Source organism: Musa acuminata, chromosome BXJ2-9 (genome assembly GCF_036884655.1).
Source record: "Musa acuminata AAA Group cultivar baxijiao chromosome BXJ2-9, Cavendish_Baxijiao_AAA, whole genome shotgun sequence".
NCBI lineage: Eukaryota > Viridiplantae > Streptophyta > Magnoliopsida > Zingiberales > Musaceae > Musa > Musa acuminata.
In genome coordinates, this window is record NC_088346.1 from 48203922 (window position 1) to 48265738 (window position 61817).

General features: G+C 38.3%; 3 protein-coding genes and 1 pseudogene across 17 annotated transcripts; 1 reads left to right on the forward strand and 3 right to left on the reverse strand.

Annotated features, from left to right (window-relative positions):
- Positions 1-1191: 1191 nt before the first annotated feature.
- LOC103999265 (kinesin-like protein KIN-4C) lies at positions 1192-15041 on the reverse strand (annotated as a pseudogene). The gene is made up of 28 exons (XR_010491479.1): positions 14925-15041; positions 14680-14850; positions 14136-14282; positions 13892-14044; positions 13404-13642; positions 12156-12340; positions 11942-12066; positions 11291-11327; positions 11108-11199; positions 10906-11019; positions 10733-10846; positions 10352-10438; positions 10108-10270; positions 8738-8838; positions 8173-8271; positions 7993-8106; positions 7804-7920; positions 7643-7723; positions 6538-6609; positions 6362-6452; positions 6247-6278; positions 6003-6088; positions 4787-4858; positions 4472-4698; positions 4143-4284; positions 3640-3738; positions 2692-3315; positions 1192-1827 (listed from the first exon to the last, which is right to left on the reverse strand). The product of XR_010491479.1 is annotated as a kinesin-like protein KIN-4C (transcript).
- Positions 15042-18589: 3548 nt separating this feature from the next.
- Positions 18590-20851, forward strand: LOC135623764 (uncharacterized). The gene is made up of 2 exons (XM_065127075.1): positions 18590-19494; positions 20353-20851. Exons 1-2 carry the CDS (start codon positions 19035-19037, stop codon positions 20400-20402), a joined length of 510 nt encoding a protein of 169 aa, XP_064983147.1. The 5' UTR covers positions 18590-19034; the 3' UTR covers positions 20403-20851.
- Positions 20852-23560: 2709 nt separating this feature from the next.
- On the reverse strand, positions 23561-30054 carry LOC135580940 (RNA-binding motif protein 25-like). 11 transcript variants are annotated; one of them, XM_065127084.1, is made up of 10 exons: positions 29510-29649; positions 29017-29094; positions 28760-28804; positions 28554-28631; positions 28037-28293; positions 27747-27899; positions 25977-26379; positions 25180-25866; positions 24504-25099; positions 23561-24001 (listed from the first exon to the last, which is right to left on the reverse strand). In XM_065127084.1, the coding sequence occupies exons 5-10, from the start codon at positions 28289-28291 to the stop codon at positions 23750-23752; spliced, it is 2346 nt and encodes a 781-aa protein (XP_064983156.1). In that variant the 5' UTR covers positions 28292-28293; positions 28554-28631; positions 28760-28804; positions 29017-29094; positions 29510-29649; the 3' UTR covers positions 23561-23749. The 11 variants fall into 11 exon arrangements, with proteins under 11 accessions (XP_064983156.1, XP_064983152.1, XP_064983151.1 ...); XM_065127080.1 differs by having other exon boundaries at positions 28037-28631; XM_065127079.1 differs by having other exon boundaries at positions 28037-28631; positions 28760-28899.
- A 7035-nt stretch (positions 30055-37089) lies between these two features.
- LOC135623765 (diacylglycerol O-acyltransferase 1-like) lies at positions 37090-56525 on the reverse strand. 4 transcript variants are annotated; one of them, XM_065127087.1, is made up of 16 exons: positions 56200-56524; positions 55704-55784; positions 55495-55568; positions 55353-55428; positions 54768-54835; positions 50879-51002; positions 44292-44390; positions 42916-43017; positions 42699-42835; positions 42439-42520; positions 42284-42304; positions 39846-39908; positions 39249-39296; positions 38334-38396; positions 37362-37415; positions 37090-37249 (listed from the first exon to the last, which is right to left on the reverse strand). In XM_065127087.1, exons 1-16 carry the CDS (start codon positions 56431-56433, stop codon positions 37148-37150), a joined length of 1428 nt encoding a protein of 475 aa, XP_064983159.1. In that variant the 5' UTR covers positions 56434-56524; the 3' UTR covers positions 37090-37147. The 4 variants fall into 4 exon arrangements, with proteins under 4 accessions (XP_064983159.1, XP_064983160.1, XP_064983161.1 ...); XM_065127088.1 differs by lacking the exon at positions 42284-42304 and having other exon boundaries at positions 56200-56525; XM_065127089.1 differs by lacking the exon at positions 39846-39908 and having other exon boundaries at positions 56200-56525.
- Positions 56526-61817: the final 5292 nt, after the last annotated feature.

Consider the following 61817-nt stretch of genomic DNA (forward strand, 5'->3'; position numbering starts at 1 on the left):
AATTAATTATGGTATGATTTCTTAGAAGATAACTTTGATGGGAGAAACTCCCCTAATTATTTATCTTACGCCCTCTACTCTGGCCTATAAAAGATATGCATATATGTGGATATACAAATACGTAGATAAGATGATATAAGGATATGTAATATCGAGAGATTATATATCTTCTTTCATCTTCCTTTAGTCATGTGAATCAATTAATAAGATATTATATATGTTCTTTCATCTCCTTTTGTCCCTAATCCATATCTCATAGTGGTCTTATAATTTTCCTTATAGATCGACATCGTTATAATTTTTGGATTCGTGCACTCATAGATCAGAGCTTTTTGAATAACATCGAAAAGTATGTATCGTAAATTTAATATATTATTTTTTATTTCAAATTTTAGCATTAAAATTTTTTACATAACAAAAACATAGGAATGATTTTTATGCTGACAATGTCATGTGCTATTACTTTTTTTTTTTTTTTGTACATTACATATCTATTATATGTTATCAAGCATCCAGTTAGACTTCCCCTAACTCATCTTTCTCCTTACCACAGCCGACCTTTTTGTTTTCACCCTTTCTTCTCTTTGTTTTCTTTCTACCGAGGGTGAGCAAACAATCAAAGTGATCATTAAGAGCATTACAGTACACATGCACGATATGATCATTTGATAGTATTGGTATAAACTACAGATTAGCCAAGATCTAATTTATCCTTCATCGAAGAATCTATTAATGAGATTACCGAATCATAATCTTCTCATGCTTATCATAATGAGTTTTTGACTTGAAAATTAAATAAGATTCTAGCATGTCATAGAGTCAAATAAGAAAGATTGGATGATTTCACCACTAACCTCGCTCCAATGATAGCTTAAGAGGGAGATCATGGTGTCTTTATAGGACATGACCCTGATCTAATTAGGAGTCATAATCTAATTAATTTAACTTAATTTACACTCCTAATTCAATTAAGATTTTATTTAAATTTTTGCCTCCACTTTTAATCAAAATATATTCCGAACCTAATTAGAAGGGATATCATGTCTAAGTTGAATTACCAAAATGTTCACAATAAACTTTAACCTAGATTTAAATACAAAATTCTCAAATTCTAGCAATCAATTGCATTATGTAAGAGATCAATGTCAAAAAGATTTCCAGGTCAAATACATATGAAAATGATCCATACAGTTAACCAAAAGAATATTTGCATTTTTTTTACAAATTACATTTTGCAAGGATCAAACATCTTGGTCTTGCAATCAATGATATTTGGATTGGACAACCTATATAGATGGGGCATTATATAGATTGTGCTCGTCACGAATGTTTTGATTATTGAGAAGTTTGAATGCCACTGGGAACTAATTACAGGTTCCAAAACAATCATTACAATCCATTATATTTCTTGAACCATGAGATCCATGAAATTGGTAGTATTCGGATTTAATCAGTACAAGGTTTTGAAAGGACCGGAAGGAAGCACAGGAGAGCCAAGCCAGAAACTCACCAGCCTGATTATATCATATGGTTCTCCTTCTCTTTAGATGCTTTCTTACGCAACCCCTGGGAAATAAGACCTCTGATCTCCTTGTTGGTGCTCACAGATTCATCAGCTCTGATGGAATTCCTATCCACGAATGGAGGATTATTATCTAGGGCCATAGAATCCATTGCTCGAGGCAGTCTTAGGGGAACATCCTCCCTGATGGTTGTAGCTTCATTGTTTTGTAGCATCGAGGGCGGAGAAGGTCCAGTTGGAACAAGCTGAAATGTTGATTTACGCCATTTTCTCCTCCTGCCTGGTTTCATTGCATTTCGGTTCATCTGGTTGACAACGCTAAAATTAGTACTTCGGAGGCATTATGTATGATTGAAACATGAAAGATAGCACTCGAGAGAATGCATGAACTTGCACACTTGTTTGCAGATTTCACACCTGGAGTTAACTACCAAATAATCTTTAGGAAGCCTAGTAGCAGTAACTCACGATAAAACATAAAATGATACCTGATATTCTTTTATTGTCTGTTGAAATGATAAAAATACAAGTACAAAAGAATGACAGCTCTTGTCCTTCTACTTGATAAACAATAGTCTTTGATAGGAATCCAAAGAATCTGAGTAGATAACATGTGCATAAAATGAGATTTTCTTATAGAAGATAAACTCATCATCGTTAATATTTCATACATTAATATCCATGTTTCTAGACACACTACAGATAAACCAAAATATTTAATAGGATTCATATCTCGTACATTAATACCCATGTTTTCAGACACCACAGACAACCAAAATATTTAATAGGTTTCTGATGGAGAATATTAAAGACAGAAGAAATCAAAGAAAGCCTTCTTACAGTCGAAGTGCCTAATACTGTCTAAGAAGAAAAGTAAAGAAAATAGAGACAGATAAGCAATAATTTGGACAGAAGAATAAGTTCACAAATAAGTATGATTTTGTAAATATAATAAATCTGGATAAGTGAATTGTGTTTACTGCCATTATTTTAAGAAAATTAAGTTCATTAGATAAAAAAGTGTCAAGCTTATTGTTTCAAACAAGCAGAAATATTATATTGGGTCGAGACAAAATGGAAAATAACGTTAGTTATTACTCGAGTGCAAACACAAGGATTAGTTATGGGCCATCCTAACCAAAGAAAGAAATTTGAAGAAACATACATACCGCAGTATTCCCAATATTAGATAAGGGCTTTCTTGGTTGTACATCATTCTCTACAGTTTTCTTGCTCAGTGCACTCTGCAGAAGCATTGTGCCCTCAGATACCAATTTTCTATTCACATCATCCGCATGATCTAACGAAGAATGACTTCCACCACTTCCTGCTGCTTCTGAGTTGGTTATTTCATCCATATCAGTATTAATCAATCCACCTTTTCTGTTAGTACATTTTGAAGGAATACATCCACAATTAGTGCTGCAACCACTGCCAAGAGCTAGGCACTCACATCTCATGGTCTTACAAGATGATCCCTTTGAACAAGAGCAGCAATGATCAAGCCCATCCTTTTCAACCTTGATCCTTCCCTTTTCATTTGGTACCTCCGACAATAAGTTCTCCACAGTATGACTTTCTTCTGTTGTAGACTTTCCATTTTGATGGTTTCTAAATCGCTTCTTTATGTTCTTTTTTCCAGATTGTACCCAGTCTTCATCATTCAAATCAGAATGAGACTCCTCTGATGCCTCATCATCTGACTTGAACACATCTGACATGTCAGATTCTGATGTATCCATATCATCTAGATTATCAACACCTTGACTGGAACACTGGGTTTCTCTTGGATCCTTTGCCAAATAAGACATTTTTTCAGACAAGAAAAATTATGTAAAAGGACAGCTTATTAGATTAAAGAAAAGTGCATCAATACTAATAGCCATAACATGTTAGAATAAGATTACAAAATCTGCTAGGCAAATGCAGGGTGCCATATAATTTCAATATAACTTTGACAATAGAAAAAGGAGTAAATGACAATGTCAACCATGTTAATTTAAACTTTCTCAACAATTACTAATAGGAGACAAGCATCATAAATGAAAAACCACTGGAAAATACCATAACACCGCAAAACAAGTGACAGATGAGAGCTGTTCAGTAGAAGCAAGCACCTTATGCATAGCATTGGAAGGTCCATCTTCCTCATAAACACAGATATCAGTTCCAGAACTTCCAGCAGGATCCTCATTACGTCTCTTGGCAGTTAACCTCTATTTACATCATAAAAATGAAAATGTCATCAAACATGGAAACAATCTATGAAGGACTTGAAGTCGTGAATCAGAAAGCCTAAACATCAACAATAAACAAAAATATATTAACAAAAAGCCAGTCCAATCTATAAAGTGAACAAAAGTTCACCTTAAGAGATTCGGGAACTATACAATATTAAATGTACAAGCGAAATTTCTGATTGTCTGGTGTGGGGAAAAGCTTACTCTAAAAACTTAGCCATGCCAAAGGTTTATATAAATCAGCATAAGCTAACTTCTTCCATGTAATGCTTGTCATCCAAGCATTCCTAAGTTGCACAAAAAAAACTTACACCAACTAGAAAAAAATGTTATATAAACAAAGTGCATTGTTCACCAATAAAAAGAAATAACTTATTAACCTGCAAATTCTGGTTACGTGCTTCCATCAATTGTTCTTCCAATTGTCTCTTTGAGATATTGAGTGCCACCAACTTGTTCTTGAGTTCAGTTATCTCAGAATCCTGTTCTCTGCATTTCACTTCTTTATCATGCAAGTGGCACCTACAGAAGAGCCGATACATTTGGTAAGCAAAGGTGGTTTATGTCTTTGAATAGCTTGCATAGTAAACAACACCTGACTGGATCTAACTAACATATGACACATGCATTAGCATTCAGTTTTCCTCTTACAAAGATTTTGCATCGAATTCATATTATGTTAATCAGTGTACTACAGACACTTGAGTACCTTGATGATGATGCCAAATTAAACAAATAGTTCATTAAATTTTTTGCTTCGCAAGTGATCTGACTTGATTCCATCGTCCTCTGCCACTAAAAACTCGTTCACGCTCCTCAGCTTCTGACAATTGTGAAGCCATGGAAACCAAGGCACCAGATGAAGTTTTCAACATAGTTTCAAGAGCTAAAATTCTTGAATTTCGGGCACTTGGAGACATTGTCTGAGGACTTTCACTAAGATGCGCAATTAAGTCAGGTTAAATTCAAGTACAAAAATTAGGAAAATTAAGTACAAGGTCATATACAACTAACCAAAACAGACCTTATAATTTTCCGCTTAAGCATTTCAGATTCTTCCTTAAGCCTTGATACCTCTTTAGCCATGGCAGCTCTCCTGCACAAAGAAAAATAAATAGAAGTTAATGATGACGGTGAACTACAAATTACATCTTACAGCTTATCTAGTTTCAGGTTAACTTAAATGAATGAGAAAGTTTAACCAAACGACAGACAAAGAACTTAAACCAAACTTCTGACAAATTCCAGGAGTAAAATTTGAATTCTTCTTGGTTAGAGACCAACCTTGTCAAAGCCAAATGTTAGATTCTCCAAAAAAGACATATATATACACATATAATGTATATATATAATGTGTGTGTGTGTGTGTGTGTGTGTGTATATATATATATATATATACACACACACACACACACACACACACACACACACATTATATATATACATTATATGTGTATATATATATATATATATATATATATATATATATATATATATATATATATATATATATATATATATATATATATACATATACATATATGTATGTATGTATGTATGTACATGTATATGTATATGTGTGTGTGTATATATATATATCTGTGTGTGTGTGTGTGCGCGCGCACGCCAGCTCCGCACTACTCATATCCCTTCTTTTGTCTCTCTTCTCTTACGATCTCACCCAGTTCACCTAATTATTTAGTAGTTTCTCGTTAAAAAAAATATTGAAAACCTACTGTCTTCATTAATAGTTGGCACACCTACAAAATTATTGGGTGATGGTAATTCTGGTCGGTTGCCCAAATTCAAATGACAACAGGACCACTGAGAACAACAGTGTCTGGTGGGCTCTCAAGATGGACAGTTATGGAGCTACAACTAATTGGAGAGGATCAAAATTATGAACAAAAGCAGTGTCTTTTCTTGAACTCAACCGACGTAAAATGATGTTGTTTCTTATCAAGCAAAATCATATAAGCTTCTGGTTTTCAGTATAAACAGACTCTATTTCTTCATATCAGCAATCTACACCATATTTTGCAGCCTCTTCTTTTCTCAGGACTACAAAAAACCCATAATGAATAGCATCATAAACCCTGGCTGTACTTTTGAAACCAAAAGTAAATCAGCAGTAAATAAGTGCAACATCTGAACTTATTAGCTTATGGATTTGACATACTAACCATGATGCAGATGCAGGATGAGCATAAAAATAAAATAATATAGGACTCGAGCCTTACTCTTGCATCTGCCTGTCATACTCCGATCTTACTTCATGAACCCTTAATGTTACTTCAAGTTCGTGCTCTATAGCATGCACCAATGCCTTCACCAAAACAATATGTAAGAGCTCATGAATATAGCATCAAATTAGTGTTATTAGAAGGCTGCACATTACGAATGATAGAAAGACCATTAACTTCCACAAAAGAGGGGGAAAAAAGAAAGAAAGAGATAACACCTTATTCTTCTATTATATATTACCTGAATACCTGGACCATTTGCATTGCCAGTTGCTGAATATGATAATGAGAAGAGTTCAGTCAGATAAGAAATAGACAAGAAATGGTAATAACAGTTCGTGAATGGACAAACCTACCAGATGCCTCACGAGAGGACTTCTTCACTTCAAGTAGCTCCTTGAGTCTTTTAGTTGCCAAAGCAGCTTCTTCAGTCTTTCTTTGCAAGACCTTCCAGTGGTTACAAATAACTTCGAATTTTTTACTTAAATAAGAAAACTAAATTCATGAATCACTAATAAATGTGCACCATTACCATTTTTTGCCTCTGATTCAAAGCCAAGAGCTTGTGCATTTCATATTCATTCCTTCGACCTTCTTTCTTAAGCTAGTTAAAGATCACATTAGATTTTGTCAACAAAGACATTATATGGCAAAATCTATCAGAATAAATAGCTTACTAAGCTCCAGTAGTTTGAAATAAGACCATCATAGAGAATATATATATATATATATATATATAGAGAGAGAGAGAGAGAGAGAGAGAGAGAGAGAGAAAAGAACATTGGCAATGTCATGTTCAAGATGTAGATATTAATAATATATAGTCAAACAAGAAAAAGAAAATGAAATGTACTATGTTCAAAAAACTAGAAGACATGTTTCTTTCAATGCCCGTGCAGTAGAGGGAAGAAAAATATCCTAGAACCTACAATCATCAGTATTAACAAGAGCATCACAAGAAAAAAGGAACACAATTTAAGGTATCAAGAAAATTGATGGAAGAAACATTAGCAGATTGTTCAAACTTCTCTTGCTGTTTAAGCTTTAGACAACACAGAGGAATGATTGCAAAGTTGAAGCGTCTCCAATGTCTATGTTGAACTCAACATATATGACATTCTCACAGGACAATATTAAAAAGGTCTTCTGAGCGAAACAAATCATGAAAAATTTTCTAATCCATTCCTTCAAATATAATAAGAACCATAGACTCTCATTTAAACAGACAAGACATAGGACAGAACAGACTACACAAAAAAACAAACTGATAATATCCTAGTTTGTTGTTCTAAGTGTAATCCAACAATAGGGAAGATGTTTACTCCCAGATGACAACATTACAAAATAAAGTAATTCGCCACATGTACAAAATTATTTGGAGCAGAAACACCATGTAGCTCGTGGATAAGAAATTTACCAGCTACACAAAGTCAGGCATTTAAATACATTAAAAGATTTCAGCTCATCACAGCTCAAGCAATCAGCTGGAAAATGCATTCCACTTAAATACTTTTCTATACAGTATATTTCTCTTCCGAGGAAGTGAATAATTTATGCCAGGAAGAATCTGCCTGACAAACCAAATGTAGCAAGCTCAACAAAATTGGAGATAAAATGCATCAAAATCCAGAAAGTACCTGAAGAACTTCTTTTTCTCGTGAAGCCTTCCAAGACCTAAACTGTTCAGAATCTTGCTTCATTTTATGTTGCAATTGAACCTATTTAATCAATCCAATAAAAATTAGCATTCAATTTATTTGGAATATATTTGTGCAGCTTACATGTATCAGAAACAGACCTTTTGAGACTTTATCCTCTGAATTTCTTCCTGTAACCTTTTAGATGCTTCATCACTCTTCTGCTTTTGCCTCAGCAACTGAGCTTGTGCCTCTTGCTTCTTCTTCAACTCAGATACCTTCATATGTTATTTAGATTGACGCATAAGTAACTGAATGAACCGCTCACAAGTAATCTACCAACAGCAAACCTGAGTTTCAAGCATGTTCAGTTTTTGAATATAGTCTGCCTTCAGCTTTTCAGCACTCTCATCAGAAGTATATGACAGACTTGAAAGGTTGAACCGAAGATCTTCAATCTCCTTCTGCGATTACAAAAAGTGTATGAAAAGGCATGATAAAAGCCTACCAAGTAAAAAATAAAATTTTACCATCAATAATTTCTTTTCCTGCTCCAGCTCCAATAATTTCTTCTCATAATGTTGTTTAAGAAATGCTGTATCAGATTTTGCAAATTGCTTCATTTCCGCCTTCAATGAGAAAAAAAAAAGCTAACAGGCATGAGAACTTTACCCGTCTTAACAATCTTTTAGAAGCAAGAATCAGAACTAGAGATTGTCAAGAATACTTGAACCAAGGTACTCACAGAAGTTGCAAATACATTACAACGTTAGTAAACTAGATTTGGAACATAAAAGATACAGAAACCTTGACTCTGCTGGCTATGATCATCCATTCACTTAAAGTAAAAAACTTGAGATATATAAAAAAAAAGGTTACTTTTCCTCATAATCTAATGTAAATATTGCATTCAAAATAATTAACAATAAGAATAGAGATTTATTTCTCAGATTCTTCATAATACTAAGTCTTCCTGCACATATGATGTTTGAAAAATGTATGCTTAGCAGCTAAATTGTAGGACTTAAAAGAACATTGTGAAGTCCATCATAATAATTACACAATCATCAACATTGGCATCATCAAATTATGTACCTCCTTTTGTTCCAGCCGTTTGTCCAACTCCCGAAGCTCCTTATCAATTTGATCTTGTAACATGGAGTGTTCCCTCTCTTTTTCATCTTCTTCCACTTCCACTGCAGCATTTGTGACAGAGAAAATTAACTATGCTGAAATCCTAGACTTAGAGTAAATGATATGAGCAAAAACATATTTTGGTAGAAACAACATTATTCTTCTATACCTAATATTCCATTTTAGTCATAAAAAGTAGTTCCATGAATTTTTTTTTTATACAAATGCAATTGCACAACCAGTCCACCAGGTAGCAGTAAATATAAATAAAACAAAATATATAATGCCAGTCCAGGTATAGAACGGAACTGCTTCTTCGACAAATAATTCTGGCATTCTTATGCATCAGCAAATGGTATAAAAAATAACAATAGTATTTTTGTCGTAGGAAAATTGAATTTCAAACACATCTAAAAGACTAAAACAAAGATCCAATCATTTTAACATCACCCACAAGCTTGTGAAAGTATTCCCTCTCCATCAGATAACTCGTAGAAATATCTAAGGAATCAAGCTCTTTACTAGAAAGATTCAGAATGATCTTTAATCCATCATTTATCCAATACTCGGAAATCTTGTTCATTAGACTGCATTGATGTCAACATATGCATATAAAGTACAGTCATATGACCACATCACATAGGGCTTTTATGGCCTCTATATGGGGTTTGGCTTCATATTGCCATCCTATGAGGGACCACATATATGGTCACATATGTCTATGGAGCCACCTACATGATCTGGTAAGACTGCATATACAGCCACAACATATTCACATATAGGTATACTGCTATGCCAGATATGCAGTCCATGTATGCAAGAATATGCAGCCATCATATGTGCTATACATTTTTTCACTTGTGCTATTAATACTTCTGCTTAATAAAAATTGTATTACCTGTTAATATTATCTTAGGAGTATCGAACATGTTCATTATAATACTGCAATCTCATATATTTTTGTGTCTACCTTACAACTTATCACTCAATGTCATTCCGCATTTTAATCACATACACCTTTGATTATCTTTTCTTGAATGATTTAAAATCTACTGTATATGCTTCTACATATCCACTTACATACCACATTTTCACAATGCAGTACCTTGATCACCTGCATACCACTTTTTAAATCAATGCATCTATACCTCATTTTAAAGAAAAAAAAATGTATAGTACAATTGGACAGATTAAATAAACAGTGTTTAATAACACAAGGAACATCAGCGGCAAACAATTAGAGAACCATGCTAAAAGTTTATTTGTTGGAACCTGATGTTACTGTGTTTAACATGTAAAAATCTGATGAGGATGGTATTCAGCTACTTAACTGGAAAAATCAAGAGTCCTCTCAATGCAACCTGAGGCCATATCAACCAAAGCAGGGCAATTCATCAAATAATTTCCACAAGGACGAGAAGAACTTCGAACCCGTAGTAACTCTGCTTCCAACTCTTGGATCTTTTTTATATAACCATTTGTAAGATCTAAGTCCTGTTCAAACACATTTTGCATTAATTTAAGCAGGATGTCGAACATTTAACAATATAATCACTAGAAACTTTCATTGTGGACCTTAATTTTTTCCATTTCATCAATCTCATCCCAGGACGTTCCACTACGGGCTGATTCGATCTTCAAAATCAACTTATCTTTTTCCACCTGATCAAATGATGTGCATTTCCATGAGATAACAGAATACAAGCACCTCAACTTATAAACTGAAGACGCAACAGATCAGTATCTGCTGTGTATGTCTCAATATTATGATATCCTACTGAAAGAGTTCAATTTCAATTTCCAGATAGCATAATATTTGTTTGAACATGCAACTTGAAAAACCTTGAGCATTCATTGATATTATAAAATCTATCACAATTGCAGTCGTAGGTTTCACAATCCTAATTTCACAATTTTTTATAACTACAAATATAATAAATAGAATCCACTGGTCACCTGTGCATCAAAAGCACATTGTTTTAAGTGCTCACAGATATCTTGGCGCTCCTTTAGCTCCTGACGGAGATCAGCATTGCTTGCTTCAAGCAATGATATTTTATGCCGGAGAACCTAAAAGAGATCATTATTATTTCTATGGACAATTAGGCAGTATCAATAAGATTTTGTACCTGAAGTTCCTCAAAAGGCGCACCTCCACCACGACAAAACTGTAATTCGGCCTGCAATTGCTCTAATTGACTACGCATTCTTTGCATCTCAGCAGCCACTGGGTCACGGTTTATCTATAATTTGATAAATGCAGTGAATTATTATTTCCAGTGACTATGCAGTTTAAATTGACAAATTTTTTACGCTTATGAGGAAGCATACCACTGCTTTGTTCTGGATATTGCGTGCACGATTGGCATATTTAAGAGTATTAATGGTCTCTTCTGCATTTGAATCAGCAGGGCTAATGCAAGCTATCCACAGATATAATTAACGGCAGATCAGATGCAAAGGAACACAAAAAAAACTTTAACCGAAAAGGAAAAGGACAATTTGGATACTCACCTATCATAACTGTTTTGCTATTACCACCAAGAGAATCCTACAGATCAGCGACCAATAAGAACCCACAAGAAGGCTTTCATAGACACGCATTAATACACACATTCATATATCCTAAATGAAAACTTGGATAATGAGTATCAATATCTCAACTTGAAAGTTGGAACATCATAGACTCCTAAGCTTATTGAAGCCTGTTCACTAGTATGCTTGATGTTAACTTTAGCAAACATAATGAAGATGATAAATCTTAAACAAAGACAAGCAACTGTCATGTCATCTACTGTTTCCCAGTGTTCAACTATAGGTGAAGTAGAACAAATCATGAAACAGAGCCACAACTATATAAATACAAAAAAAGTCCACATACTAATAGAAGTAATTTTATTCTACTTTCTAAGGTTCAATCATCATAGCCGCTCAGAGTTCGCAAAGCATTCCAACTGATTACCATAATTTCTTTAAACAGCTCCCACAATTTATTCAAGACTAGGGCAAACTCTAGATTAATATGACTATTTACCAAAACTAATATAACGAGAAAGGTCGTTGAGAAACCATGAACTATTCCAAAGTCAGAATCCCTCACTCAACAAAAATATCATTCACCTAGTAGTCACTGAAGAAGGAAAACAAAAGGCTAAAGTTTCATGCCTGCAAGAGACGAGTCAACTTGCTATCACGATATGGGACATGTCCCCCATCTTTTCGCTTTTTCTCATCTCCAAGTGCACTGATAACGTTGCCAAGAGCTAACAAACCCCTGTTAATGTGTATGCCTGTGTAGGATGTTACATAGTTAATCACCCACAACCATTGGCTAAAAATTAAAATGAGAAATCATCAGCAAAGAGTAATTTTCCATCACCTTCTTTCAGTCGGATTCCATCAGCTCCAGTTCGTTTTGCACGTTCAGAACCAGCAAGATCCACTAGGTGAAACTTTGCAAACAATATGTCCTCCCCAGCTACTTCATTGTTACCCATCCCACTACAAGATCCATTATTGGCTTTCTTTTGCTCCACATATATTGTGAAAATGGCATGTGAACGACTACATAACAGAAACACAGCAAAAGGAAAAATAATATAAAATTGTATATAAAACAAATAGGAGCAATAGGATAAAGATTTCAACATAAATCCATAAGGAACACAATGTCCCTAACAACCAACCAGGTCCTCGATGAGCTTACGACTACATGAGAAGTTCAAGATAAATGTATGTATGTATGTATGTAGTTTAATCGCTTCCATACATTCAGCCACGAATTTCCTATTATTTTATTCCTGATAAGGTATCATAAGATGAACAACTATTGATGTGCTAGTCCAAATGGCACCATGTATTATGGAATTACATTATAATGATTGGCTCTTGAATAAAAGTAGTAATTTCTAGAAAAATTTTCTTATGCTATTGGGTATCTTATAAAACATCAAGATGAATGTTGGCAAGCAATGTTGAAATGATATGTTAAAATCATCTTACAACATGCGAAGCTTAGATGAGAATCTCAAAAGGTAGGACCTCTAAGCAAAGCACACAAGAATATGAAGTCATCCTCCTCATAATGTTCTACTGCTAATTCATTGCATCAAGCATAAAATTGCCACCACAAGTTGACAAAGAAGCATGAACCATGCATGGATGACGAAGGAAAAAATCATCACCCTATTTACAAATTTCAGATGGATTAATGGAAATCCTATGAAGTTGTACATGACTAGATTCACCAAAGCAATGCTTAAGTCAATTATTATAGTTCTTGACGGTATATAGATTTTGTCAACCAAGAGGTAAGACAAACTATACAGCATTGCTTCGAAAATCATCTGATATTTAAATTTTTAAAAAATGCATATTGGATGTGTCAACTAATATTTGCAAATTGGTATTAAGTATGGATTGTTGTACCAAGCATACTGTATCGGCTGACCCGTATGCCATTATGGGTCTTGTACCATCCCAATGGTGCACTGATACAATTTTGGCAATATTACTGGCTTGTACCAGCCAGTACAGTCTCATGCATAACACAAGTCCAACCAAGAATGGTCTGACTGATACATGAAATGGAAATGATTGGTCATAAAGTTGTTTAATAAAATCCAACCTTGATTGATTATTCATATTTGTACTTCCGGTTGCACGGCAAATGGACCCACGAGTTAGATAAGATGCCATCTCCTCCTTCGACTTCACTTCAGCTTCAGTAACACCAGCAAGGGTTATCCCACCATTTGCTGTCTCTCTAATTTGTATCGGAGCTCTAGGCACTGCTGGTTTGACTACAGAAGTACCATCAGTTCGAGATTGTGGATCTAACAAATCAAAGACTTCCTCCTTAAATATCTGCATAGTGAAAAATAAAATTTTAGAAAATAATTCGGTGAGAAGACTAATCAGGCATCTTCCCTATTTGAAGAAAGCACTGCAAATGAGGTGCAACAGGTCACAATATTACGTGAAACCAAATAAACCAATACTGTTTTTTGTTCGTAATTGGTAGACAAATCATGGCTGAGACTGGTGCAAGGTCAAGTTAACCAATACATGGAGGAGAAATCAAATGGTGAAAGAAAAGGACCAACTCTGACATACCTCAATAAAAGATACTCGAACTAAAAATTCTGTTGTGTCCTTCATGGCATCAATCTTTCTAAATATCATGTCCATTACTTCTGGTATAATACCCCCACTATCACCTTCGCCTGTATAGTTAGTTCCCATTGTGTAGGTCTTGCCTGAACCTGTCTGTAGACAAAACAATCAAATCACATGTTAGAACAATGTGAAGAAACATCAAAAATGGATCAAAAGTGAAATTAGATATATAACAAACTACCTGTCCATATGCAAAAATGGTGGCGTTATATCCATGAAATAGTGCATCAATCAAAGGTAGAACACACTCTTCAAAAATGGAGGAATAGAGAGATCCTGAACTCCCATAAACATGATCGAATGTAAATGCATGTGCTCCTATATGAACCTGTATGTTGCACATAGTAGGATCAGCAGTTATTGATGTTATCATGAAACTTGATCATACAATCCTAAAGAAGCTCTGCTGCTAGGATTCAAAATTAGGATTAGAATCAGCGCCAGTTAAAACCACCTCTACCTAGTGGAAAAGGTGAAACCTTTATCGGAAGCGTAGCACAGACCAACTAAAAAGAACATAGAGGGAGGAGGACCACCATTAGAAAACCACAAAATATTCTGGAAATACAGCGGTCTATCACGAAGTAACTTATTCACCACCAGAACTTGGGGGAAAAAAACACATCCTTCATATTTTTCTCAGGCAATGACACAAACAAACAAAAAAAACAATAGAACTTTTTCTCTCGCAAGGACGTAAAGTTCATGGTTTGCGAAATCAAGACCTGGGGTTCCCCAGGAACGACGGTGACGCAATCGGTGCAGCCCATGAGGAGCTCCGTGGTGACGAGCGGCCGGACGTTGACGGCTACCTTGACGCAGTCCTTGTGCAACGCCTTGGCCTCCTCCGAGCTCTCCATCATTGGCAGGATCACGAGCCAAGAAACCTCGAACACCTACGAGCGAAGAGGCAGGATCTCAGACCAGAAGAGGAACCACAGGGACGAAAACGTTAGGGGTTGATCGTCACCTTCGAAGGAGTGGGAGAAGAGGGGGAATGAGACTGGGAATTAGGGCTTCGCGTGTTCGCCCCTCTTCACTTCCCGACCGGAATGTAAGAGCGAACGCTTAACGAATTCGAAAATTAGGACCGGAACGGGCGGCAGGTCAGTAGTCGGTCTCCATTTAGTTCGTGTTCGAAGGAACCAAATGACGATAATGCCCGTATGACGAATTAATATTTAATTGACGTTTTCCCACTAAATGCAAATTCAAATGAGATGAAATTATCTCAATGCCCATCGAATGAGGATTTGCTTATATGCATGCTTGAGGGCGGTATGGTAATTTGAAAAATCATGTGTTATTCTTTAAACTAATAAATTATTTTTTAGGTTCTTCACATCAAATCGATGGAGGAATTATTAATAGGAAGGTATTGAAGAACATAAGGAGGAGAATTCTAAAAACAAAGTATGTTGCTCATATGTTTTGTCATTAAAACTAAATAAAATATAATCCCATAGTAGTAATCATCATTTATTTTATTGCTTGTTTTGAAATATAAAAGCAAAAAAAAAAAAAACTCTTTGCACTCTCCATACGCTAAAATTCTAGTTTCATCCATCATGCCAAAATAGATCATGACAAATTTTCAAGAAATTTCTATGCATGTAGATACTTTGTTCACTATTTTTTAATACTCCAGCATGTTGTTCTATGAGTGCAATGGATAGTGTGTGGTGGAGTCTGCAAATTCTGGTTCTCATGAATCACATCCCATTTTTATAAAGACTTTAGAAAGCTATATTAAGTTTATTTTGACTAATTTCATGATTTAAAAAAATACCTCTAGTATAGTTTTGTAGGATTCATTAGCTAAAAAAAAAAAGTTTTGAGAAGAGACTTGATTTTCAAATGTGACAACGATATGATCGAGGATTATTTCTTGTTAGTGAACCTTTACGCCATGGATAAGGTGTCAACACGACTTTGTTCAAATCTCGGATGCACGAGGTTGCCCATGTGGATGCTCGAGTGGTGGAATCGAATGTCGAGTCAAGTTAAGTTTGATCCTTGTCTCTCGAGTGTGGTATTCTCTCTTCGTGAGTGGCCTGCTTTTTCGTCGTCGGGCCCCTACACACAGGCCGAGGTCGGGAGGGGAGATTTCTTGACGTCGATCAGGGGGTTGGTTTTTATACCTACGAATGAGGGTCGATCGTATTTGATCTATTAACGACGATCAACTTCTCGGATGACCGACTTGTACCTCCTGTGTGAGCACCGATCGACCTACATGGATCTGCAATGCACGACACTATTCCAATCTTTTCGGAGTAACTTTGTGCTGTACGCTCGTCGTCTCATATGACCTCGGACGTCGTCGACACAATGCATTGAGGCTCCACGTTAGCACTAACATGACTGCTAATTGTTACCATAAGAGTTGTACCAGAATATATCTTATCATTTCCAACACTAATAATTTATCTTCTAAATGCGACGTCTAATCTTTCAATTTTCATTTCTTTCTAAATGCCATTATCTTCTTTCATTTATCTTCTAAATGCCATTATTAACACGTTAAAAATAGATTCGGTGAAATGTTTGACACTGGATGAGATCAGGGCTGCAAAACTTACAAGCTTCGGTTGCTTAATATTCTAATCCTCCATCAGGATAGCAAACATGGATCATCCTATCAAGCTGGGCTGAGAATTATGTTCTTCACTTGGGAATGACAGAAACATAACAAATGGAAGAATCATGGATGGATAGGACAAGTGTTTTCTTTCCTTTCTCCATCATCCTTTCAGCGATGGTGAGAGAGCTACAGGAAGAGAGACTGACTGAATTCTCCATGCATCTAGCATGATGAAAAGTGGGTCAAACGACAGCTCTTGCACGCAGTAGATGGAGACATGGCTTGCACTGAGTTGGACAGGAAAGATGAGGGCCACATCATAAGAAATCTGCCTGCAGCATTAATCCGCAGGCATCCACAGATCGGAGGCCTCGAGGTAACTTGGCGTATCAAACTCATTCCACTCAATGCATTGATAAATACATAGAAAACAAGAAAAAAATTTCCTCGTAGAAAAGAAAATTTAGGATAATCATATCAGAGCAAATCATATTTTCATTGACCAACATAAAACATAAAGTTATTATTGATATTATTATTGTCAATTTCTTTTCCACTGCAACTTTCTCCCTGCTACTGACACATGAGAAGGCTTTTAGCTACCAAAAACACAAAGTTTAAGTTACTGAAAAAGCAATAGAAAAACCCACAAATTCCATAAAAATACTAAAACAGTGAGTCAAACACACTCTAGTTTGCAAAGAAATGTGCCTTACTCTTTTGATTTGGTCATTGACGTGTGTAGATGCTGATAAGAATCCATAACGTACAAGCTACAACAATGTTTGAGTTATATTGATTTATATTCACCACAAGTTCTGAACAAAGGAAAAAAAATTTTGTGAACCAATTCAAGTGCAAAGCAATTGATTGCCAGTAATTAAGATCAGTGGGGTGTCATCTTGTGCTATTTATTCATATACTATTTTACCGTGCTATATACCTCGCTGGCTAATGTGGGTCCCATAGGCGAAGCCAGGTGGGCAGGTCAGACGGGTGAACAGAAACTGGGTAAGCAAAGCGTTGATCTTGTTATTAGGTGGGACCGGGTGTTCAAATACTCGCTTACCGTCGGCTTTACCTGGCTTGCTCCCTGTGCAGGCCCCACACGAGAAGCTATTGCTTTGACCAATCAAAAGGCGGGCACGTGTGACGGTGACCGGGAAATGAATAGCTAAAGAGTTTATCTTATTCTCGGGTGAAACGTATAAGCCGAAAACTGACTCATCCTCGAAGTTACCGTGATTGCTTCGTATGGGCTCCATAGACCAAGCCACGCTACCGTCTAAGAAAAAGGCGGGTAAGGGAACGGGGAAGTTAGAAATAAGTAGCGAAAATATTGATCTTATTTTTGTATTAACGTCAGGCGAGGCGCCGACGTGGCAGTTCCTTGCGTCGCAATTCTAAGCCGTGATTGGACGGGCAACAACTAAAATATTAGCCACATCGGTCCCACAACAGTGAACCGTTGATCTCAAAAATCAAACGGTCGACAAATCGTCGCATATGGTCGTATATGCGCGACCTTTCGTGTGCTCTACATGCGACCCGCTGATTGGACGGGACAGATCACCGGGGGAGCGCGTTTTCTGGGATAAGCTCGCGGTTAGAAAGCCATACTAATATCCTTACCTGGATTGCTTTATGTGGGTCCCCCGAAAAAAGCATCGTGGCTTCCAATCAAAAGTTGGGCGGCTGTTCGGCTAATCTAAAAATTGGTAATTGAAGTATTGATCTTAATTTTGAATTAACGTTCGGCGAGGCGCCGACGTGGCAGTTCCTTGCGTCGCAATCATACGTTGAGTCGGCCTCATCACACATCTACCGTCGATCTCAATATCGGACGGATGAAAAAGCGTCGCATATGGTGGCATATGCGCGACTCCACGGGAAACGACATAGTCCACCTTCCAGATTCGTGCAGCCTTGACGGGGCCCGCTGATTCGACGGGAGCGATCACCGAGGGAAGCGCGTTCTCGGGGATAAGCCACGGTCAGAGTGCTATAAACCAGCGGACGACGACGACGCGGTGGGGAGTCGCACCCCACCTCAATCGCTAGCCTCTCTCTCTCTCTCTCTCTCTCTCGCCTAATCTCTCTTCGTCCGAGGCTCTTATCCTCATGTGGGATTGTGACTCTAATCAGCACACAATAAAGCTTGCTTTTTGATTTGGATTTCTTTTCCGAGACGCATCTCTCGCGGTTTCTTTAGGAGTTCTATTTCCAATACTTGTGGATTTATATTTATTCTTGTTCTATTCGGAAGAAGATCTTTTGTGGATTCATATTTATTCTTGTTTCGATTCGTATCGTTCAGAAGATTTCGATTTTGTTGATGGTTAGCGTGAGAAAAAAAAATTCAGATTTTTCTGATCCTAAAGAGGTGATTTTGTTGAAAGTCATTGACTTTGATCTTTCTTCGGCAAAAAATTGGTCTTTTGATGGTCGAGTTCTCCAAAAGGTGTCTTCTCTTAGTTTGGGCAAGCCGAGAGAAAAATGTCGGTGTCTTTTACGAGTTTCGCCTTCTGGATTTGGGGTGGGAAAGATCAGGAATCCCCCAATCCGTCCCTAATTTCCTCTCCCGAATTGCCTTGGGGATTTAAGGAGCAGGATTACTTAAGATTTCCATCAGCTAATGGTGCCGGAATAAGAACCAGTTCGAGGAGAGTTAAGAAGAAGCGGCAGAGCCGGGAGGAGCGGCGGATCGATAAAGAGTATGACATCGTCCTTGTGCCCTCGGATGGCGGATGCATGTCGGGGTCCGAGTCTGATGACTCGGATTGGTCGATTGGGTGGTTGGAACCTCATGACCCCGAGTTCCAGAGCGACAGCGACTCGGAGAACTGCAGCTTCGCCGTCTTGGTCCCGTGTTATGGCCGTGGTCGTAGTGAGCAGGCGGAGAGCTCCAAGTCCCGTGTCTTGGGAGCGGTCGATCGCATGGATGATCGTCATTCTGGTGAGTCAAAATGCTGATCTCATTCGAAGATCTTAAACCAATCCAGGAACCATTCGGTTGCACAAACAGCATTCCTTTCCCTCTGTTACATTGCATCAAAGACAACATTTTTTTTGGTGCTGATGAAGTTACTGCATCCTTTCTTGTTGTTTCTGCTCTTAGTTTATGTTGGTCTTTTTCTCCTAACAATGCTCAACTGCATCACTATTGCAGTCTATGCCCTCTTTGCATGTCGAAATTAGATTGGAATTTCCACATGGTCTCACTACATCCAATACACCACTAGTACAATCATTGTAGTTCAACTTTTTCTTGCAAGAACTATTTGATTTTTTCTTCTTCTTGCAAAGTTTTTTTTTGTGAATGGCATCTAATATTTTTCTATTTGGTACAATGTTGATTTATCCCTGTATATCTTTATTTTTCTTTGAATTTATTGAAAATCTTGCTTATTCTAAATGCATGGGATCTTGCTGAAGGCTTTTGGGAGTTAATAACTCATGACTAAAATTTTATTCCTAGCTTAAGTAGTTAGATATTTTACTAGTGGATTTCAATTGAAAATGATATATGTTATTGATGGTTATTCTAATGCTGTTTCCAATTTAGATGTTGCAGATGGCAAGAAGTGCATAGAAGAATGTCTTTCTTCTCTCCAAAGCAACTGACTTTGTGGAAACTAATCATGACTAATCTTTTTCTTCTTAGCTTGAATTAGATAGATTTTTGCTAGATTTGTAGCAGAAATGCGTATTGATCGCTTTCTTCTGTCCCTGATGCATACTAGATGATTTCCATTGAAGATGCTATATGTTATTGGTTCTTATTCTGATGCTGTTTCCAATTTAAATGTTGCAGATGGCAAGAATTACATAGAAGAATGGCTTTCTTCTCTCCAAAGCAACTGACTTTGCGGAAATTTACTGATAGCTTCGCCTTATAAGGTGTGCCGAAGACCATAAGCTGTGATTAACCTATAGTTAAACCGAGCGAAAAAAAAAGAAAAAAAAGAGGAAAAGTTTCATGGCAAACAAAAATTCTGCTGGAATCGATTCGCGATGTTGTTTATTACGGCGTGGTAGAACATCCCAAAGGTTCAGATCATTTTGAATTTGGTTTATTCTTTATCATCCCCTTGCTCGCGATATCTAGATTGGTGATTTTCACTATTGCATCATGTACATATGGGTGTAAATAATGTAAATACTGCTGTAAATATGGAACCATCCTTTGCCAATTTTGCTGTGAATGTAATGCTTTAGGAAGGCCAAATTGGTTGAATTCCTGTTGCTGAGATGGTTCATTTGTCTGTAAAATAAAGAGCGTTTATTATCATCTTTTATACCTTTTCTTTGCACGTAATTGGTTGTGATGAAGGTCAAATTTGTTCTGCTAGTGTTGAATCTATTGTTTGCACAGCCTCTTGAATTGGACATGGTCAACTTGTTTGGTGCAGTGCTACGTTTCTTATGTGCTGAAATCAGAAATTTCAATCAGCTTTGTGGCCAGTTTGTATATACGAGTAGAATCATCATCATCTCATCACTTCGAGCTAATTACAAGTAATTTTTATAGTTACGACGATGAAAATATGAAAACGATGGATAAAAAGATAATTTTATTATCATAATTATATATTTTTGATGATTGCTGATTATGATGTCGTTGGGAGTTTGGGTGATTGTTGTAGATAAGAGGTGACGAAAAGAATGATATAGATGTCGACGCTATGTTTCTATCTTGGCATTACTCAATTATAGCGTTGTCGGCACAAATGCAAATGCAGAACGATGCCACTCTACATTTGCATCAGTGTTGACACAATTATCGAGTGACGCCGATGTATATGTAGAGCATGTCGTCCATTTCTTTCTCTCCATTTGTCTCACCTCTCGTGATCACTCTCTTTTTTCATTTATCCGTCGCTCCCAGTAGTGTCATTGTCCATCACGATAAAAAAATATAACTAGGATGTTGAAATTATCTTTTTATCAATCATTTTTATTATTCTATCTGTACCGAGAACATTAGGATAAATAAAGTTATTTATTTTACTTTTATAGAATTTTAATATAAAATTTTTAATTCTAAAAACCGAAACACTAAAATGATATAATTATAAAATATAATATATAATTAGCCCCATCACTCCACGCAATCCCCCACGTTGGATGGTCATTCGGTCAAACAAGTGCTACGCTGTCCAAGAGGATTTGAATCTATAGCCTCTTTAAAGAGACTCGAATACTTTAATCGTCCAATCTAATCGACGTCAGCTTACAATCTATCACGATTGACCTGATACGCTATTCTAAGGTGGCGTTCATTACTTGTGGGGCATTTTGTATTATGAGATATGATGGTTTGACTTGTTATAAGTGTTCGATGAATATATCTTGGAATAAATATTTCGATGAATAAGTTCATCGATTAGAATAAGCATTCCGATGAGATGCATAAGCTATAATGATGTGTCTTCAACTATTGTCGACGTGAAACTGTATTTTGGATGTTATGCTCGAGTACAAAATCAAACTCAAACTCCGCTTGAGTATAAAATCAAAGATGACACCTATGAGGCTAATTATATATTACCATTTACGATTAGTTACCTTTAGTATTTCGATTTTTATATTTTAAAAAAATTATATTTATATCTCTATAGTTACAAAAATAAAATATTTAAATTTATTTATTATAATATTATTAATTTTACTAATAAAAACATAAAAATAAAGGACAAAAAAAGATAATTTTAACATTTCAATTAGTGATGGTAGACAACATTGGTGGTGGTTAACACGATGTCACTAGGAGCCGCGATGAAGAGAATGACGACAAGAGATGAGGACCGTCGATAACTATGTTGGAATCGACATAAATGTAGAGCAACCGTCACCTCTCATCATCACTCTCCTTATCCATAACAATCACTCGTGGTCTTTGATATCATCGTCCACCACTATCAACGTCATTCATTATCATCAAATAGAATGTTAAAATTATCTTTTTATTTTTTATGATAAAATTGATAATGTTAGGATAAATATATATAGATATTTTATTTTAATATTTATAGGGATATCAATATAACTTTTCAAAGTACAGGGATTGAGATATTAAAGTTAACTAACTAAATGAGATGATATATAATTAATCCCTCGAATCAGAGAGATAAAGAGAGAGAAAGACTCATCTTCCACCACCGATCTGACACAGCGTTGGGATTCCTCAACCGCACACCAAGAGCAACGATACCTATGATAGGGTCAGCTGATCCGACGACAGCGTACGGATTTCCGGTTCTCACAAGCGAGGAACAATAAACAAGTTGGATTCTGATTTGACTTGAAACCAACGAATAGTTTGGTTCCCATTTGAATCGAACTGTAATCAAGAATTAGGAGTCCACAACGAGGGAGTTAGTACAATGAAAAACTGCAATGATAAATCAAGGCTGGACCAATTACTTCCTCCAACAAGTGAATTCAAGAGGAGCTTGCTGAAGTCGCAAGAACTGGGAAGCTCCTTTTGTTAGATAGGATCTAAATTGAAAGCCGAGTAAAAGCTTCTACTTCTGCGACATCATCTACAGAAATACTATTTGTTTCTACCCAACAAAATTCACAGTTGTGCATAGAAATTGCATGTTCATATTTAACAAACACTACATACATACAACTTAGTATGGAACACAAACTGATTCGCTAAGAGACATGAATAGGTTTGTCAACTTAGCATCTCTTTTTCGCAACTACTGATCACAACATACCACACAAGGAGACATCACAACCATGTTGCAAGCGATGAACAAGATGATAAATTCACCAGCAACACCAAAGTTACACCGATGAAAATGATTGTTCAAGTGAGACCCAATACAGAAGATTTGAAAGATAGTCACTATCAAGCCATGCACTAATGTTTAATTGCACAGTGCCACTATAGTTTCTGACCTCATTATATGACTACAATCACGAACTACTGCATTTTTTTTTAAATGAATAGGCATCAGAAACACACTAAAACTTGCTTTGTGAGATGACGACTGGAAACATATCGGCCAGAGAAAAAAATGAAAACCCCTTTTAATTAGAGGCATAAATCCTTGTTTGATTGCCGTACAAAGTGATTAGTACTGGATACGCAATAACTCGGAGAATATTGTTGTCTACAGACACAGACTCTAAGGCTACTGAAGAAGATTTGACAAACATTAACAATTTACGAAACTGAGAGAGATATAACCTGCAGCCTAGGATTTTGATTTCACAGATAAGCCGGTTTCGACTTTCTTGATTTCGAATATCAACATTCTCCACATTTTGAGGACGAACATTTCTGCCTCGTCATCCAGAATAGACTGAAGCATTTCTAGCATTGTCGATGCTTGTATGTGATCTTTGATACAAGAAACAATATAGTCCACCAAAGTAGCTTCCTCCTCTCCAAGAAACTCGGTTATCTTCTTTGAAATCCATGGTCTCATCCTCTCATGCAACTCATGCTGTGGATATCAAGGTATATATCATTAACAATGAAAAAAACCAAGCAGCTAGAGAACTGCATAATGAAGACAAACAAAGGATCGTCCAAGTTCATCTATGATAGGCATAAGTTCCCTTTAACTCCAAATATTTTTTGCTCCATCTATTTCAAACAAAATATTGTAGTGTACTGAAACAGGCCAGCAACCAATATGCACCAAACTTTCACTCACCTACTTAATCATATTCTAGACAAGTGAAGCATAAAGATCTTTTGCTATATCTATTTCAAACAAAATACTATAGTACTGAAACAGGTCAACAACGAAGAAGCACCAAAACTCACTCACTGACCTAATCATATTCTAGATTAGAGAAGCATAAAGACCATGTAATCCCCTGATCACCATGAATTAAAAAAGATAATCTAATAAGAATTTACATTCACAACATCTGAGAGGCAAGCAAAAACTCTTCAGCAAGAGCAATTCTATTAGGATATCATATAAGATAACATCTTACCTTGTCGTACACATCCCAATTAATTTCATAGACAAACAGCTCTTCCTTAGTCTTCGGGATCATGTCGATCAACTGCTTCGCATCCAAAAGCTTCTTGTTTTCAGTTTTTTGCTTATCTTCTCGACCCTTTTCCCGATCAACATTCTTTTCATGCATCTTCTCCCTGCTTTCATCTTTGAAACGACTACTGTCATCATCATTACGATCTCGCTCTCTCAGGCTCAGTTTGTCACTAGAACGTCTATTTCTTTCCCTATCCACATCAGACTTCTCCTCTTTTGGGTTGACACCAGAGATGCGCTTTGCGAATTCAGAAGCAGCCACCAAATTTGGTTGTGGTGCAGATGCATTTATCTGGACAGCCTGTAGTTCTTCGGTGGAGTAATCAATTGGCACAAGTGGTCTCATTTTTTTCTCATCCACATCCTCATCATCCTCCTCATGGAAAACAGAGGGAACAGTTGTTCGTTTTCCTGAGCCTATTAGACCAAACCCAAGTTTCCGAGCTGGAATATTGTTGTTCTGCTTGGTGTCTGAGGTTGCAACTGGCACCATATTAAGGTCATCAGCACTGCTGTTTCTAAAAATTCCATCTACTGTCATAAAAAATAATTTTGTAATTATAAAGGACATACAACAGTAAAACAACCATAATAAATAAAATTCAAAAACTAACCATTATTAATAGTGTTTCCAGAAACCTCAGTAGCTTGGACTGAAGCAATTTGCTTTATTTCAACAAAATTCTCTTCTTCTTGCACAATAGGATTTTCATCCTCAATAATCATCTGATCAGGAGACCTTGAGTCAAGTTTTAATTGCTGCTCCTCCAATGCCCTCCTCTTAGCCTCAGAAATTTCCTCCTCTTCTTTCGATCTATCATCCAAATCCTCTTCCTTCTCCCGCTGCCTCTTTCTCCTTCTCTCCTCAAGTATAACACTCCTGCGTCTTCTTTTCCTTGAGTCATCATCGTCATCACCACTACTTTCCTCTTCCTGCCGCAAAATCTCTCGCCGACGTTCCCGTTCTCTTTCCTTCTCCCGTTCCTTCTCATACTGACGCTGGTACTCTTTTTCTCGCTCTCTAGATTCCCACTCCTTCAGACGGTCCTTGTACAATCGCTCAGCCTCCCTTACCTTCAAATCCCTTTCCCTCTCCCTTCTAACTCTCTCTCTTTCTCGTTCTCGCTCAACTCTCTCTAGCTCCCTTTCCTTATCCCGTTTCAAGTCACGCTCTCTATCTCTTTCTCTGTTCCTATCATGCCTCCTAGATTTATCAGGTGAACTGGTTTCAGGCTTGTCACTTTCAGTTCCAGGCTTGTTTTCACTTGTGGTTTCATCATCATTTTTATCTTCAGCAGCATCTGCATTAAAACGTTTTCTTATTTGTTGCTAAAAGAATACCAACAAGGATAGCAAGTAACAGGAAATTCTCCAATTATACCAGCAAAACTACACATTAAACTAAACTTACCACTTCTGACAACATCAATATCAGAATCCCCATCCCTCGATTTGGAACCTACTTCACATGTCGACTTAGCAGACCCATCTATAGGTGGGGGAGGCAATGGTTTGTTCTTTAATCTCTCCTCTATCATATTTGTTAGCTTCTCTAGAGCTTCTCTGTCAGCCTCACGGTCTTCATCTGTGACGATACCAAATTTCTTGCTGCTATCCTGGTTTTCGTTATCCCCAGAATCTTCTGAATCTTTCTTGGTTCCTTCTTCAACTGGTTTTGTAGGATCTTGTGTTTCAGAACCTTCTTTACTATTACTTTCCTTTGCAGGACCTCCAGTTTCTGCTTCTTTAATCTTCTCCCTTTTCTTTTCAACATATCGCTCAAGATATTCCCTGGTGGCTTGGTTTATATTCAGCTGAACATGTAAGAGATCACGTTAATCAATCAAACCAGGATTTAAATTATGGAGAACTTGAATGCACGAAAAATGCAAATCATGGGTATGAATGCAACAAGTCATGTATAAATCTTTGTAACTCATCCAGCACAACTCACACCACTTTAATAATAAAGCACTGTAAATCCAACAAATCAACTACTAGTTTACTTCAAGGCCACAAACTAAGCTCAAAAGTTATCATAATTTTAATCTCATACTAAATACTCAGCAACCTCTAACCAAGTTATACAAATCCATCCAAGTGAATGGACTCCAGCATGGAAGCAAATTCGCCATCTAAAACATAAACAGAATAAGATGCCATGACCATGTGCATGGTAGTTTGTTTTTTCAAGACCTTGAAAGAATTATATAATTTAATCTAATTCATGGATATTCTATAAAGATGCTAGAACCAAAACAAAACAAGGGAATATAAAGCAGCACACACATAAACACTAGGTTATATATTGCTTCTAACCCTCTTCATTTACTTTAGCACTCACGCAAGAAACTGCTCCAGGAATTCAACAGGTCGGTTATAATAAAACAAGGCTCATCAAGTATTAGCTTATATGGAAGAATATATACACCAACAAATTCAAAATATCACATGTAGCTTTCAAATACAACAAAATAGTCCATCAAACTAATTTCACTAAGAACATACATTTCTGGTGTACTAACATGTCAAATACAAAATCAGTTCAAAAGGTCAGCAACTTTTGTTGGAAAATAGTGAAAAGACAATCTCCAAGTGATAACACCCAAAGTACATGGAAACTAGAAAACTAAAAACATTATCTTCTGCTAATGGATAATCAAAACACATAATAGCAAGAAAATTGTATTTCTTTTTTCCTGTTTTCTTTTTTATAAATTTATAAACACTGAGCAATATTTGCAGAATTTTCCACTAAAGCAACCAAACATCTAAAAGCAAATTCAGATGCAATAAGAGGAGCAAACAGACAATGTTATCTTGTTAAATTAGGTTTCAAGGACTATCCTTTGGAAGGGCGAGTGGATCCCCAGCAAACTTGATCACAAAAATAAAAGAAACAAATGGTGTCAGCGAGGAAGATAATGCATGGACATGATTAGAAAATAATCAATTATAAAACCTCCTGACAGTCATGATGAGCCTTGTCATGCATTTGTCTCAAAATTATATTCCAAGGGAAGCAAGGATGTAAACTTCGACTTGCATCCCAATTAAAATATCAGATAAATTGAAAAGTCAATAACAAGTGCCACCAGAGTTGAAAGAACAAGAAAGGGAAAGGATAACATTCCTAAAGGTATATTCATCTGAAAAAGGAACACGCAGGGTCAAATCATACCACCAATTCTTGCCCATCAATGTTCAATTTACTAAGCAAGCGTAATGAACGAAGAACTCCTTCAGCAGACTCAAATTCGCAAAATCCAAAACCTTTAGGAGTACCATCAGAAGGATCTTGAGCACGTTTCCAACTCTTCACAGGACCACAAAGCTTCAAAGACACATCAAACAAAAGAAGAAAGTAAAGAACGTCAAGCATTAGAAATTTTTGACAGATCCACATCTTGGTTCTAATTTCATTGCAAAATAGGTCATATCTACAAATGCAGTTATGGACACATAACGTACCGTGAGAATTGAAAGGAGAAATTCATTTTCTACTGTGGAAGCAATCTTGCCAACATAAACAGTGGTTTGTGGCTTCTCTGCAGGTGCAACAATAGGTATAAAGGGCCGGATAACAGGAGTTACTACAGGTGGTACACCACGAATACTTGGAATAGGAGGCCTTGGTATTTGTGGAATCATGCCGGCTGGTGGAATTGGACGTGGAGGAAATCCAGGACGAATCATTGTTGGGTAAGGTGCAGGGTACCGGGGCATTCCTGCAGAATAGCAGACAATATCTATGCAAACTTATCAGATAGAATCCTTAAATTTATAAACAGCAACTAAAATTTCACAACATGAGAACAAAATAAACAAGAAAACTTAAAAACATTTTTACCACACAATAAAAGTATACAAAGGATCACACCACAAAGATAGCATATACGACCAGCTGTAAGAGTAACCTGGGGGGGGGGACATGCAAATAAATGTAATCTATCTCAAGTAAACTGGAGATTTGTGAAGACGGCCTTACCTTATCTACATCCTTGAAAACAATCTTCAGAAGTTACACCAGGAACTATATTTGCTGATCTCAGACCATGGCATTGTGCTATTCAATTTAGAAGCACTATGAACACATTGCTATAACTTAACTTATTTAAGAAAAAGTAAAACTAGTTCATTTCCAAAAAAATAAGAAAAATAATAAGGCCAAATGCACAAAGAAGATCAGTGTACCTTAGGAAAATGATGCAACCATCACTCAGATGCTAACAAGATCCACTGTTGAATCATTTAGGAATCCATGACAAGCGGAAGGGAGAGGACACCGTTTCATCCAACAAAGCGAAAGGATGTAACATGAAAAAGCACAAACACTAACCAAAATTTATATTTTTTGTATTAACCTAAATAACAACCTCTAAGCAGAAAATAATACTTAATAGACAATCTGGTGCTGTAAATCCAACGTAACTAGAAGTATTTAAGCATACCAACATAACTGGAAGTGATCTTTTAAGAACCGCAAGAGGAAGCCTGCCAGTCTTTTCACCAATAACCTTTGGATGAGGCTGTAGGAGAAAATAAGATCATTGGTATCGGATGCAGCCAGTTTCTAACCCACCAATGGGTTCTTTTTTTCCATTCCCATTTTATTCTTCTAATTACCAACACCACTAACCCCAATGATCAACTCAGTATAGCACATCCACTCGTTAATTTCCTAGAGAAAATGCTAGTGCAAGAAGAGTGCAAGCAAAACTATGAAGCTCCACCATTTACATAATGCACTAAATATACTGACTATGTCAAAACAAACCCCAGGAAACATTTTTTCCTCAAAGAAAAGAATTATCAAGCCAAAAATGAATTATTACTACCAATGCTAGATTTCACATAAGGCGATGGAATCTATCCAGATCAAAGAATAACCAAAGATGACGTTCAAACCAAATAGTGAGCTTTGTGATGATCAAGACAACCCACCCGGAGGAGGCATCCCCATCGGACCCTGTGGTGTAGGCATCGCCATATAACCATTTCCGACTTGACCGTAGGGCATAGGCGCCGCCCCCGGAGGCTGACCGTGCACCTGGTAAGGAACACCTGATCGAGCTGGCAGCCCTCCGCTCGCTGCACCGGGAGGCATGATCAAGGCCGGGGCTGGGACCCCCGGCGGCTGGATGCCAGGGGCCTGGAAAGTAGGGTTCTGCGCCATCGGATTCGGGACCGCGGAGTAATGAGGGACGGGAGGGGCGCCCAGGGGCCGGAAGGACGGCGCGAAGGACGGGACCGCCGGCGGCGGAGGAGCCACGGGGGAGGGGCTAGGGATGGGGTTGGACGGATTCGAGGCGGGGGTTTCTCCAGGAGCGCGAGGAGGGGCGGAGGAGGGATCGGCGGGGGCCGAGGAAGGGACGTTTCCAGCGTCGGAACTGTTGGCGTTAGGGTCTAGGGTTTGGGGAGAGGAAGGGGAAGCGACCGCCATGGTAGCAACCTTTCTTGAGGAGGACGGTGAGCAAATCGGGCGAAGAGCGGATGCAGGAATCGAACAAGAGGGGTTTCTTTTATTGAGCCCTCACGGAAGCACCCAACTTGGTCTCGAGCTTTGGGTTGTGCGGATCCGAAAAGAGATGAGTGTTGTTCGGATCCGAAGCCCAAATTCTAACATATGGCGAGTAACTTGACAAAATAGAGGAATCTTGTTCGGATCCGAAGCCCGAAATCCAATAAACCTTCGTTTAATTATTTATTGCTTTGAAATTTAAGCGTAGAATATTATCTGCCTTGCGGATCTATCTATCGACTTGCAAATATATCATTGATATTAAACTGATAATTAATTGAAACTTTAATTTTTAATAATAATTGATGGGGACATATTTAGACCCGAGTTGGATAGGGTGAGAATAATTGAGTTGAAGTGAGCTCAATGGATCAAAGAGTAGGTATAGAGGCATGTTTCGACTAATCTAACTCGATTAGAGCGAGCTAGAGGTGCGAATCGTCCAACCCAACGAGTTAGTCCGATTGGATTAGACATATATCCTTGAAAATAAAAAAAATAAATAATAAATAAATTATGAGCGAGTAAGTAAAATAAAGGGGTCATTAGGGGTATGTTATGATCAATTTGATTAGGTTAAACCGAGCTAGAGATGAGTCGTCTAACCAAACTAAACAATAAACTAAGCGGTGTAAGTTGACCAAATCGAACTAGGCATATATCCTTGAAAATAAAAAATAAAAATAAAAAGTTATTGTCCGTAGGTAACGTAATATATCAAATTGAGTTTCAGCCAATCTAACTCGGTCAGATCGAGCTATAGGTGCGAATTGTCCAACCCAACGAAGCAATCGAGTTAGCCCGATTGAGTTAGGCATATATAGTTTGTATTATTTATCAAGTATTTACTGAAATATCTATTTATGAGATCCTGAGTTAATTTTTTTTTTAATTTTATAAGTTTTTAAAGGATCATAAAAGGTTTTAAATAGATTGACTGAGCTTCCCTAATGAATAGATTTCATAAGGTTGCCAATTGGTGTGATGGTCAATCTCCGGAGGCAATAATAATGATGGCATATGTTATATTCTTAGGCACTAAGGTAACTCTCCATGACATTAACTATGTTGTCGGCTTCTTTTTCTTCATTAGGTGGTGCTATATCCTTCAAAGCTTATTCATGTGACACATATTTAGCTAATTTTGTTGGTTATCAGTCTTGGGATCTGATTTCTCCCAACACCGTAATGCGCCCAATCATGGTTCATGGATATGAGGTCCAATGAGAGTGCGTATGAAGTGTAAAGAATTAATCCCAAACTAATGCAACTTAATTGGGATATTGCAATCTAATCGGTTCCCATGTTTCCATAATAATCATAACAGGATCTATTTTCTCCATGGAAATCTAATGCACAAACAGAAAATCCACGTTAATACGGAGACCGAGTCAACTATGTGTTTATAGACGATCTATATGTGGAGGACAACCTGATGTAGTTGCTGTTTTCTTCCTCCTCCTGTCGATTTAATGTCTTCTCTTCGCTCATATAAACCCTACTTTAAGTGAATTCCAGTTGGAAGAGAAGCCCAACTTACCTATAACCATCAGAACTGGGCCAAAACCATTTCCACCCCATTGCTCCTCTCTCTCTCTCTCTCCTCTTCTCTTACCTTCACCGTTCAAGAAAGAGAGGTAACTTTTCTTATCGAAGCGTAAGAATTAATCGTTTGATCGGAATGAAGATTTCGCTTTGTTCATAAGGAGGCGATGGGAAGGAGAATAGCATTTCCATCTGAAGCCAACACCTCACTCCACCCGTCACTCGTCGTCTGCCTCGTTGTTGCATGGATCGCAGCCGTCATGGCCGTCGTCCTCTCCTTTTGCGCCACATGCAACCGCAAGTCCTCGAGCAAGCAGTCTTCTCCGCGGTCGTCACCGTCGAACGAATCCGTCGCGAAGCCTGCAGCTGAAACTACGCCTGCGGCTGCAGCGCAAGAACAAGACGAAAGCCCGGCACAAGAGATGCAGCAGCGGAAGCAGGAGGAGAAGGAAGAGGAGCAAGTGACAGTCATCGAGATGGCGCCCGACGTCGCGACGCATGGGCCCCTCCCTCCGACGGTGCTGCCGGCGTCGGCCTCGAAGCGGAAGCTTTCACTAAGCTTCGGAAAGGTGCCGGAGCGGCTGAGGACCAGCAGGAGGGAGCGGCACGGGAAGGGGAACGATTCGGAGGACTCGTTATGGAAGAAAACCATCATCCTGGGCGAGAAGAACAGGATCTCCACCGACGACGAGGAAGAGGTGGTGGACGAGAACGGGAACCGGCAGAGACACTACCACCCGAAGACGCCACGGTCGCGGCAGACTTCTCGGAACAACTCCTTCGCGCACCCCGACGAGACGCCGTCGTGAGCCACGGTCACCCGACGGGGAGTAGCCGGCGGTGATCGTTTTGGAGGCGCAACCTCCTGGGAGATGGGTGACCCATGCAAAACGTTGAATTGGTATGATCTCGTACGTGACGTACTTTTTGTATCGGTTTCTCTTCAACGAGTCGAGAATGGATTGTGCATGCGTTCGTCAATTACAATACGAGTCGATGACACCTTTTGGTCGATTACTATAATCATCGAGTGAGAGTGAACCAAAATAAACAAAAACTTGTGATTTGATGTTAATAATACAACAAAAAAGAAAAATCTAGCAGGAAGTAAGTTAATCATCATTCGATATCTAATCATCGTAAATATAAGAGGAAGATAAAGTCACCCTTCACCCGTTTGCCCACGTGGATAAGAGTTCAAGGCAGGTGATCACAGATTGTTCCCTCTTTATTGCTCATGTGGATAAGAGGAGACTATTGGAGGTAATTAAATATTGTCTCCCCACATAATATTCCATGAAATATTTTGTTTCTTTACAATAAGGTATAAAAGTTCACCTTTAATACAAAGAAAAGAAAGGAGGGCTTGACCTTTTTTGATAACTCACGTCCGCACTCTCAAACTTTGGATTACTAACTTGGGTATTGGAAGGATTGGGTCGGGAAACCTCTCCCGACCTTAGTCTTTGTGTGGATGGTATCTCGGGAGCTTAGCGTTTCTACATTGGAGGCACCTCGGGCAACTTTGCATATATGGATCTAAACTACTTTGGGCTGACTAGGATGTCAATAACTTTTTCCCCTAATAGGAGAGTCCGATGTTGTAGTAATAGGCTCATCCATCGACTCTCTGAATGAACACTTGATAGAGGAGGCTCTACCCCCATCTTATAATACTTTCATTCAAGCAGGGCAGCAACCACTCTTTTCGCACATAAACGCATCCACCTTAGCGTAAACATCGATGTGATACTAATGTCTATTTAATGACCCAAGTCTCTCACCCCCGGGGGCGACCCCGAGCAACTTGCTCATTTTTGTTGAGGTATTCTTGAATCTTACCCAACAAGTAGGCATATGAGTTGGGAAAACCCAACCCGTGTGAGAAGAAATTTGCCACAATGGAGGGACAAGACAAGATATGCTTGAGGCACGAAAGTTGAGAAAACTCGACCTGCAATAAGAGAAATCTATAAAAGATAAAATGTGCCCATGTGAGTTAGAAAAACCCGACTTGCACGAGGAGAAATCTATCACGATGGAGGCATAAGGCAAAATGTGCCCGAGGCATGTGAGTTGGGAAAACCCAACCCACACGAGGAGAAATCTGCCACAGTAAAGGCACAAGGTAAAATGTGCTCGAGATATGAGAGTCGAAAAAACCATATTTGCGTAAGGAGAAACCTACCATGGTGGGAGCACGAGGCAAAATGTACTCGAGGCGCGTGTGTCGAGAAAACCCAACTTGTGTAAAAAGAAACTCGTCACTTCAAGAGGCATAAGACAAAATTTGCCTGAGGTGTGTGAATTGGGAAAACTTGACTCATGTAAGAAGAAACCTATCATGGTAGGAGACACAAAATAAAATATATCGAAGGCACGTGTTTCGAGAAAATCCGACTTGCGTAAAAAGAAATTTATCATTGTGGGAGGCACAAGATAAAATATGCTCAAGATGCGTGAATTAAGAAAACTTGACCCATGAAGAAGAAACTCGCAACGGTAGGAGGAATAAGACAAAATGTGCTCGAGGCACATGAGTCAAGAAAACCCAACCCACATAAGAAGAAACCTGTCACGACGGGTGGCATAAGACAACATGTTCTCGATATGCGTATGTCGAGAAAACCCGACTTATGTAAGAAGAAATCTACTATGGTAAAAGCATAAAACAAAATGTGATTGAGGCGTGCATGTCGGGAAAACCTGACCCATATAAGAAGAAACATGTCACAGCGGGAAGCATAATATAAAATTTGTCCGAGGTGCGTGAGTCAAGAAAACCTGACCCGTGTAAGAAAAAATCCACTATAACGGGAGGCACAAGACGATATGTGCTCGAGACGTGTGTGTCGGAAAAACTTAACCCACATAAGAGGAAACTCATCACAACAAGAGGCACAAGACAAAATATGTATGAGGTGCGTGAGTCACGAAACCTGACCCGCGTAAGAAGAAACTCATCATAGTAGGAGACACACGATAAAATATACTCGTGACATATATGTCAAGAAAACTCGACTCATGTAATAAGAGATTTGCCACACGACATAAGGCATAAGACCGAATGTGTTCAAGACGCATGAGTCAAAAAAAATTTGACCCGCATCAGAGTAAATCCACCATGGAGAAAGAATCTTAAAGCAGAGAGGTTAAGTGTTGACTCATCGTTTACTCGAGGTGGGTAGACCACTACACAACATAGCCCATTGGCCTCAAGGTTCATTAGTAAACTATTTAAGGAAAAAAAAAAGGAAGAAGAAGAAGAAAGAAAGAAAAGGGACATGATCATCTCAAGCAGAGACGAGCCTCCACCACATGAGGTGGGTTCCTCACGGACTAAAAAAGGAGGAACCCACCTATGTAGCCCACCTTAGCTCCTTTCATAGTCGAGGTGAAGAGGAGCAAGTCAGCGATAGGGCTTTGCAGCTTCCCCACTATAGACCCATTGTCGAACTTGGGTCCCTTAGGAACGAGCAAAGAAGGAACCTACCTCCGCACCGCCTGTTGCCCACCTTATCTCCTCTACCTTGATGGCATGTGTTGGAAAGCCTGACCCCCTCATTTGCTTGAGGTACAGAGTTCAGGAAACTCGACCCTCTCCTCACCTGCGATCATCGTCATGCCATAGAGGTCAAGAAGCTCAACCCTTGCTTGTGCTAGAGGGATGTTGGTCGGGAGGCTCGAGCTCGACCTCTGCCCAAGGCGTGGAGGTCGAGAAGCCCTAGCCACATCTTCGACCAAGTCGCGGAGATCGAGGGGCCTGACCTTGCCTCTGCTCAAGGCATGGAAATCAGATCCCACCCTCACCTCCGCTCAAGACGAGGGGTCAAGATGCCCGATCCCTATCTCCACCTAAGGAGTGGAGATCAGAATCACCTCTATTCGAGACATGGGAGGTCAAGAAGTTCGATTATTACCTCCACCAAAAGACGAGGTCAGAAAACTTGACCTCGTTTGACCAATGTGCATCCCTCGATGATACGAGGGACAGGTCGACAATGGAGCACCACGAACAGTGCCGGGGGAAGCAATCCCGAACGGACATGCCGAACAAACTTGTATTGGATGAACTAAGTGTGCCACTAAGTCAACAATGGATCGAAGAGGTATAATCTTGATGTGCCAAATAAACTAGACGTTGCACTTTGAACCCCTCTCACAAGAGCCTTGAAGCATGCCTTTGAGGGGGTGACAAATAGTGGAGAGTACACAGTCAGCTAATTATCATTTGACACGTAATCACCACATGGTGTTCAGGGTGGAAGGGGAAGATGAAGGCCACCTTCCATTTGTTTACCCACATAAACAAGGGTCTAAGTTAGGCAATTACAAACTGTCCTCTCTTGTGGCTCACGTGGACAAGAGGTCAAGGAGAGACTATTGGAGACGATTAGAGACTACCTTCCCACAAAATATTCCATGAGATATTTTGCCCATTTAAGACCAGGTATAAAAGCTCGCTTTAAACAAAAAAAAAGAGGAGGCTTGACCTTTTTTGACCACTAACGTTTACACTCTTAAACTTTGGATTACTGACTTTGATGTTGATAGTATAATGAGTACCGTTGACTAGTGAATCGGCATAGTTGGTCCATTGCTGAAAGTGCAGACTCACCCAGGAGCCTCTTCAGGTGCCTCTTCCTTACTGACGTGGGAAACTTGGTGAGGTGAGACTGCGTAAGCGGTCTGGTCGAAAGCCATTCTATTGGCGAGAACTCAATTCTAGATAAGTAGGTAGGTGATATGAGATCTTCATGGTTGCAAGATTCCTCCCTAAGGTTGGGTCGTCCGAGTGTCCTCGGGTGAAGAGTTGTCTTGTGGCTACGTCTTGATAGTGGGGTCGTCTCGTGACCATCGACGATCTTGCAAGATAGGCTAGTGTCGAGAGTTGCCCATTGTAGCCCCTCCGATGCTTAAGTCAACAAAGGGGAGAAGACAATAGTGCAAGCTATATGATTGAGTTAGAGTGTAGAGAGTCCCCCCTTTCAACATGAGCTGATGGGTTCTTTTTTATACCTAATCCCTAGGCCTTCTTATTGGCTGACCTTGGATAAGATTATGTGAATCATCTAAGCATTCTCTGATCTTGATACCTTGGATAAGATTATGTGAATCATCTAAGCATTCTCTGATCTTGATAAGATACGACGATTATTATCAATCATCGATGCGGGACACATCGCGATGTAATGCGACGTCATTTTGGTGCTGATGACTTGGAGCCTTGCTTAGGTATTAGCTTTTGTGATAAATGAGCTGACATGGGATAAAATCATCCATATTAGACATCAAATAGATCAAATCAAAAAATCCTCTCCTGATATTAGTCTTCGTGCAGGTGGTACCTCGAACTACCCTGTATATAGGGGTTCGAACTACGTTGGGCTAACCAGGACGTCAACTACTTTTCCCGAAGTAACCTATAATTACCTTAATGGCTTTCTAAATGGTCAGGTGCATAAAGATACTATGCATTGCATTCAATGGTTATCAATTTAGCAACTATAAGTTGATTACAATTTCACTTTCCTGTTCATCACATCATGGTAATACAAGAGGATACACATTGGTTGTCCCAGAATGCAGAAGAATAGCCAAAAAATCATGTTTCCGACCTGGCCGATTAACATCAAAACAAAAATGTAGATTAGGTTTCTTAAAGTTCCACATTACAAAAATAAGATACAAAAAACCGATTTATCGACGAGGATTATGAACTCAACATACCGTGGTGTTTTTGAATTTATTCTGGAGATATTTTGTCAACACGATCAAGGGAATCTGGCAAGCAATGACAGAAAAAAAAAAAAGATCATTATGAATAGGAAGCCATGGTGTGGATCTTTGGCCATCTTTTACAATATCTCTTATGATACCAACAATAGTCACGCATTTTTTTTCTTTTCGTTTCAAATTATTTTCTTAGGTCTTTTCCTTTTGCATCTTAATTGATTCAATTTATCTAACTATGGGATCAATAGATAACTCACTTTTTGCTAACCCAAATGAATATACAGTCCCTACCTAAAATTGGAAGTGTATGGTTCAAATAGCTGGAGCATGAATCTTTTCCAAGATCCATTATCTTGAATTAATGCAGGATTTTATATACCGTGTTATGCCCTCAAAGGATTTTATAATACCAAAGGGAATAAAAGGTCTATAGTTATCTATCATGTGTTTTCTCTATCAAAGTTGGAACTAGTAGAGCGAAAACATGAAATTTAATATGAATGGGAATAAAAGGTCTATAGTTATCTATCATGTGTTTTCTCTATCAAAGTTGGAACTAGTAAGCGAAAGCAAGAAATTTAATCATTTTAACAATTGGCATGAAACTATAGATGCTAAATAATATAGTCATGTTGAGGAAGATAATGACAAGGTTATGAACTGAAAGGTGAAACTAAACAACGGTTGGCGGGTTTTGGTAGAGATTCCTAATCACATGGTGCTTGATAAAGCCTACATGAAAAGAATAACTTAGAGTCTGTTTGCAGCCAAACATCGTGATAACATGTGAGTACCGAGTCAATGAAATCAAAATTCGGTATTGTATCTCCAAGAAGTTATGCAAGTTTGAACTTGTTTTTCAATGCTGGTCAAGTTCTTGTGCATGTCAGCTAATTATAGCATCTTCTAAGAAAAGGATAGTTCAAATTCAACATGCTGTCAAAAAGTTGACTTGATGGATGTTACCTGAAACATGATTCCTATGAATGCCCAGAACTTGAATATTTGGCAGGGAACAGCAACACATATCTGTATACGATTTAAATTTTGTCATAGAATTTAAAATAGCAACTAAACTGAAAAATGAAAAAAAAAAAAAAATGACAAGAAGACGAGCAATAAACATACAGCATGAGTGCTACAACTTAATTCCAACAGCTATTTTTGCCACATATTTTGATTTTTTGAGACCAACATTATATAAGGCCTAAAAGTGCAAGTAATAAAATAAACAAAAGGTTGCAAAATAAAGAAAACAGAGGAAGCAAAGAGTAGGAATTATGCATCTTCAGAACAATACTAGTGCTACAAGTTATATGAAAAAAAAGCAAACTAACGTAATCTAAAGATACCAATCTGTTCCATCCAAGATGTGAGAAGGAAAGGAAAAAAACAGATCATATCCCTGTTTATTCAAGAATTGATCAATAGTTTAAGTTGCTGGCTCAGGCATTTGTTAACTTTGCCACCACCACAAATACATTCTACTGACTCACCACGGGTTAAAACTCCAGCTCACCAACCACATCAGTTCATCGATCATCATTTGCCATTAAGCGGGTTGGATTCCTCACCATCCATAAATGATCGAAAATGTGTGTTGGCAAAGTGAACTCATATATAGTGACAAAACCTAACATCGTTATTCAAATAGTTCAACCATATACTCAGTAGTCACAAATTATACATTAGCCTGTGCCTATGTGTCATAGCTTCCTATGTGTTGGTTAGCTCAATTAATTCCACCAAAGTAGCATAACCAACACATTTTCCATTTCACAAAGCTAAAAAGCTCCTTTGGTAGAATAACAGAGCTACTAAACATATGAGATACTAATCCAAAGCTTCTAAGAGGCAAAATCATGTAAGATAACAATTTACCTCGTGGAATATGGCAGATAAAAAGAAGGCTATCATAAGAGCAACACCCTGCAAGGAGACATTTGAATAAAAGATAAGATCCAGCACTCTGGCAAGAACAGTGTGAAAACAATAACAAAGCTTATCCAGTCATATAATGCAAATACCTCAAAGCAAAGGACCTAAAAGCGATTCCAGCTCAAATAAAGTATTTAAGGCATTTATCCTTTTTTTCATAAAGGATTACAATTGCAAAGAAGTCTGTTCAGTAAAATGTAAGCAATGCAATCCTCATTAAATGAAAAGGTCTATAAATATAATCTACTAAATCAAATTATTCTTTGACCTCCCCAGATATGGATTAGTATTCAACATATAATTTTGAGGAATGGCTCAGAAGGATTTTGAGAGATGTTTTTTTTAAGTCTTCTGTCTTTCAAATGGTGTATTGTCAATTCAATTGACTTTTCACCTCTAACATACACATGATCAAACTCTTACATAGTGTTGAGTTGAGACATGTATGGATCAAAGTTTCTTGGTAGAGAAAACACCTTAAGAAGATGTTCATCTAGGAATAACTATATCAAAGGCCAATGAATATAACAGAAACCTTACCTTTGGTAAGCCATTCTGCAAGCAGGGAAAATATATATGACGAATCATCCATTTGTGGACAGGCTGGGAATGATCAATTTTCATCAATGACCAGAAAAATGATAGACTACATAAATCATTGTCATCAGTCAAAGATGTAAAATTCCAGAGGGAAATAAATAAGTAATGATAGTAAAAGATATAATACATTTGATTTTTGTCAAATATTAAAATTATGAGAATTAACAACCACAAATTCAAATGTACCAATGAGTTATCAGCCATCATTTTGTGGAAAATCATTTCTTTCATAAGCATTGCCCCAACCCCAATGAACCAGTATATACAAAGTATCTAATCATACAATTTGATTAATGGTTAAAACATACGAGAGTTAAAAAAAGTTGAATCTTAAACTAGTTAACCTAAATCAACAATAATCTTGAAGGACATGATGGATAAAAAATGAAGCATAATTTAATAAAGTATAACCCAAGTGGACGAAGAAAAAGATGGGCATTTTATGGAATTCTGTCATATGACATTATCAAAAGATGGACATAAATCATTGTATATACACATTATGGAATTCTGTCATATGACATTATCAAAATATGCATTTTGAAGCTTAATGCAACTAATAATTGATGAGTTACTTGTTAGCGAGAGGTTTGGAAGGAAAAAACCATCTTGTTGCCAAAGCCAATTTTCAAATTGTGACTTTTTGAAGTTAAACAAAAGGGACATATATGTTACACTGACCAAATAATAATCAAACAGATCTAAATATTATTGATATTGATGGATTTTCACATAGGATATCTTTGGTTTTGTTTCTTAGCTAAAAATCAGATTTTACAGTGGATTGTCAAATGAGGGGATTTAATCTCAGCTAAGTTCTGAAATAGTTAAATTTTGCACAATCCTCTAGCATACTTGTGATGAAATATTTGCATGCAGTTCTTCATTCTTCTACCAAAACTTTTTCAGTATATCTATGACATAAATGGAGAACTTCGACTGTACAGTTGAAAGAAGTTGGCTGACAGTCTTTGGCAGTTAAAGTTGGCCATTAAAGTCCAACACTGTCATTTTAATATTAGCTAATCATATGGTCTAATTGTTTTGTCTATGGATAGAACTGTCTGAAGCATTAGGATTGTCTTAAACTCATCTAGCCATCTTCGAGTAGGTCCTTCAGAAGCACTACTGACATAGTAAGTTCTCATGCACAAGTAGGCTTGAAACATCCAGAACCTAATTCACATTATTATTACTAACTAATGTAGAAAAGAATCTTATTACTTAATTGACATTGTTTAAGAAGCCAAATAACATTATTCAAGTCGTTGGTGGGGTACCATATTTCTTTGACACGGTGATTTAAAAAGCGCTAGGCGTCAAAAGGCGTCAAGGTCCAAAAACGCCCGAGGCGCTAGGCGCTCGCTCGAGCGAAGTGAGACGCTAAAATATAAAAATATATAATATAATTAATAAATATAATTATTTAAAATTTTAAATAAAAATATTCTATTAAATTAAGAAAATCTAAGATACAAAATCACAATGTCACATTAACAAAAAGTTTTAAAATTCAAAACAATAAAATTTTACATCAAAATAAAAATTAACAACATTAAAATCAAAATAATATATTATTAATCTATTAACAGTATTGAAAATTAATCATTTCAAAATTCAAATAAACTTAATATTAACAGTATACTGTATACTGAGCCTGACGGAGAAACGGGGAAGCAGCGGCGAGCGGCGGCGGCAGCGGGAAAGGGAAAGGGAGCGGGAGGCGCGAGCAGCGGGAAGGCTCACGGGAGGGCTCGCGGGAGGCGCGAGCAGCGACAGCGACGAGCAGCGAGATCGGGAGCGGCAGCGGCAGCGGGTTAGGGTTGGGTAAGGGTTATATCGGTTTAGTTGGTTCGATTGAACCAACTAACAACCGAACCAGGACCGAACCAGACCTAAAATCCTGGTTCGGTCACTTGGTTTACCCAGGCGCTCGCCCGAAGCGCCCAGCGCCTGGGCTCGGGCGAGCGCCCAGGCGGCGCCTGTTTGAAGCGCGCCGCCTGGGACATTAGCGAGGCGCTCGGGCCTCGCCTCGCCTCGCCCGAGCGCCTCTTTCAATCACTGCTTTGACATAAAAGCAGGATGAAGAAATGAAGACTTAAATGCATCTTTTAAAGCATGCGAATTGGCATGATTACAAAACCGACATCTACCATTTTTCTTCGGTTTACAGAGAAGGAAAAATTATACTAAAAGAAGAGAGTAATAGTCTCATAGCGAAACCAAAGAATATTGGTAATATAGAAAAAAAACTGCAGCTTCAAAAAAAGAAGCAACTAAATTGATTTTATTGTGAACAAAGCATTTATTTTCAATTTAGCTATCATGTAAGAAGGCACATGGAAAAAAAAAGTTGAGTCAAGGTTAAAGAGATATACCATGTTCCACATTCTCCAATACTAATGTAGTCCAGTAGTGCACAGACAAAAAATAAGATAGAGCGGAGAAAGTAAGTCCTCGCTTGTTTATAGTACAAGCTATAAAATCATCATGAAAGGAAACAAATTGACAGTAAGTCCACATGTCTAACTACCTCATCAATTGTTTTCGCATTCCACCAATCTTTGTAGAACTCACGATCACCAAAACAAAGGAGCTCAGCAAGAATATTTAACCTATATTCACACAGAAGGCACTCCATTTAATCCAAAAGAAATGAATCTATGCTTTTATTCCATGCTCAGAAGCTCAGACTCAGGAGAACTCTTCAAAATTTTTTAGTGTGTGAAAGAAATGAAATAATAAAAGGCAGCATGTACTGGTTCTCTTAAATGGATATGCACCTTGACTTACCATAAATGAAAAAAGCAATAGAACATGCAAAGCCAAACATACAAAGTTGGAATTGACAGCTTTAGAACTCTCTCTATAGCATACAGAAGGTTCCCTCTCAAAGGATGTTGAGAATTCTTGATGATAGGATTGATATACTGCAAAAAAGAATTTCCAGCAAATTATTTTTTAACAATTACCTCACTGTAGGACATAAAACAAGGAAACAACTGCTTACTTGCTCGATTATGAAGCCCATCAAACCTGTAAATATCACCAACTTAACAATTTGATGGATCACCCAACCCTTTCTAATGGATGTTGTACGAGGATAGTTTAGCTACATATAACATGGGTAATATGTCAGAGTGAGCTCTTAGGTGATCAACCTTGATGGTTAAACTAGAAAAAGTTAGAATAAATTATAAAAAAGTCCAATTAGAAAAACCATATAGTCAATTGCATAGCATTGTTATTCATGACTTTTACAAAATTAACATTGATCTCTAACCATGACATGGCATACATTTTGATGGTAATAGAGGCCGGCCATAATAAGGTATGATATGTATCATACAAAACTTGTGCATTTACAAGTTTTCCAGTTGTACATTTGTTATGTATGGATTATAATGTCTCCAACACATGTTGAATCATTACTGAGACGAGTATACAAGCAAAAGAGTAGGCCTTAGAAGATAAAAAAATTAAAATCGGCAAGACCAGCCAATAACAACATGTAACATCACTTGGTATGGTAAGGTAATCGTATCATACTAGTATAAACAAGGACCAGCATCATTACCAGACCTAGATTTGATATGTTGATTTCACATAAGACCAAACTAAACCGAAGGGGTTCTAATTAGTTTCTGAAAAATAATCAGTAAGCAAACTTTTATGTCCTTTAGTGGGGCGAAAAGCAGTTGTTATTGGTCCAATAGTGTGTTATAAGCATCTATTTAAGATTTTATTGTAGGAATATACATCAAATTTCTGCATACTGATATTTCTAGTAACCAGTATTAAGCTCAATTCAAGCAGGTGAGAGCTCGGGTAAAATTTTCCATTGCTTCATTTTTTCCGTAGTTTTCAACTTATATATCCATCATTTTGTGTTGCTATGAATAATATGCTGTTTCCAGAATGTTAATACACACACACACACATGATATGTGATGTTAATGCATTGCATATCATATGTAACTTACCAATCATTTCACACATGAAAAACCCTGTATATGTGTCTCTAAAATTCATGATTCAAAAATTGTTTTATAATTTCTACGTGTCATCTATACTTCTTATTTTCAGATAAATAAAAAAAATATTCTTCTCTCTTGTTATTTATATCTATGTTCTTCTCAGAAGAATAGGGATCTTTAGAGAACTAGATTTGCTGACTGCTGCAAATTTTTAGTGTTTGATGATTTGGGACCCTTCTCATGTTTTCAGTAAAGGACCAAGATGAATGATGAAATTGATACACATAGAGCAGATATTTGCCAATCAGAAGCAGGCGAATAACTAAATAAATTACCTTAGCATGAACAGAGAATACCCATGCATGAATATCGTGTAAATCTTGGGAGCAAAAATGAATGTTAGCAGTACCTGATAACAAAGTGTGGGAGCCACCATAAAGTATACTAAACTTTTGAAGCTGACCCATTTTAAATCATCGAGTTCTGGAAAATGGGAATGTATATCATCCTGATGATGCGTCAAACAGATTAGAAATTATTATAGTGTAAAATAATGTTGAATACCACATTGATTAATAGAAACTTCACTTTGGTTTGAAGAAACAGAAAAATCTAACCAAATGTAACAACAAGAAGTGAGATCCGCATCTTCATTAGTCACATATGGTATGGACCAATTTTTTTGGTTCGATCAAGTACCAGTGTCGAAACATATACCTTAATATTAATACAATATATTTTAATTTTGTTTTTGTGACTTTATTCTATGATAGCGATCAGTGCAGGTTGGTATATCGGGAATATATGTAGCAATCAGTCCAATAGATTACAAAAACTGATATCTGACAGAGACTTAAATCCATGATCATGGTTCGCCTTTTGGGTCTGCTCCTTTGGAATGATAGTAATTCTTTTTACACTTTGGGAGTTGTATAACCTTCACCAATCAATCCAACAATAGACACTGACAGGGATCAACTTATCAACTTCATTATATAGATCAATATATGCATACACTTATGTACTATAAAGCAGGGAATATGATTTTGCTCAGAGCCTCAGACACGTATGTACCGGCTTGTCACGGACTTAGCTAGTTTTGCCTAAGTCGTGCGGCACCCTTGCGTGTCCGTCCGCAAAGGTCTGCCTCCCCGAAGCCTCCCATTATCCCTTAGGACCAACAAAAGAGAGAACGGGTTAGAGAGAACGCCTCAATCGGGATCCACAAGCAAACATCTCCGAAAAACACTTCATAGACAATGCAAATTACAAACAGACTTTACAAGCTCTGAACAGTTACACAACAAAGGGTAAAATGGTCCATTATAGACCGAAAATCTCTCGCACGTGTCCACATGACAGAACCTTTATTTACAAGCCTAAAGAGGCCAACAACCCAACTAAAATTGGACTATTAAGCCTTCGACCGCCCCTCTATATGCTGTACAAGGCATGAACATGCCAAAAGATACGGACATACATAAGCATTACATCAAACATCTTGTTTAGAAGTTTGTCCGTGACATTCTCCCCCACTTATTCCTTCGACGTCCTCGTCAAAGCCTTTGTGAACACTGCAACTCCTCGCCTTTGCTGAGTCTTCAATCTTCTGCTCCAGCTGCAATGCGCCTCTTGGCTCCCAGCTGCTCTCTGCTGCTGTTTTTGAGTAGTCGAACCTTTGATCCGCCATGCTGCTTCAACTCACCAATGACTCTGACTCTGGTGTGGGGTTGGCTGAGTTGTGTTGATCCTTGTTGATTCCTGCGGATCCCCCATATGAAGGAAAAGACCATCCTTACTGTGCCAATCTCTCAAATTTCTCATGCTACTTGAACTGGGTGGATGCTTGTTGGAGCTTTAACGAGCATCGTCTCGCAAACTTCTGAAGTTTTTGGTCCTTCCTCCACAAAATTTTCTCATTGACTCTTCTTTCACTTAGTTGTCACATCCAAGTAGGTTCGCATCACTTCCGCTTTCGATTGGCATTTCGTTGGGAAATGAAGCGGACAATCTACTCTCAGTAGCACTGATCACCGTTGGTAAGGATTTGACAACTATTGTCTTCCATTATCTTTGAAGGGTCTTTGAACTTGTGCAGAGCTCCTCTGCTGGATAGATAAGAGAATTGGGGTACTCGGTTTCGCCCATTCTCTTAAGAGTTGAGAAGGCAAAGGTTACTTGACTTCGCCCGCCTCCCCGAGGTTGTACTCCATGCATCGAGCTGGTTACTGGCTTTCGCCCGCTCTTTGCTCACACTTCTGAAGCACTTGAAGTGTTTGCACTCCTTGCGTTGAGTTAGTTACTGTGATTCACCTTCTCAATGCCATTGAACTTCTGGAATGCAGGAAGTTTTCACCTCAACTTGGAGTAATTCTCTCATAGGTTTGGTCGCCTCTGGGATTGTGCCGTCTTCTCCATCAACCCTGCCGCCTACTCCACTGAGTAGCAACGGTACAGCACCGCGTACTGCCTGCTTCGTTCCTTGGTTATTCACTCTTGCATGACCCGAAGTCCTTCACTTTCGGCTATCTTGATGAGAAGCTCATTGACACCGGTCTTACGAAGTTCCTCGGCCTCTGCCCTTCAGCCTTGTCTCGGTACTTGGAGATTGCCTCTGCATGCTCCACCTCCTCGGCCTCTTTCACGACCAAGCGCTCTCCCTCCATGAGAGCAAGGGATCAATGACTTTCACGGAAGTCCCGCCTCTGCGGTACCATGGCGCTGCCATGCCCATGGCCCTACTATCCGTCGTCTCGCATCTGCATCCCTTTTCTTCACGATCAGTAGATATGTCTCTGTGGCACTCCTCTGAGTCCACCTCCATTCTAACTGATGCTTGATTTTGGGTAGCTAAGTCCCTCTGGACTCGTCGTCGCTTCCTCGCCCCTTTCGACCCCCTGCTTCAACACCTCTGTGTTCTCCAAGCAGTCTGTTTGGTCGATGGAAAGACAGACTGCAACTCCCATGCATGGCCTCTGCCATCGCGTTGTAGGGTTTGCACCGATTCTGTTCTCCTTAGCTTCCTTGGTAGCAACGTTCGCTTACTCGACCTTGTCCTCTGACTTGCCGGGCTCCCTTAAGCGAATATGAGCTCTGGAGCAGTCCAACTCTCCAGCTACTTCGATCATACCTCTGCATGATCAAGTCCCTCCCATGGAACTCACTGGTACTTGCATTCGAACTTTTCCCTTGGTGGAACCCAGCCCCCATATGCTGATGACCAAGGTTTTCATCCGATGCAAAATTCGATGCACGCACGGAAGACCCGCCTCTGCGGTACCATGGCCTTCACTCCTTGAATCCATAGCCCTTCTTGCCGTCGTGTTGTTAACCGAAGTGGAGCTTCCAGTAGCTCCCGATCATACCTCCATATGATCTAATCCCTCACGGGACTATGTCGTGTGTATCGCATTGCCACGAACTTTTCCACCACGATCCGCTGCACCATGTCGCCTCCTGGTGACATCTCTATTGCATTCTGATCCTTGTGGGTTGAACTCGAATTGTGAACCCTCCATGTGTGGCCTCTGCCAATACATCGCAGGGCCTCTTCCACCTTCGATTTTGTTCACTCCTTTGGCAATCGACCTTCATCCACCCACTCTTGGGTCACACCTAGATGAAGCACCGCTTTAGGACAGTCCGTCGCCTAGTAGCTCCCCGAAGTCCACCGACTTCACTGTAATTTGTGCACCATTGTTTGGATCCTGGGCCTCTGCCCATACCAGCACAATCTCCGCTGTGCACCGCTTCCTTTATGGCAACTTAAATGGCAACACTGTGGCATATTCTTCAAGAGCACCCACCTCTGAGTCCTCTTGCCCCGTGCTAAGGCCTTCTGAACCCAATTTCGCCTCCGCAAATTGAGTCGCCTTAGTTCCTTCATCAAATGCTTCTCCGAAATAAGGTGCATGTGCCCAAAAGCTCTCTTCATCTTTGGCACCATGCAAGATGAGTCCGCTCCGTCAGAATGAAGGACCCATGAAACAACATGATTCTACTCTTGCCTCTGCAAGAGTTCATGTACTTGACCTCTGTCTAAGGAAAGCACTATGCCTCCGCTCCATGTTCCAACTTCTATGCTGGCTCCCTTTATGCGGCTTGGGTACTTCGCCAAGTTACACCCAAGTTACTTCGCTCCTCGTTTTTGCATTGAGTCGATGGTGGCCCTCGTGCCCACCATTCCACGGTTCAGCCCTCCCTTGAGTCCGATCTCCATATCGACTCCATGTGTGCCTTCATTTAAGTTGCTTTGGGTCGCTCCCCCACTTGATCTCGCAATGCATCCACCAATGCATTCTCTCGAGCGAGATCATGCAACGACTCCTCGCCGCTTGCTCAGTTCATTGAGCTTCGTGGAGTTGTTGTTTGTTGAGGTACTCCTCCTCAACTTGTGAGGTCCGTCCCACATGATTCTCCCTCTAGAGAGCCGAGACTTATCCCTCCTGGATAACTGTCCCATTGGAGCAACATCTCTCTTTGTTTCGGAGACCACCATCCCCTTGGACTACTCCGATCTGCTGAACAAACTGTGCATTGTTCTGCCTCCTGCAAACGTACTTGCTAGATTGCGACTCCACGTCAATACAGCCCCCGCTGCACCACTCAAGGCCTAGCAACATGCTGAACTCGTTGCACACTTCAGCCTCCTACGGACGTATCCTTCACATGCCGAAGAGAAAGTTTTAATGCTCCATGACACCGAGTTTCGGTCGTCTTGGGATGGCCACGAACATTCCATCGTCCGCATACAAGCCCATGCATGAGTACCAAATTCTTCGAGTTAGCAATTCCCCTCACCTCTGTGAGCTTTGCATAACTCTTTTGGTCGTTGAGCAACTCATTCCACCTTGCATGGTCTCATTCTTACCAAGCGTCTCGCTTGCCTTGAGCACCATAAAGTATGGTTGTCAACGTTGAGCCGTAGCTCAAACTCAGCCATCCCAACCTTTGTGCGCTCCGCATTCTTCCAAGCTTGTCTGTTCTCGTGGTGCCTCTTGCGCGAAGGGTTGGTCATTCCTCTGAATGCCAATCTCAGATGCCCGCTCCTCCGAGCGACTCCTTTTCCCTACATCTCCATGCCCGTTTTCCCTCAAACGGTCGCGCGTGTGCTAACTGCCCTCAACGTAGCCCCGCTAGGTCCCCCACGTTTGCATGCTAAGTGTTTCTATGAGTGCTTGTCCCGCTCTGATACCATCTGTCACAGACTTAGCTGGTTTTGCCTAAGTCGTGCGGTACCCTTGCGTGTCCGTCCGCAAAGGTCTGCCTCCCCGAAGCTTCCCATTGTCCCTTAGGACCAACAAAAGAGAGAACGGGTTAGAGAGAACGCCTCAATCGGGATCCACAAGCAAACATCTCCGAAAAACACTTCATAGACAATGCAAATTATAAACAAACTTTACAAGCTCTGAACAGTTGCACAACAAAGGGTAAAATGGTCCATTACATACCAAAAATCTCTCGCACGTGTCCACATGACACAACCTTTATTTACAAGCCTAAAGAGGCCACCAACCCAACTAAAATGGGACTATTAAGCCTTTGGCCGCCCCTCTATATGCTGTACAAGGCATGAACATGCCAAAAGACACGGACATACATAAGCATTACATCAAACATCTTGTTTAGAAGTTTGTCCTTGACAGGCTGGTATTTATCTGTCCTATCATAAAGCAATATAAGGACCACCCTTTCAGGCAGTTCAGGTGTGGTACAAGTCTTACAGCCCTGCTGCACCCTTCTCTCTCCTTCATGGTCCTCATCTTCCTCCTATTATGCCTTATCTTCTTCTCCTTCTCTTCCCCTCTGGTACTGTGACATATACCAGCATATCATGTGCCGATACACTGGTGCATAGTGGACCCATACTGATTCAGCTAGTGATGGGTATGGGTCCAATAACCGAAATTGTAGCCCTTGTTATATATATTCATCCATGAAGAGATAGAGAAGATAGAAATGCATTCCCTCTCTTTGAACAAACAAATTAACAGGAATTTTCATGAATTATGGCATGAACATAATGAGTACTAGTGTGCTACTGAGTCACTGACAGTTGAAAAGTATCATTCTTTAAAATTCAGGTCACAATTCTCCAAACCACAGATATATAAAATTAGCACCATTTGCATTACTCTATATCAACTTGTATGTCAGCAGGTTGCTCTGACACCCTACTCTCTCAATCACCTTGTTGTATGAATAACCCTCACTAAATGCCTCCAAAGATCCTCATGATTTAGGATTTATGTTAATAATATTGCATAACAACTACAATGGCTCTGTTTATAGAGTTGAACTAGAAAATATGATATATATTGCATTTGCTTGAGGCCTAAGACTTGTATGCCTACAGTGCAAGATACACCTGCATGTAAAAACATTGGTGGTTGTTGCATCTATAAAAGAATGACAGATTAGGCATTTTCTTATCTATGAACCAAATTAATCACAAATTCAAGAATTTGGTACATTACAATGCTTTCATAGGATATATAGCAACTGTGAATCATAGTCAAATGTCTTTGGTTTAGCATCTAGATGAAGACAAATAATTTTGATTCTCAAAATCTATGGCACTCATGTTTTGCATACGACTCTAACTTCTTGATGATATCACCATTTTTCCTTCAATAAAATTCATAAGCATCTCATTGTCCTCAATGACAGGTTATTGACCTTCCACATGATCTATAAAGGAGTCCTGTAATAGAGTTTCTGGCCATTATTGTCATGAATGAACCTTTTCCACAAATAAAGCATAATTAGACAAGAAGCCTTTTTCATTCCTTAGCATATAACAAACTGCTTCTTGGCCAACATGCATCTCGTGCTTTAAAGTTTCAACATGTACCAAGCTGTTTCAAAAGCTGATTGTTTAAGCCATTCATTTATCTTTTTCATTAAAAGATCCATTCTTGTAACCAATCATCAGTTCCACCAACTAACCAAGAAGAAAATTACAACCGAAGCACCAAAGCTATCTATGATGAGTACCTTATGAATAGATTTGGAGAGTACTCTTCTATCATAGTTCGTATGTGCATATGATACAAGCTTGGACCAAACTATGATTGCAAAGAACATCAATGTGAAGCCAGACAAAACAGCAGAGTCAAACCTGAAATGGTTCCAATTAAGAAATCAGTAAAATACTACAAATGAAATTACTTATAGTAAAATAAAGGTTTCTGGTAAATTATTGCATGGACAATTTAAAATCTGTTTTTATTCTCTTTATTGAGATTGCATCACAGCCTTCAGAAACTAATAAAGAATCATTTAAAGTGTCCAAGGTCAAACTAATTCTGATCATGGTTCTATAATTATAAGATAGTTTTGGTAAGTATCATGAAGATTTTGAAACACTAGAGACATACAAGAAATTTCAGAAGAGTAAAAATTCATTCTAGTGTACAGCATGTACAGTTCTGGGTCCACTATGAAATAAGTGTTATGTTCTGTATGTGCAATGATAAATTCCTAAACTGCTTGTTGATTTATATTTATATCATACTTATAATCATGCATTGTTTTTCACAGGTATTATTTTCCTTTATGTTTGTGGATGGCTTATCAAATCTGTTTACATGTAGGAATAATTGCACAAGGCTTTTTTTTTTCTGACAACAAAACCTAAAAATTTAATCAACACAAGAACAGGGACAAATCACTTTAATAGTCTTCTATTCATATTTTTCCCTCTTTTGGTTTATCCATTGGTATTTTGATTGGTGATGCAGGTAATCTATATTCTACATACACCCAGTCACAAATTTCTGATTGAAAACAATATGGGGATGTCTGGAGAAGATCAAGGATATTATCATCAACCAGGACAACACATTCTACAGAGAGAGGCCAAAGGAGAATGAATTTAGTGGGAAAAGAATGCTGAATGAACCTTGCCAAGGAACATATTTGCAGTATCTATCTCAATGTGATAGGCCAGCACTATCTATCTTTTAACTGAAACATTAGTCTTGTCCCAACCTTTGTATTAAAGCAGCCTGAGCTTATAATAACTGCGATTCTGCAGACCAGCCTCAGGTTAAAGCCTAATTTCTCTAAGAACTTCCTCTGTATGCTCAGCTTCAAAGAATTAAAGTTTGGCTGCACTGGCCAGTATGGACTGATATTTACCAGTCTGAAGACTGACCCGTACGTATGGAGCAATTTTCACCCAGTTCGACCTGAAACCAAGCTTATTGCCTGATAAGATCACTGTCCCAACCAGGCTTATTGGGTGGTAAGCAGATAAGCATCAGACTATGCCAGGCAATAAACCTACTGTCTGATACTGCTATCTTTTTTAATTATGATAGTACCATCAGGAAGTTCTTGGAGAAATGTTCTAGGCTCTTATGGCCCAGGTGAAAAAAGATGCACTATCTCAGGTATTATATGTCCAATACTGCTGTCTTTCTTTCTACTTTTTTTCCTTCTTCTTCTGTACCTTTGCCTCTTTCCATTATGCTCTCTCTTCTTCCTCATCTCCACCCCATTTCCCTGTCACCTCATCTTCTCTCTGTCTCTCTCTCTGTGGTCTATGTATTATCGGCCGGTACTAATCCATAATGAGCATCAGTGCACCACCCTATACTGGTCCAATCTGCTGGCCGATATGGTACTGAGATTTTAATCCATGGTCTGCTTAACCCAAATCAGATTCATGAGCTGATAAGGAGCATTTACTCATTGCCCAATCTACACCCAACTTTCTGGGCAAAATCACAAGTCACCCTGACCTGACATGCTACAGTTTATCAATCAACATGTAGTAGTCTAAAGACTCTAAACAGTCATCTCATTTAGGATCCAATCATAGACACAAGTCAGGTAGTTAAATGGAGTCTAAGTAGCTCGCTTATAAGGTTGATGTCCAAATGTAGCTGGCAATGGATCAATTTTCTTGTGCTTAGGATCAAATATTTCCATAGCATGTATCATGCCCAAACAAATTCCCTTTTGGTACCCTACCATATCTACTGTTGGTATGCTCAGTGCAATATTAAACCAATTTAAAAGATATTTTATTGAGTTGTTATGTATTTTTTATTTTTTATTTTTGAAAAATAATGTGTCATCTATGATACATATGATAATTATACATATCATCTAGGACCATGATAATGAATAATGAGCATAATCAACAAAGGGAAAAATGTGATACCATAATACATGAAACCAAAGAATCAAGTCTCAGTCCATTACTGATTTTGGTAACCCACCAGATTGGTACACAATACTGGTATAACAACCGACATCATCGTATATCATTGAAAAAAACAATAAAATAATAAAAATGAATAATATTATATGTTGGTATTGAGTTATATTTTTTATACTAATACTCAATCAAACTAGTAAACACCAGCCAGTACGATCAAGATTTGAAACTTCGGTGAAACAGATACATTACGATATATCATCTCTCTTTGAAAAATACATGTTAGCCCAATATGTAAACACATTGTATCAAGTTTCGAAAAGCCAAACAATGCCACTGAATAAACCTAAAATCATATTGGATATCAAGTGGTATAGAGAATCCAAGACAATACTGTCATTAATATTGAACTTATAACTTGGTCTATTACATTATTGACATTGTTCTCATGTCATAGTCTGGCTTAGACTCTTAGGTTTAATAAACTGAGCAGACTATCGAAAACATGGACAAAGCCAGCATTCCTAATTAAAAATGAGCTGTCTATAATTGGATGACTAAAAAAATATATATACTTATAGTGGATCTGTATGGACATGTAGCAGAACGAACCATACTATCCTACATCGGTCGGTATAACATGGTCCAGTTTGACTTGGGTTATACCACCAATGTGGGTCAGTCTGCATCTTAATAGTTCATCAAATCATTATTTATAAATTGTACCAAAGTAGTATATACTATTACAATACTTCATCATCAAGTTATTCTGGCATTTAAGGAGTCAGATGAGCCTAAATTAACAACATCTATTGGCAAACACCTCAAATGCAACTAAAAAGTTTCACCATGTCTTTAGTTGTCATTCTCAAAGCTTGTACAGTCTGCCCATCATTTAACTAAAGCACAGTATGCAACCACTTAAAAGTTAAATGGGGAAATTGCAATTGACTCTGATGTCAATTTCCATAAGAGTTGTCTTTGATTGTTACTAAAAAATAATTAAAGAAATCATAACAGATGTATGTTAATGCATCTTCAGATGAAGATGCAAAGGTACATTCTTCAGATGAAGATTACATACAATGACAAGATCACCAAAATTATAGTCTAATTATGCAATTAGAAAAGAGAAAATTTTGCACCATGAAAAAAACTAAAAATATGTACATTTGTATATCCTTTCAAAAGAAAAGATAAACAAATTTCTTTATATTATTTAACTTTTTTATCTACATACTCATCTGCAAATTACATAGGAAACAATTTTGTTCTTGAAGGCAGCAGAAGAATTATTATCCACTTTGAACTTGCATAAAATTGGAAAGGAAATACAGAAAAGCAGTTCAAAAGAGACTGTGCCTTCGGCTTGCTGATTTACATAGAACCAGCATTCTTTCAAATGTATATACAAGAAAACACCTAGGAAGTACACATAAATAGCGGAATGCACACAGTAAACAGGTGTTTTGGGCCTTTAGTATATAGGGTTCAGCAGACATTTCTTGGTTTATATTTATAAACCTTAATTTGAAAGTCAACATAGAATAAAGTCTTATAAAAGTTTTACATTGTTGTTTATGGTTATTCTTGGATCAGTCAAATCCAATCCATGTTATTATTTATCAAAGAGAATATCAATGAAAAATATTTTTAAAGATGATCTAAGCCTAACCAAACTGTATGCACAAAACTGAGGAAGAGAGAAGGATTTACCTGATGATTACGTAAACTGGATACAAGATTGAAGCCATTGTAACCACCACATGAAGACAGATAACAAGCTGAAAATAATGGAATGATATAAATGAGTATTGGAAAGACTGAAAGACATCTACAGAAGAATTGAAGGGCTTTTGCAGAATAAGCTAATGACTAAAAGACGATTTACTCTCGAGTTAAGCATAAATAGAACATAAGTGCACCATAGTTTTTGAGGGACTAGCAACACAAAACCAGGCATCACCTCCATGGATATCATTTATTAATTTCTCTTGTTCTCTTTATAACTGACGCTATCTTCATCAGCTTGAATTTAACATTTAGCATCAACAATCACATAAAATTAAAGGGCTAAGCACAGCTTGAAGGCCCGAGAGGTAACACAGATATTTTTAAATTGTTCCACAATTATATAAATTCAGCATTAGCATGCATGTTGCCTTCCATACATCAAGCACATAATTTGTCAGAATATCATTCTGTATGAGCATATACCCAAAAATCCCACAGATCCAAATTATCTTGACGAATGCACAGGGTATTTACAAAAGTTAGAGATATATCAGGAACTATACTTACTGGTTCAGAAATGAACTTGTGCTGAGCCATCTTTTCGGTTGTAAAAGCACCAAGAGGAAAAACAGGTAAAGTGACACTGAAAGTTTCAGATGTTAGGATGTGTTGCTAGACATCATGCATTTTGGCTATTCAGAAACATTACCAACATATCAGAAGTGGCCAATCTCTCAATGATTTTGAACTGAACCAAAACCCAGCTCTTATCAGTAGACCATACTGGAAAAATAAAAGAAAAACACATGATATCATCTGAGGAATCATATCTTTGTAGAAGTGTATATGCACAAAAAAATATAGCATAGAGAGGACCAATAAAACATTGCTTGTATTAGGAGAAGGAACAAGGAAAACCTTCATCAAGTTTTCAATGATGAGCCGTCCATTAACTGCAATTAGCACTACGATACAGAGGTTCAAAAGACCCGCATGGCTCTGTCAAAAAGCAGACTTCAGCTGGTAGGAAACAGCGTAAGTATGAAGAGAAAAAAAAACGCATAAGCACACGAAGGTTGTTTGATAGGAGTCATAATTGCCATCGGTAGGACCGGAATTGCACAAATTCGTCAACGCCATCAGAAAGGACAAGAAATGGTATTGATGTTTTCCACCTGAATAACGTTTTCGCTACGATGCAACATCAACACTAAATAGGAATTCACTAAAATATAAGGTTAATGACATGAAAGGGAAGGGGGAAAAGAATAAAATTTTCGGCTTTATTATCACCAAGTTTTCAGCAAGGGTTTCATGGATGACTCCTCTGCTTCCTTACACCAAGATTAGCAACGAATCAAAGGATCCTCAGAGAAAAAACCCAAGAAAAGATCGGGTCGATAGCACGATTCACCTGCTTAAAGACCGCGTCCGAGCTCAAGGGGCTCTCCCTCACCCTCCGATGCACCGGCGCCGAAGCCCGGCGCGAGAAGTCGGCCCAGGCACTGTCTCCCGCACCCTGGTCCTCGCCTCGCCGGACGCCTCCCCGCCCGTCGTCCCCTTCGGCCGCGACAGGCGGGCGGCGGCGGAGCGGCGAGTGCGGGTCCGGCGATCGCGCCAGGGCCTCTCCGCCACGCGAGCTCGCCATGACAGAGCAAAGCGTAGCAAGACACTGGCATTCACGTCTCTCCCTTCCGACGGGTATTATTAGGTCTATAAGTACTGGTAATCAACTACCTGTTTATTGCACGTAACGCTGTAGCCGACTCTCTGCCCGTTTAGATCTGATTAAACATAAATAAATAAATAATATATATATATGAAAAAAAAAACATATATATATATATATAAGAAAATTGAGAGATAATAGAGACGTGCATAAAATAGTTTCTTACGGAATAAAGCTAAAAGAATCTTTCATGCATAAAATAGTTCTCCGGAATAAAACCAAGAGAATCTTTGGTGCTTACGTTGGAATAGATAGAAAATGGGTTTATATTGAACTAGAAAGTGATCGACCATCTTAATCCATCATGACCCCGATTGACCAATTATATAGAAAAAAAAATTAAAAAATATTATAGATGGTAAGTAATTAATATATTGATAAGGTCATTTAATCTCACGAGGAGTACGGGAATCAAGGATTTATAAGTTCATCATAAAAATCAATGATTCATAGGTTTGTCAGATCTTCCTTATCCTTAGAGGTATATTTTAAAATTTACATATTTTGAAAGGATAAAATCGTTCGGATACTCTCATGCCTATAAGTTACACTAATAGTCTAATCGACCAAATAATTTATTTTCATTATCATATACAAAGTGGGATCATAATTCAAAGTCCACTATGGTGAACAGCTGTAATCAGCTCAAGTGATTAGTTAACCAATCTTTTCTAAGCTATCATTCACTGACAAAGTAAGATGTTTTGCATTCCTTTTTATCTAAGCAAGAAAACACAACTTCTATTGCTGAGGATGTGCAGTGAGGCTGAAGGGGGACTAATCGGAGAGACCATTTGATTGCATGAAAAGAACAAAGATGTGTCCGTCGATGATGGTGTTTTTTGGCTTTTCTTTTCTCCCAAAGAGGAAGATGATGAAGATGGAAGGAATGCCTGTGGCTGCAACAACACTTTCATAAAGGGACGAAGAAGAAAAGGAGGATAGATTCTTCAGGATGTCAGAATTGGTGGCATCGGTTCATCAAAACCATGGAATAAAGCTTCCACTCGCGAAGTTTCAGAAACAGTGGAGTTGTCCTTTCCTCACCTTGGAAAAGGAAGGCGCGGAAGGAGAGGAGAGGGTTCGAGTTGTTTAATGGTGGGGAGCAGTGGGAGAGGAGAGGGTTCGGTGTTTTGGGCAGGAAGCCTCACCGAGTAAAGCAATCCTCGGTGACCGCCGTCACATGATGGGTTACTTATATATTATTCTTAATAATTAATTATTTATAGTATTTTAATTTTTGTATTTTAAAAAAATAATATTAAGATGATTATATTTATAAAAATAAAAATAATTATTTTATTTTTCTTCGTTTCATCGATTAAGTTGATGAAAATATATCACACGTGCTATTATTTTTACTGATATTAATTTCTATTTCAACAATCAAGAAACTAATAATTCTAAAATAGGGATGAGAAGGAGGTATGATCATAAGAGATCCTTTATCCTTTCTACCAAGTGATTCATTTTCTAATATTTTTTTAAAAAAATATAGAGAAAAAAAGAAATAATTGAATAGTATTTAAATACTGTTTCTAACAAAAAATAATTTAATTTTTTTCAACAAAAAAATTGCAGTGGATACGTTAGTGAACGAGGCTCGCAGGGCTATTTTATCGCTCGTCTGCACGAAACCTGGACAAAGGAAGTTGAAGCAGCCTGTCGTCGTCCTCCCGGAGTCGGCCTGCTAGGTCAAACAGGTTTCAGGCATGCGAGGATCGACTGCAGCGCGGAAAACAAGGTGGAGGAAGAAGATTTACCGTCCAGTAAACAAAGATCCTTGACGTCCTATCATTAGAAACACTAGGGTTTACCTATGAGCAGACAAACCGAAAAGAGAAAGATCAGAATAGGGTAAGACTGGGGAATTCCATATGCAGATCGACAATGTTATTGGAACGGACGATTGGCCCGTTCCTGAGCCAGATCTTTGCACTGGAGAACTTGGAATCTTGCTGCACCGACGGATTCCAGAGGTTGATGATAGCTTTGGCTCCGAGAATGTCGTCGCCAGTAGCAAGAAGACCACCATACTGAGCTCGGCAACCATGAAGCGACCTTAATAGTGTGGTAAAGGTGGACGAAACGTCGATATAGTAAGCAGGGAAGGGGGGAGGGACATACCGCGTGCAGGTTTTCAGCACCGAGGTCGAACGTCTCGTTGTTGCTCAGACGAACCGCATGTTTCTTGACTCCATGCCATGGCTTCCTTCCGTAGTTTTGGATGGAAGGAGTGTTCAACAAGTGATGCCTTTGGACACGGACGATGGGTATGGTTCCGCCGGGGCAGCTGCCGCTCCTCTGCCACACCTGAGTAAACAAGCCTTCTATTGGGCTAGACGAAGCTCTATCTTGCAAGCCGAACGCTCGTCATCGTTCTTAGATCCTAATCCAAAGTTGCATCACGAGAAGGATGTCTGGTGGCTGATATACGGCGCCATCACCGTCGGTTACTGGTCGACTTCCCTCCTCCGTGGTCTGAACCACACAGCAAAGTTGGCCGTCTTTGGCAGCGATGTTTACAGCCCTAAGATCACACAAGCACCCCATACTGCCATTAAAATGTGCTTCGGCGCCTTTGGCGTGAACACCGACGAGCTCGGGACATACTGAAATCAACAGACATGAAGTAATCATAATGTTGTGGCGAAAGTGGACATAATTAGATGCAGATGGGTAGTGAGAAAGGACTAACAGCATGAGTTTTCAGCTCCATAACCTAATGGTCCACTGTTGTTCAAACGAACCACCTGTCTCTTAACTCCAACCCATGGCTTCCTACCGTAGTTTTGGATCGAAGGAGCATTCAACAAGTGATGGCTTTGGACACGTACGATGGGTATGGTTCCACAGGGGAAGTTGACTCTTCTACCACACTAGAGTGAGTAAGCCATTTGTTGGGTTGGAAGAAGCCCCATCTCTTTCTTCGAAGTGCTCATCATCAGGTCTCATCTACAACACAGCTTTTCCTTGGATCATAATCAGATTAGCAATAGAAAAGACAACAGGAATTATTATCATTTTGAGCATATTTTATGAAGATTAATTGTTTATTTTTAGGGCCAAGTTATGTTCTGTGAAAAAAACGGAATTATAAGATGTTTATGTATTTTCATTATAAGTCGCATGCTTTGTGAAACAAATCTATGCTCTTCCTAACAAAAGTTTCAATACATTTCTGAAAATTATAATTAAAAAAAAGCCAAGAACTCAAACCTTAATGATATGATCTTTTGAGTAGTGGATGATCCAAAGGTGGCTTCATGTAAATATCAACACAATCTATTATGTCACCATCTTCACTCTGCAGATTTGGACCAACATACAAATTAGTAATGTTAATTAATAGGTATATTTCTTATACAGTCTAAGCCTACATTTACAAAATATACTTTTGATCTTTGGAGCAAAGATCTTTCCTTCATTTATTCTCACATAAACCCAAACATATACAAAGATCAACAAAAAACAAAGATGAAAACATAAACAACAGTAAAAATCTACAAAGAAGACCCATAAATTAGTACAGATGGAAGTCAAAGCCAACCTTAATGCTCTTCACTGCAGGCTTATTGAGAAGTTTTAACTTCTCAATTAACAATTCATCTTCTGCAAAACAAACAAGAAGGAAATAATAAGAGGTGGAGAATATTAAATCTCAGTGGACTCTACGCCTGGAAGTCCATAAGACAGATCTATAACATGACAGGTGAGATTTTGGATTGTGAAATAGATTCTTCCCTAATAAGAACGCCAATTAAACTACGGGAGAGCTGATTCTCATTTTTATAAATGATTGATTATTAAAAATAAAAAATAAATTATGAAGATGAGTTTGGAGCCAAGAATATTATAATAAATTGTCAAAATCCTTACCCGCTAAGCTAGCATGCAACTTCAACTGTTTTCAATGGTGAATAAAAAAAATGATAAAACTTTTTTTTGGTAGATAATAGGAAATAGAGAAGCTTTTGTGATTTGAAAATAAGGCATGAATATAAAGTGTATAAGTGAGAATAAATGAAGAATTGATTAGATTTGGCATTCATATATTATGCATTGAAGATTTAGAGTTCTTGGTCACATTAGATTCTAAGTGTGATTCTTTCCATAGTCATGTCTATCATCAGATAGATGATAGATTTCAATAAATGGACCATAATAAAGAATCCATAGTCCATCAAATGACAAAGCCTTCGGTTTGAGCCAGTTCGATTCCTATGTATCGCATCAGTGAAAGTCTAGTATAGGGTTATTAGGGGTAAGAAATATATTAGAAAAGGAACAGTGGTCAAATAGAAAGTTGATTAGTGATAAGAGATCTGTAGGAATTGCAAGATGGAAACTATGTGATTCAATCAATATGTTTTTAGGTTTTTATAGCTTATTGAACTGCCTCAGATATCAGATGTCAGAGTTTGGGTTCATATGGATTAGAGAATAATGAAGTAAACAACAACTATGTTGTTTTCAAGTTGTAAATGCATGACAATCTGAGTGAATATATATATGTGAATGTATCAGGATTTATGACAGAGGACCAGGAAGCATACATAAATTGGAAATGCAAAAGAACACTTTCATTCAGAGAAGGAAGCAGATGACTGTCTGTAATTGGAAAATGAAAAGAAGATAAAAGATACAGTAGACAAGTTTCTCAGATGAAACTGATCAAAGGCCTTCTCATACTATTATTCTACTTTCCACTAAGAACTGGGAATTGTCCAGGATCCTTATCAAGGAACTGAAATAGATCTTACCACAAGGTACTGGGAATTTTCCAGGATCCTCGATAGAAGGAACTGAAACAGACCGAGCACCCTGCGACCCAAATCACCACAGAATGATCCATGGTCACCTAGGCCTCCATAATGCTTATAGCATATAGTGTGGGAATAGAATATCATCATAATAGATCAGGATACTGTTTGATTCATATATTGTCAGGAAAACAAAATACCTTCTTGACCAGTCCCTGAGCATCACCAGTATCTTTCTTGTCTTCCCATAACCTCTTCAGAACCCTGTTAAGACCATCATCAAATATAAAACAAATAACTAAGAATCTACATATACGGAGTATAAAGTGGCAATGTAACCAAGCTCAAAAATTTAATTAAAACATCAGTATTTACTTTCCTGATAGACAGCTGTTGCATTGACTCGAAATCCTAGTCAAATTTGACTTTCCTCTCTTCAGAATTCATGGCAAGTAGCACTTTTAGTTGTCCATCCTTTAATTTCTTGTGCTCTTCCGGAGTCATTTCTTACACCAACCAGTGTAACAAGTCAATCAGATG

Excerpts from the sequence above, each read along its gene's own strand:
- LOC135623765 (XM_065127087.1), bottom strand. The coding sequence starts at position 56,433 with ATGGCGAGCTCGCGTGGCGGAGAGGCCCTGGCGCGATCGCCGGACCCG. Across the intron at positions 43,018-44,291 it reads CTCCCACACTTTGTTATCAG|CTAAACTATCCTCGTACAAC; the intron begins GTACTGCTAACA and ends TGTTATATGTAG. Across the intron at positions 42,836-42,915 it reads TGGGCTTCATAATCGAGCAA|TATATCAATCCTATCATCAA; the intron begins GTAAGCAGTTGT and ends TCTTTTTTGCAG.
- LOC135623764 (XM_065127075.1), top strand. The coding sequence starts at position 19,035 with ATGTCGGTGTCTTTTACGAGTTTCGCCTTCTGGATTTGGGGTGGGAAA. Across the intron at positions 19,495-20,352 it reads CATGGATGATCGTCATTCTG|ATGGCAAGAATTACATAGAA; the intron begins GTGAGTCAAAAT and ends TAAATGTTGCAG.
- LOC135580940 (XM_065127076.1), bottom strand. The coding sequence starts at position 30,008 with ATGGCGGTCGCTTCCCCTTCCTCTCCCCAAACCCTAGACCCTAACGCC. Across the intron at positions 25,867-25,976 it reads TATTGATGTTGTCAGAAGTG|ATGCTGCTGAAGATAAAAAT; the intron begins GTAAGTTTAGTT and ends GTTTTAATGCAG. Across the intron at positions 25,100-25,179 it reads TGGAAACACTATTAATAATG|TAGATGGAATTTTTAGAAAC; the intron begins GTTAGTTTTTGA and ends TTTTTATGACAG.